This window comes from Nyctibius grandis, chromosome 1, assembly GCF_013368605.1.
Source record: "Nyctibius grandis isolate bNycGra1 chromosome 1, bNycGra1.pri, whole genome shotgun sequence".
Taxonomy (NCBI): Eukaryota; Metazoa; Chordata; class Aves; order Nyctibiiformes; family Nyctibiidae; genus Nyctibius; species Nyctibius grandis.
In genome coordinates, this window is record NC_090658.1 from 47,042,004 (window position 1) to 47,112,666 (window position 70,663).

The 70,663-nt window shown below is 45.7% G+C and overlaps 2 protein-coding genes across 7 annotated transcripts; one reads left to right on the forward strand and one right to left on the reverse strand.

Moving 5' to 3' along the window:
* Positions 1 to 852: 852 nt before the first annotated feature.
* On the reverse strand, positions 853 to 22,755 carry TAF5L (TATA-box binding protein associated factor 5 like). 4 transcript variants are annotated; one of them, XM_068406363.1, is made up of 6 exons: positions 22,684 to 22,700; positions 18,757 to 18,824; positions 18,127 to 18,271; positions 11,951 to 12,055; positions 8,546 to 9,270; positions 853 to 2,826 (listed from the first exon to the last, which is right to left on the reverse strand). In XM_068406363.1, exons 3-6 carry the CDS (start codon positions 18,266 to 18,268, stop codon positions 2,029 to 2,031), a joined length of 1,770 nt encoding a protein of 589 aa, XP_068262464.1. In that variant the 5' UTR covers positions 18,269 to 18,271; positions 18,757 to 18,824; positions 22,684 to 22,700; the 3' UTR covers positions 853 to 2,028. The 4 variants fall into 4 exon arrangements, with proteins under 4 accessions (XP_068262464.1, XP_068262473.1, XP_068262457.1 ...); XM_068406372.1 differs by lacking the exon at positions 18,757 to 18,824 and having other exon boundaries at positions 22,684 to 22,755; XM_068406356.1 differs by lacking the exon at positions 22,684 to 22,700 and having other exon boundaries at positions 18,757 to 19,940.
* Positions 22,756 to 23,052: 297 nt separating this feature from the next.
* URB2 (URB2 ribosome biogenesis homolog) lies at positions 23,053 to 43,630 on the forward strand. 3 transcript variants are annotated; one of them, XM_068400955.1, is made up of 10 exons: positions 23,053 to 23,097; positions 23,357 to 23,521; positions 24,752 to 24,928; positions 26,619 to 29,997; positions 32,011 to 32,171; positions 33,403 to 33,513; positions 34,454 to 34,696; positions 35,756 to 35,846; positions 37,501 to 37,640; positions 42,780 to 43,630. In XM_068400955.1, the coding sequence occupies exons 2-10, from the start codon at positions 23,396 to 23,398 to the stop codon at positions 42,975 to 42,977; spliced, it is 4,626 nt and encodes a 1,541-aa protein (XP_068257056.1). In that variant the 5' UTR covers positions 23,053 to 23,097; positions 23,357 to 23,395; the 3' UTR covers positions 42,978 to 43,630. The 3 variants fall into 3 exon arrangements, with proteins under 3 accessions (XP_068257056.1, XP_068257074.1, XP_068257065.1); XM_068400973.1 differs by having other exon boundaries at positions 26,619 to 28,203; XM_068400964.1 differs by lacking the exon at positions 42,780 to 43,630 and adding an exon at positions 39,976 to 40,148.
* Positions 43,631 to 70,663: the final 27,033 nt, after the last annotated feature.

Genomic DNA, 70,663 nt, shown 5'->3' on the forward strand with positions numbered 1-70,663 from the left:
AATACAATGCATTTAGTCTGGTGAGCAGCATCAGCTCAATAGATCTGAAGGAGAGGGTCTCTCTAGAGACCTGCGTGGCACAAAGCATCAGCAAGACAACCATCTCCTATACTGTTTTTTTCAAAAATGCCTGATCCCAGTCTGGGATTGTTGAGCTGCTTCACACTTTTGATATCCAGCTGTCAGAAGATTAGCAGTGCCATTCAACTCCAAGTGTACAGAGGGGTTTCTGGTACTTGCAGAGCTGAGCCGCAGCACACACTGTTACTAATCTCAGAAAGGTCAAACGCTTTTCTGAGAAAAGGTTTTGGTCATTTACCAACCTAAGTAGACAAAAAAAAAAAAAAGGCAATTGTGAGCTGTCATCTAAACTCTTAGATTGTTTGGATGTTCTCAAGAGAATTCTCTCACATAAGTCCAGAAGGTCTGAGGGAAGCTGAAGGGAATTATCATTTAATACCAACAGCCTGTCTAGAAAACATTAGGATTGTGCCTTCGCTCAAAAGAGGCATTTTAGAACATCAAACTACAAAGTAAAGGTCACGCAGTGCTACAGAATGAGGCCTTCTGGTGCACAGTGTCAACCTCAGGGGGTACCTAGATCCTCCACATGCATTTTGGCTGGCCTACAAAGCTGTGTCAATACACTACTCCATGACCTGCCAAGTCAGCTCTGTGGAAAGCAAGTAGGGGGGATATCAAAACAGCATGCGCCAAGTGAGCGAGACCACCAGATTCAGCCCCCAAGTGCCAAGCGGGCCCTGTCTCAAGCAGTGTAGGAGAAGCATGTTCCTGCCCTCTCCTTCCCATGCAAGTCAGAGCAAGTTTCCCAGAAAGAGACCAAACCGTATATTTTTTTTAAACTAAATGCTTTTAATAGAAAACAAAATACAAAATAACTCTTTCCAGAAAGCAGAAATATTTAATCTCCCCAAATGACAAACTAGAACGTGCTTTTTCTGCAGATCCTTGTTGTATATGCTGATGATTTATCTCACAAAGTGTTCATGAAACTGATATTGCAACATTTTGAGAAAAATCCAACACTGGCAGAGCTGCCTCTGTGTACACACAATAATTTAGTAATACTATTTTTCCCATGTCACTTTGTGTCTCTCTCTCCTTGTCCCCCTCTTCCTAGACTGCCAACTTCCATTTACAGAAATATTTCTGTGAGGTGCAGTGGTGGATTGACATGCCACATTTCCATTAGGAGTCCAAACTTAGCTGCTTCAGTTCTATGGTGCCCTCCCTCCAGACAAGGCAAGTCATCTATTACCCTTAAAGCCACAGCTCTACCCCCACTGTCCTCCCATCCTCAAAACACAGTGCAACCAGATTCAGAAAAATTTCTAATTAATGGATCATAAATACAAATCTCACAGCTAGTACCAGGAACCAAACCCAAATGACAATGCAGAGATAGGCCCCAACTGAGGTCAGATTTCCATTCCCTTACTAAAAAGAAAGATGGTATCTTCTACTTAGCTAGTCCAAAATATTCCAGAAGTGCTACAGGGAGCTGTAATATTTAGGACCGCTATGACTGTAGAAAATACATAATGTTCTTTTAATAGAAGGGTCTTAAAATGCTGGTCCTCTGCAATACCAGGAAAACAAAAGCAAAACACAACAAAAAACCCTGGGCCAGTAGTTCTCTACACACTCAAGCCTCAGTTAACAGTACGTAAGATGTGCCCATCAATCAATACAGGGTATTGAAGTGCAGGTCAGCAGCTTATCTGGTTGGCAGTTTCACTTGTCTGGACCAGGCTTTCGGTTTCCCCAAGCTACTGGATTTCTTCCCCTTTTCCCCATCCCTACAAGATTAGAATGTATGCGTATTTTCATCGCTCTTCCTTTTCTCCTTATTCTGTTCAACAGCACAGGCCTTTAAAGCATTTGCATCACTCTGAACATGCCTTTTAAGGGGGCAGAGGAAGAAAAGTGTTTCACAGTCAGTAATCTCAGCTTGCAATGGACTCCGTCATTCAAGACACCCACCCATTTCCCTAAGAAAAAAAAAAATTAATGTTCCTGATTTTCTTGTGCAATTCCAGTCACTAGAAGAAGATTACAGGCCATGAACTGTACGCTCAATACATTATTCATTTGTCCGGTATATACACCAACCAGTTCACTGGAAGACCCATCTGCAGGGGCGTTGCAGTAAGTGTTCCGAATGTCCCAGACCCGGACTGAATTGTCCATTGATGCTGAAGCAATTAAACTACTGTCGGGGCTAAAAGTAAGGCTGGTTATGTTGTCCGTGTGCCCTCTCAGTTCTTTGTAAAGAGTTCCTGATGCCAAGTCCCACAGCTTTAGCCGCTGGTCTTCACCTGCTGATGCCAGGTACTTACCATTGGGAGAAAACGCAAGCGCTAGCACAGGGCCACGGTGCCCGGTGAAAAGACGCACTGAGTTGCCTTGCTGAGTGCTCCACAAGCGCACAGTTTTGTCCGTGGAGCCCGTTGCTAAGTAGTTGGAATTGGGGTGGAACTTGACACAGTCTACGTCCGCTAAATGGCCCGCGTATATCCGCAGTGGGTACGTCCGATCAAATGACCAGAGCCTTGCAGTGCGATCGTGGGAACCACTGGCAAAGTACAGGCTGCAGGGGCTAATATCCAAATCCCAGACAGGATAGGCATGTCCTTGGTACAACACAGTGTTTGTAAAACTTCCAAGGTCCCAGTATCTGATGGACATGTCCTCAGAACAAGATAAGAGTCCCGAACTGTCTGAAAGGAACCTCGTGCTATACACAGGTCCACAGTGTCCTCTCAGGATCTTCATTTCTGTCCCTGCACTGTCATCCTCTTCCTCCTGGTCAGGGAGGAGAAAAAAGAAACAAGAAAGGCAAGCATGTTTATCTGTTCAACAAATACAGGAACCACCATGAGAAAAACAGGCGGGTGTTAATACAGAAGTTGTTATTTTAGACCTGGCACAGTTTGTGCAACTCAGACACAAACGTTGCTAGTGCATTTGCTACATCTAAGTTAATGCTGAAAGAGATGGTGAGATAACACTTATATAAAGGTTTTATCTTCATTTTGGGTAGCCTCATGCTCACTCCAGAAGGCACCTTAACCTGGGACTGTAGGCTAATAGGGGGGAAAAAAGTCTTTTATGACATTTTTCCACTTGCTAAAAACATATGCTTATTCCCTATCCGCTCTCTACTAAACTTTTGGCTAAGATGTTAAAACAGATCTTGGCATCTGCTCTTTTGGTGTGGTCATTATTGGAAGTGAATCTCACAGTAGAGAAAAAGAAATACAGATGTCTTAAACAAAAGGCAGGAGGTGGAAAGACAAAGCATATTTGACAAGCTGTCTGCTGGACATTCCTTCTTAGCCCCACACATGAACAGAAACCCAGTAAGGCCAGAATGTCTATTTCTCCGTGCAAGCTCCATCAGGATGCTTTCGCAATATCACCCTCCAAGAACAGCCTCCAAGAACAGCAAATGTATGCAGCTTATTTAAGTCAAAGAAAGAATGTATTTGGGGAAGATGAATAATCACAAAAGGGATGGCACTGGAAACCTTTTTATCCTGTAGTTCTCCAATTCAAGTACCAGGGCAGACAGTCAACAAGTAAAGGCTTTCATGTTTAAAGACTGTTCAGTGAGCCATACTAAAGGAATCTCCCAATGGAGGGTTAGAGTCTCTAAAAGTCTACTCAAGTAGCACCTCTTGACACTCAAAGGCTACAGACTGCACAAGTTTCAACAAATCTCAACTCAAGAAAGTGTCCTTGCCTGACAAGCTGGGGTCTCACTGACAGAGTGCAAGATAACCATGGCTTGGGGTGCACCTCTGTAGTAGCTCAAGACCACCCTTCCTCAGGGCTGTCAGGCAGACGCTTTTCCTCAGTACACTCAATCACAGACAATCTCTGCACATCAAATTCAACACAACGCCCTTTTGTTTGGGAGCAGCCCCTTTAACTTTTATCATCGCAAACTGGCCCGTTTCCTGCAGAAGGAGCACTTCCTGCCCCGAGAGGAAACCCAATTCCCCAGGGCTGCCGGACTGCTGACGACCAGCAGAAGTCAGCACGTCGTGAGCAGCTCTCTTGGCTGACGTGACATCTCCCATCCCTCTGACCTCAGGACTCACATACAGTTTTGCTTCAGACATAGCAATGGTCCTGAAAGCCCTTCTCCTCCAATGGTTTCAAATCTCATGTCAGAGGTGAGCAAACTCTGCCTTAGCTATCTCGCTGCCTTTCTCCATCTCAGCTGTGTGTTTAGCGGTAGGCAGCAAGCTGTGTTTAGCAATGCAGAGTAGTCAGTGCCCATGGGAGTTTTATGATGTGGCTGGGAGCCAACTTCATCTCTACTATGAAGGTGAGGCAGAGAGAAATTGCAGGCTCTAGCACGCAAAGCCCCGTTCTTATTCAAATTGCTTTTTCTACCTCAGATACAGTATTGCTTGCTGGAATCCACAACATCTCTAGACTATGTTACCACATTAAAGGAGAGAGGCTGATACCTGCAGCATTTTATACTATTTAATTATGACTGTAAGGTTCCTGACAAGTTACCAGTGGAAGCCCATTCAAGTTACCTGTATTGTACTAAAGTTTTTGTAAATTCTGCAAGTCCATGTATTTAATTTTATGCCTTCTAATTCATAGAGGGCTACTTGGGCTGTCTGCAAGCACATCTTTTTCTTTACAAGCACCTACTCTTCTTCTCTTGTATTACAGTAGCCGCTTATTTAAAAATGCCTGCTGAAGCATTCAAAACCACACTCCTATACGGTCACAGGTACCAAACCTTATATTTTACTTCTGTTTGACACCCACTTAGCATAACAACTGCACGCTGCTGTTATAGCTCACTGAAAACGGTATATCTATAATGCTTCTGAGTCACTAAACTTTTCCGTTTCCTCCCTATCCAAGTTAGTCTGCTGACCAGATTAACAAAGCAGCTGGAAGTGCAGCCACTACATTACTGCCTTCCAGAACCAAGCTTCATTCCTTTGTCAGATCAAGCACACTCCTCCTTGCATCCCACAGCTACTACCATGTAGGTGAGCATTTACAGCAGATATAGAAAGGCTGCAACTTGTGTTATAAATCAGCAGGGAGGCAGGGAATCCTTCTTCACAATATTTTTTCGGGTTTCCAATTTCACACACTGAATGAGTTTCCTGGATGTAACACACCAGTGGGCATTACCCAGTTATCCATTAGCTCCTTCTGAAGTGGTTGCTGCTGCAGGTTAGCATGAATGATTTGTATTTCCTTGGAATGGACAAGAAATTAAGTTATATAAGCCTATTTTAATCAATAACCTACCCACGCACACTAAGAGCTACCTTTTATTATTGGTACTATCCACTTTGAAAAGAAGAACTATCAAAACAGATTTTAAGTAATAGGATAGAACTGGAAAACCTACCAACACTACTAAAATAAGCTAAAAAAAAAAATTTACTCTTCAACAGCGAACAGGAAATCCTCCTGAGCAAGTACAAGACTCCCAAAAATTTTATTATTAAGAAACTGAAAAGAATAAAAGTCTTGACATGTTTTGTTACACACGACACCTTCCAAACGATGGACAGACTGCCCAACTCCTCAGCTATTACTTAAATTAGTAATGAACTTTGCATGTCAGTTACCTGGACCCAGAAAAATTTACTGCTGATGCATTTAACCTTTATCTAGCTGAGAAAAATTATCTTGATCTTCCACCCAGCATAAGCCTCAAGAGAACGAGTGAGCCTCAAAAAGCAACAATGAACCTCAAAAAAACAAACCAAAACAAATCTCACCCCCTTTTTTTCCTAACTAGTAACAGGTTTCCCTGGGTGTTGTCATCTCTCTTATCCTGCAGTGCTCTTAAGATGTCAAAAGGTAAGATCTCTCACCTGCCTACAGCAGGGATCTCCTAGCAGGGAAAGATGAGGGAGTAGATACCACGGCTCTCTTTGCAGGACATTTCTTAACTGCTTCTTCCAGAATTCCCTCCCATCTGCCATCTACCAAGGTGTTGGCATCATCCCCGCTCGCTACCACTTGAAAGACCACTGCCACTCAAAAGCAGAGTCTTAGAAGCAGAGCTGAATGGCATCAAGTCTTATGTCTTCACAGAATTTAAAGGCTGCCACTCTTGTGGCTCGGAACAGAGAGCATTATTTTCTGTTGTTGATTTATGTAGTACCAGCAATGAGCATGGCAAAATTGCAAAGAGGCAAACAATACATCCATTTGCCCAGCTGCAAAAACTGCATTTTTATACTGGACCTTAAGTAAGGGAGACTATAAAATGGCATTTGTGAGATGCCACTATAAAGAAAATAGAATTACTTTATCCCCAAATAGTAATCCTCTCCCTATTTCAAGAAGCAAGACAACACTAGTGAAGTGCGCTAGGGCACCACACTGAGCAAAATTCACTAAAACTGTACCTAGCAGATGACTTTGACCTTACTGACACAAAAACTTTACATAGACTAGGAAAAAACATTGTTCTCCAACACTTCTGCCAAGCTTCAACCTCATTTTTATATACATACAAAAAGGATTATTAAACCCAAGAATCTAGTTGTAATGCCACCCTGAACAAGATCCACTGAAGCTCGCACTTTTAGACCTCTATATCTTCATACACAGAAGGATCTATTTGCTGCAGCAAATCGGAAACCAAGCTGAAGATTAATTTTTTCAGGCACTACTATTTAAATATAGCATCTAAAGCTAATTACACAAAACAGAAATCAACCAAAACAAACAAAACATAGTTTAACATCTCCCAAGTTATTCTATAGAACTCACTGAAGTAATGTCAAAGCACATTCAGAATTTTTGTTCTTTGTTAAAGTTTTCATCAGATTTATCGTGATTAATTGTTGCTGATCATACTGCAGTGACAGTCTGGAACACAGCCCCTGTTCACACCGAACTGCATTACTGATGACTGCAGCCTGGTTAGGGTGATCTTGTTTGGTCTGTCTTGGCATCTGTGGCTTCCACTCCCGTGGCACCCAAGTGGGTGGCTGGTCTGTTCCCACCTGTGACCCTGCAGGTGCCTGTGTATTTTCACCAAGGGCTCCAGGATACACAAAATATTAAATAGCCAACGAGAGCCATGTGTACTCAAGCTTCCGCAGCCATTTCATAATACACGTATGATATGCAAGTATTTGCCTACGTGCCAGAAAAAGCTAATACACACTCTTGATAACCTGGCAATATCTCACTTTTCTATAGTCTGGAGCCAAAGGAGGTGACCTGCTGATTTACCAGAGAAATTCTCCTCTGTCACAGATTATTGACATTTGGTTTCCATGACAGGCAATACACACAGTCATGTGTCCTATGAACTCCTGCAGTTATAACAAAGTCCATAGCTCCATCTTGGGCTAGTCTGACCCACTTATCTGCTCACTCTGCAGAAAGGGTTAACCTGGGAAGCAGTGAGCATGCTGCTGTGCTATCTCACCTGGATGCCTGCCTCTAGTTCTCAAGCTGACTAACAAAGCAATCCCTAACCATAGATCTCTGCGTACAGCAAGCAATCTGCACTCTTCCAAAATAAACAGAACCCTGCCACTAGGTATTTTTTATGACAAGAAAACAGTGGAAAAAAGGATGTTTCTCCTGCTAAATGCTCAACACAAGAACAAATGAGGCTTGCTTTTTTTTTTTTTTTTTTTCCCTTCAAGAGGGGAGTGATTAAACAAAGGAAGAGTCACAAATTCTGATCTCTAACCAGATATAAGATGCTACGTGGGCAGCTGTGGCAGAGAGGGGAGGAAGGGCGTGACTAGAAGGCAAAAAAAGAGTAAACTTGAAGATGCTATCTAGCCTGGCATGTGAAGGCACACACATCCACGTCCTTGTCTCCAGCACTTCGGAGTGGGAAGCCTCTGAAGTTTCTACACTGCAGATTCCTTAACAGAGACATTTTGCGTAATTTTTCCATGCTAACTCTTCACCTCTGGTTAAGGTGATTCCTTAAATACAGTTTTGCATTTAGGCATTCCTCCTTCTTCCTGAGGCCTCAGACCAGCCTCCTTTGGCTCTTTCCTTACTTTGCCTTCATTTTCCTGTTCCTGCATCTCTCCCCTTCTCTCTACTGTTCTGACTGGTTGTTCTGAGCCACTTTCCTTCTATTTTTCATTCACCACAGTGTGTTTTTACTGCCCGCATCTCCTTGTTTCATCTTCCCATCCATAAGAAGGCTCCAGGCTCCTCAAGGAAGGGAGCCTTCTCTAGCCACCTTGTCCTTACTGGGCTGCCTGTGTACTGTCATCTGTTCAAGGACAGCTGGAGGAGGGAGATCAGCACCTAGGACTAACAAACTATATGACCCAAGCACAAACTCACTGCACCTCAGTGCAGTATTTACAACCACTGCAGGAAAGAAGAAGGACAAGAGCAGGCTATAAAATTTGTGCGTCAAGGCAGACAGGTTGTGGAAGGGTCTCACAGTCCCCTAAGACATTAGTGAATACTCCACAATGCATGCCCAAAATACCTCGTCAGAAAGGGTACGGGGGAAAAAAAAGGGTATCCAGACCTCCTCATCCAGGATGTCACAAGCCAGGCGGATGCGGGACACATCAACGAGGTGAGGCTCAGATTTTAGCTTTCTGGAACGCAGGCTCCACAGCTTCACACACGAATTATCAAACCCAGCAGCGAGCAGCTTGCTATTTGGTGAAATCTCTGCAGTGTTCAGCAACTGCTCCGTGTTATAGAAGGCATAGAAACAGATGGTCGTTAAGGAAGGGGGCCCATCCTTGACACGTTTAATGCTGTCCTGCAGTAAATCCAGCGCTGCCTCATTCTGCAGAATGGAAGCCGGCACGTCGCTGGGTTCCAGGCCGTTGCTCTCGTTGCGCGAGGAGCTCCCACCAGCATAGAGCTGGTAGTCAGTCCTCTTGGCGGGCTGCACATCCAGGTGAATGTGCAAGGTCAGGACTTTGCACAGGGCGTTGTTGTTGTCACTTTGGAGGTAGCGAAGAAGATAGTTGTAGCTGTCCTCTTGAAGGCGGATGACGTACTTGTTGTCCAGAAAAGCCCGGAGCTTCAAGTTGGACAGGATATCTTGAATAGTCATGGTAGTCTGCAACTGCTCAATGATATCCTTCTGGCTGGCATTCTGCAAGAACATGCCATGGAAGCGGCTGTAAAAACTGTCCACTGTGCTTTTTAGGCCATTCTGGACCATGTTCAGATGGAGGTAGACGAAGAGGGGATACAGAAGAGGCATCACTTCATGGCTGTGCTGAGAATCTGAATCTATATCAAAAACAGCAACAAACTTTGAATGATTTCTCAATCCACTTTCTACTGGGAATAAAACAGAGCAAGGACAATTGCTGCAAAAAGCCTTGACAGTGGCATCAGAGAGCAAGCGAGAGGAGACTTCTGTTGGTGCACCTAAGCGAACCTGTCACCTAAAGGGGACACATAGTACCTGTAACAGGTCCGAAGAGAGATTTTCAAGTCAGTGAGGTATGCTGCCAGAACAAAATCCAGAGATTTCAAAACCCTTTTTAGGTGTGGGCCAGCTATTAAAATACCACCTCAAACTACATGACAGCTGAATTTTTCCCCTATGTATTTAAAAAGAAAAACTATGCCCTCTGTTTATTGCAATAAATGGACTTTAGCTTCGGATGGAACTGATTTGTCTCCAGGGGAAAGGGAGCTACAGTTTCCAAAATGTACTGCAATATGCTGTGCTCGTTTCATTTCTGTGCCTGCTCATGTGCACGCTTTCTCTCTCTCTCTCTCTCTCTGTCCTCCCCCAACCTCCCTCTGCAAAGGCAAATCCCAGCAGTAGTTCCTAGCACACAGTGTAACCAACTCCCGATTAGGCTGTGCTGTACCTTGCAGAGACTAATCGGTGCAACAGCTCCACCCCTCCTTCACCAGCTTCTTAGGGCTGTTTCCCTCCCATGTTCAGCCAGCTGCAGGGAGCTGTAAGGAGCAGAGCCCTGCCACAGAACACTATGGCAGCATACAGGGCACAATGAGTTACTGGAGGACCAAATGGTCCAAATTACTGGAACAAAACAGGCATTGCTGATCCTCAAACAGCATTGCTTCTTTTCAATTTGTTCTTTCCTCCTGCCACTCACCAATGCATATTCTTTATTTCCCCTTTCCATCAGGTTATTTTTCTTCTCCTGTTGAGCACTCTTTCACACTTTCTCTGGTCCATACTGTGCCTCTCTCCCATTTCTATGTGAGTAACTACAGAGTGTGTGTGGTGTGCAGTGTATCCATACGTATTTGCATATTTAGGCATCATTCTTTTTTCTGTCCCACTGAAACTGGGCCAAAGCCAGTGAAACCAGTGGTCTGTATGTAGTGAAAGCCCTAAGGAGCCAGCAAGTGCTCTTTTCTCTGCAGGTGCTCTAGTCCAGAAATGCAACAAGGGAAAGGACCTCACTGTGCAGTGGGGGAAAAAGGGAAGAGATGGGAAGTTGGCAGAAACAGGAACGAAGAAAATGTTCCCCAGGAACATACGAAGAGAGGTTATGGGAGCTGTGTCTGTCTGTCCTGGAGAACAATAAGGGGGTATCCAACTGCTGCCTTCAGTACCCAGTGGGACATTACGGAGGAAAAGGAGCCAGCCTCTTCTCAGAGGTGCTCAGTGAAAGGACAACAGGCAAGCTGCCGCAAGGGAAATTCTCACCAAATCACTCAGCCCTGCAGCTGGGGCCTGGAGGTGCAGAGCAATCTTCATACTTTTTGATTTTCAAAACCCGGCTGGACAAGGTCCTGAGCAACCTGACCAAACTCCAATCTTGCCCTGCTTTGAGCAGCTGGTTGAACTAGAGACTTCTAGAGTAATTCCTAAATTATTCAGTCATCCTAGTCCCCTGCCCACTCCTCAGTGCCCCTGGGAGCAAGTATCACAGAAATGGGAAGTGTCCTGCTGTGCCTTGTCGCTGGCAAGTTACTCCCTTGCAGAAACAGTAGCAGTTCACGTGTGTAAAAAATCAAAACTGAGCAAGAGGGACAAAAAAAGATGAAAACAGTGGCCTGAACACCCAAACCATGCCTAGCACTTCCCCAAGTGATATTTAGCCACTGAACAGAGTAACCATACTTCTCAAAAATCTATTAAACTGTAAGGATTTTCCTCTGATACTAAAGTGCAATGGTGTTGAACTGCTCTAGGTGGCAAGGCTAAGACTTCACTATTTTCTGCCTCTGCCTTTCTGTCTGCCTCCTTCCCTTTCACCTTCAACAACTATCAGGAATATTAATCGTAGTGTTATGCACACTGGGATCAAATCCCTACACTGGACAATTGTAGATGTGCTCAAAGGCGGAAGGAGTGGCAACCTTACTTTCCTTGGTACTATTTTCTAAAAATCATATCTTTCTTCTTCCCACATTTAGGACTCATAGAAGAAATAAGGACATTCCCAGGAGTACCTTTTTTTAATTATTAAAAAACTATTAAAAAACAATCATGATTGTCTTTTGCATCACACTATAGAGTGAGAATTTTTTTCCTTTCTGTCATACACCTCCAGTCTCAAAGCCAGTACAGATAAATTTAAGGGACCAAATTCTCCCTTAAAAATCTAGGCCATCATAAAAAGAAGCCAATTATGAATAAAATTAAAACCCCTAAACTAGAAGACAGCAAAGAACTACACTCATTTCTAAGTTACCTGCCTTTCACATAAAACACTCTAATCTTCCTTCTTGTCCTGTATACGTACGCTGCTGTCTAGAAGATCTACAAAGGCCAAACGCTTGAACAAGGAAGGGCAGTCAGCTATCTACAAAAGCCAAAAGGTACCCAGCACTCAGACAACAACAAAAAAGAAAAATGAAATATTTTTAACTGTAGTAACTGAAATCTCAAAACTAGAAATCAAAAGATCATTAGAGACATGATTTTAAATTTTATTGTATTGTCCTTTACTCCTCTTCCTTGCTTCCTCATATTTACCTGTGAGAAAATTGCGTAATCGTCCAAATTGTACTTCATATTGCTGTGGCTCTGCCAGGCAGGGAGCTGCAGACACAACGTTGGCACAACCAGATTCAGATTGGACTGCGAAATAAAATTAAGTAAAAATTACATAGGGATTTAAGGAGTTTTGCATGTGTGCCTGGAAACAAAGCTTCTCATAAAATCCAGGGTAATGCAGCCACCAAGATGACATTGCATCTTTCAAACCATCCAGTGATGACATAGTCCAAAGCGTCTAAACATGGCATTAACAACCTAGACAGATCAGGAACGAGAAAGTATACTGAAGGCTTAAAAAAAAAACCCCTTAAAAATCTCAGCAACTCACCTGCTCCCCCCACAATACATTTGTAAGTTTTCAAATACAACCTTAAGTTCCCAAGAAATTCAGAGTAACACCGTCACAGTTCCCTTAGCAGTTTTACAAGATGCTCAGTGGTTTTACTACTTTGCACTCAGAAAAGATTAGGAAAGCAATCTGCAACTTCCTCCAAAACAAAGTTTATTTTTCAGCAGGACCCACTAACCATTGTGGACAGAAGGTCTGCAGTGACACTACCTCAAAGTCTCAAATTCCTTCTCCCAGTCATTGTCATTTACAACAAATGATAATCATTATAATTTACTGGTCTCCTAGAGGTGGTGGTGAAAACACGATGAATCTCTAAGCAAACATGTAGCAGTTTTTAATCAAAATGTGTCCTCCTCCCTGAGGAGTTTAGGTTAAACAGCAGCTGGTATCTGACCACAAACCTACTTGTTACCAACTCCTGAGATGGTGTTAAACTGATTTTCAGAACCAGTATCAACTCTACTAAAAGTGGTTCTTACAGCATTGGTGATGTCATCTACCTGGACTTGTGCAAAGCATTTGACACTGTCCCACGCGACATCCTTGTCTCTAAATTGGAGAGACATGGACTTGACAGATGGACCACTCGGTGGATAAGGAATTGTCTGGATGGTCACACTCAAAGAGTTACGGTCAACGGCTCCATGTCCAAGTGGACACCAGTGACGAGTGGTGTTCCTCAGGGGTCGGTATTGGGACCAGTCCTGTTTAACATCTTTGTCGGCGACATGGACAGTGGGATTGAATGTGCGCCCTCAGCAAGTTTGCCGACAACACCAAGCTGTGCGGTGCGGTCGACACGCTGGAGGGAAGGGATGCTATCCAGAGGGACCTGGACAGGCTTGAGAGCTGGGCCTGTGCGAACTGCATGAAGTTTAACAAGGGCAAGTGCAAGGTCCCGCATGTGGGTCGGGGCAATCCCAAGCACAAATACAGGCTGGGCGGAGAATGGATTGAGAGCAGCCCTGAGGAGAAGGACTTGGGGGTGATGGTTGATGAGAAGCTCAACATGAACCGGCAATGTGGGCTTGCAGCCCAGAAGGCCAACCGTATCCTGGGCTGCATCAAAAGAAGTATGGCCAGCAGGTCGAGGGAGGTGATTCTGCCCCTCTACTCCGCTCTCGTAAGACCCCACCTGGAGTACTGTGTCCAGCTCTGGGGCCCCCAACGTAAGAAGGACATGGAGCTGTTGGAGCGAGTCCAGAGGAGGGCGACAAAGATGATCAGAGGGCTGGAGCACCTCTCCTATGAAGACAGGCTGAGAGAGTTGGGGCTCTTCAGCCTGGAGAAGAGAAGGCTCTGGGGAGACCTTATAGCAGCCTTCCAGTATCTGAAGGGGGCCTACAGGAAAGCGGGAGAGGGGCTTTTTACAAGGGCATGTAGTGATAGGACAAGGGGTAACAGTTTTAAACTGAAAGAGGGTAGAGTTAGTTTAGATCTTAGGAAGAAATTCTTTACTGTGAGGGTAGTGAGACACTGGAACAGGTTGCCCAGAGAAGCTGTGGCTGCCCCCTCCCTGGAAGTGTTTGAGGCCAGACTGGACGAGGCTTTGAGCAACCTGGTCTAGTGGAAAGGTGTCGCTGCCTGTGGCAGGGGGGTTGGAACTAGATGATCTTTAAGGTTCCTTCCAACCGAAACCATTCTATGATTCTATGGTTCTGAACTATTTAGAAAGGGAACTGGCTTCTTCTCTGGCACCAAATCTCTGCTCTTCTGCTAGCCTCTCAGAATCCGACAGGAGACTTTGTGCAAGTTTATAGACAACCACCAACATACCCTAAGCATATACAAATACCAGTGATTAGAAACACAAATTACAAAATTATAACTAATATGTTTATTCATCTGCTCTTCTAAGAAGAGCACAAAAGGGCAAGGAGTTTCACGTTTTCCTCTCCTAATTTTTTCAATTCATAACTATTCCTCCACCAAACCTATTTTCATTACTCTCACTTTGAACTCCTTCAACTTCTTTCAGTCTCCTCTACCCCCTCACTGGCTTCCATCCTCTCTCTTTGCCTTCCTACTCCCGATTGATTGCTTTTTGATCCAGCATTTGGCTCACGCACAGAGGCACAACTCTGACAGCCCTGGAAGTCTATAAACAACATCATCAAATGTTCACATGCTAAAGAGAGATAGGCCAGCTTCCAGCTCATCTCAATGCTTCTAATTAGAAAAAGATCAGCACATGGCGTACAGGCAGCCTGTCGCCATTCTCCCCTCTCTCTCTCTGGTAAGACACAGGTCTATCTTCCTGCAGCTTACGGAAATACAGGAGGTATGTTTACCAGCTCTCCGGAGCACACTGAATTCAGCTTTGTAAACAAGAGAGCTGCCCTGTGCTTATCATCCCCTCATGGGAAAAAACAAAAACAGATTCCAGCACCAACACCCTATTTTCTCTCAAATCAGTTTAGAAATAAACAAATATAACCTGGTGAAAATGTACAGATACACTGTGCTTTCTACAGCCTGGCTGCTTCAGAAACTCACAGCTGGTAAGAACTCCAGGCTCACATGTTTGTATTACTTAACAGCTAAAGTAAGACAACTCTGCTATTTGGACTTAAAATTTAATATAATCAATATTCAGCATGAGAAAGTAAATTGCATGCATGCACATGTAGTAACTCAAAAATGCTTAGTGACAGTTTTCAATGTCACCCATACCACTCATTGTAAAAGCAAAGAAAAACAGAAATATGAAGGTCTGTCTTTTATGCTGTGCCACGGGGTTACATACAAGGGTCAACTCTTCCCAGAGTTCTGGTTGCCTCATTTCAGTAGGAATGGGAATGACTTGCTCGTGCCATGCAAGCACTACTTACTGGCCTTGGCTTTATGAAGTGCTCCCTCCATGCCACCTATTCAACTTTCTCTGCATGAGCAACTTAATTCCAAAATTAAGATGTACTGCATGCTTCAGAAAAGGAACATCATATTTGGCTACCTGTCCTGGAACAGTCTCACTGGGCAATCATTATGCCCTACTCTTTCAGCAGTGATGCTAGAGCTTGTTCCCATCAAGCAAATGGTAAACAAACCCTACATACCAGTCAGTTATAACAAGTTCAAATTCTAATTCTTTTCCTTCCCAAAACTTTACACCAACCAAAACTGCAAAAAGGATCAAGAGCTCAACTGATTCCAAAACAAGAGTAAATTTTCAGGCATATTTTTCTTCTGGTGGAAATAAAACACTGGCCACATCCTTCTCATACATTAAGAAATCTACCATAGTTTCTTTTCCACCTTCCCCAGTAGTCATAAGAACATTTATTGGAAACATCTGCTCCTTAACTTCACTTCCAGTAATTGCAGCCAGCCATGTGACCTGATAGCAAAGTCAAAGGAACTCGCTCCTAACTCAGGGATATGGACAGTACCCTCCTGGTCTTGTGTGCTGGCTACGAGCAGCATTGCTTCCAGCTAACAAAGGTGGGGCTACTGCAAATGCTGTTTAACAGCAACCGATTCCTCTTTTACATGAGTGTGATGATGTATAATTTTACATTATTTCAGATAGTCCTATGTGTCGTTAGGATACTATGGGCAACATTAGAGGAACCTGTTCCTTAGTCACTCATTCTGTCCTCAAATACTCTTCAAGTTTTCTACAGAAATACAGGAGAGTCACAAGGAAGCTCTGCGCTGTATTTTACCCTGCGATTGGACAGGGTGCTAGATAATCTCATCTGGGCTCCCTTTCCCACAAAAGGTTGGGCTAGACGATCTTTCGAAGTCCCTTCCAACCTGGGCTGCTCTACGATTCTGTGAAAACAGAGCTGTACAGATACAGCAAGTATATGAAGCAAAGGAGAAGGGCTGAACTGAAGAGAGTCTGGAAAAAAAGAAATGCTGAGGTAAAACTGAGAAACAAGACTATTTAAAACCAAAAACAGAGGACACTTTTCACTGTGAAAGAAGAAATCACAAATTGAAGACAGAAGTAAGCAACTCTCCCATTTATACAGGCTGGTTAATTTAAAAGTCAAACAAAAGAAAAGAGCTGAATAGAAAAAGCAAGGTGAGTTTTGTTAAGGAACAAGAAAAAACATCTTCAGAAATAAAAACTTGATCACTTTCCCCGAAATAAAGCAATGCAGGCTTTAGAATCTGGTCAGTTTTTAGTTTGCAAAACTAAGATGACTGCAGCAGGAAGTATTTTCAGTCTCTGTTGTCAGAATAAGTACGAGGTGGGTTTTTCTTTTTCGACAGTCATTCATGGAACTGCAGCATACTCACAGACAGCTTACTATGAGCATGTTTGACAAGAAGTAGTAAGCAGCTGAATACACGAAGGCAGACCATTTTCAGTTCTAATGAAACTGATGACTAAGTTCTGAATCACCAGCCATGAAACCCTTGCACTGGCAAGAGGATACAGACTAGTAAGAAATTTAGTAATAACATTTGGTGGAAGATTAGTAAAAAGACAAAACCCAGTCACACACTCATTCACACTCTTCACCGAAACATTTTTTCCTGCATGATGCCATATGTGAATGCAAGGGCTTGCAACCCAATTCATCTCTCTTACTTCAGATAGACTTGTGTCCTCCTGGTATGGATTGGTCCCAAGTTCTAATCCTATTTCAACACCGACCTTTCTACTGACCTCTCACATAAAATCTCCCATCAAAAACAATTCAGCATTTTACTTTGGTTTCATTCCTTCCCCATCTCCCCCAGTATTATTTCAGGGAATTGCAACAAACTTCTGACAGTTACTCTGAAACAGCAACGAAATGAAAAGTACTAAGAAGATGTAAGTCACTTCTAATAATGAAATATTACCCAATTTCCTTCAGGCCCTTGAGAGAGTCAGCCTGGACATTTACCCACAAGTCATTCATCTTTGCATTGTAACTATGGCAAAATACTCTAGAGGTGGAAAGAGCTATTTTGGCATCCACCCTTATCTGGATACAAGCCCAGAGTTATACAGCAACTAATGTTTTGTCAAATCAAGTTGTATCACAAGTAACTAAGGTCTCTGCCACTCTTGGCCTGGGATACTGTCACAGTCTAAGGAGTTTCAATATCAGAAAACATTTCCTCCTTACATTTTCACCCAAAGGTCAGCCCAGTATTTTCTATTACTTTTACAAGTAAATTTAATCTTTATAACCTCCACGTTGCTTGCATCCTTTCAATATTTGCACATGCTCAAGCAGTAGTGTAGTTTGTTATAACAAAAATAATTATTACAATGAAGACTGTCACAGACAGGATTTGAAAAGCAGGTAGTGTAGCAGGATTTAGAAGCCTTTAAGAAAGAGAAGAAAGGGCATACAGGGAAATAAACTGCCTCATCCACTGAAGGGGTGTCAAGTGCCAGAGCAGTGCTTTCACAACCAGAAAGCTGACTTGGCCAGAGAAAGAAACAGCCTGTATCACTTCCATTTCACATGATATAGCTCTCCTGCAGCACAAAGGTACAACAGATCTTCCTGCTGCTATTTAATTCATCATCTAGGTTCTTCTCACCTCTGTCCCAAAGCACCACTACTCACCAGACTTCATGTTCTTTGGGATACAACACATGCATTTGCCACTACTGTGACCTGGTATTTCAGCCTGCTGATTCGCTGACCATGAATCTCACCTTGTTACACTTTCATCCACATTTTCATTCTTCAGAAGTTTGTAACTCACACCAGCTTCACACTGGGAAATTTATTTCAAAAGGAGAGCTGTCCATACGCGCAGACAAATTCACATAGTTACCAATATACATACTCACACTTGTCACAACTCTCCAAAGAAGCATGCATGGAAAATACAATAGGATTACCTGTGAGATTAGCTGCCATCTCTTCAGCAGTCTGACACAGCCTCAGCCCTTGTTTTAGGGGACCTTCTGAGTCCACATACTGACGGCGCTTGAGGTAGCAGGACACTGCCATCTGAATCTGTTCTGTGCGTACGCGTTTCATGACCTCAAAAGAAAAGAAAGAGATGACGGGGCTGGGTAGGTATATGCTACGACTGGCAGAGAACAAACGGCTCAGTATTTTCATTGCTGAAGTCAAAAAACTTCGTTACTGAAGTAGGAAACAAAACCTTAGGCATGTGCCTCTCAGTACTAAGGCGTAACTAGACACTTTGAACCAGATCCATGAAGATATTTTGCTCCCTAATTTTACTAATTTCACTGAGGAATCCAAATTACTTTTGAGGATTCTGTACTAAAACTGCAGTGGTGAGCTGAAGTATTTGATTTTATTAAAGATTAACTCATAAAAAGGGAATGTTTCTCCTCCTGGCTTTTTTACAGTAGCAGTTTGGGTATTCTTCAGTCATTTTCTGACTTCTCTGCTTGACCAACCAACAAAACGGTATCAGAAGAGTCAAAGAATGAGAAATTAACATACAGGAAGGAAATTTCAGAATCATAATGCTTTAAACAGCATGCCTATTTTACCTATTTGAGGAGTCCAAGAAGCAATAGCTTATCATCTGAAGTTAAAGGTTAGAACCAGACTTCTGGCGCTTCAGTCAGGTAAGTCCCCAGAAAAAAAAAAAACAGGGATATTAAAAACAAAAGCAGAGCCTTCTGCCTTTTTCGCCCGCCCTCATCTATCTAGACTTCCCTCTTACAAAAGTTTCAAAAAAATCCTTTGAAGTTTCCTTTATATAAGCTTTGAAAGCCATCCTCACAAACACCACTTGGTAGTATCTCAAAACCAAAAGGAGCCTGATGCTAGCTTTTAGCCTCTGGCTTGTAATAAAAGAACCTCAGTAAGATGAATGCAATAGCTCTCTTGCTATTTGAGCAGTCCCTGACCGCCACCAATCCTTTGCAATAGCCATCAATTTTACACAGATGTTCAGATAACCTAAAAGACTTTAAATAAAGCAGAACTAAGCAACAATTTTATTCTACCAGAATAATAGGTACAGGCTGCCTCAAGATAGTTCTACACCTTACAGCGCCACTGCCGCAAGACCTGCGTACATTTTACAAGGGCACATGCCTTCTGGTTTGAGCAGCTAAATCCAACAAAACATGACTTTTCAGAGAGACAGACAAGGATGCCCATTCCTCTCCCTTTTAAGAGCCCTATTTCTAACAAAATGACAGCTTTGAAAATATCATAAATGAGCCTTCTCTAATACTCATGCACACTTTAGTGCTTATCCCAGTTGTCAGAACAATAAGCCCTCTGTGGAGTTCCAAGCGGACAGGGATGCAAGGTTTCAGCAAAAGCTACTTTAAACAGATACGTGGAATTGCAAACCCATATGCTCTGGGGAAGACCTTCAAAAGATTTCCATTTGTTCTCACAGGTGAAGTAACTGTTGAGGGTAGGGAAGGGGCATCAACAGCTGTGCAGTTTTCAAAGCGTTTCCAGACAGACCTATTAAAGTCATGGGTTTCAACCACAACTTCACCCACTCTAAAAGCAAACCTCCTTTTCATCTTCCTTGCAATTAAAAGAAATTATATTTGAGACAGTTACAGGATCAATTTGCGCTAGGTTAGATTTGGTGAGAAAACCCTTATTCATTATGGCACAGCATGCATGCACAGATCATTACTCATAAACTGACAACGTATCAGAGAAACTCAGAACTAGTGCATGAAAGATGCAGAACTCCAGAGGACCCTTTGAAATGACAGTGACAAACAAGAGGAGCCCTGAGATCAGCCTTTTCAAGCTACTGAACAAGCGGATGACCAACAGAGAAAATGGTAGATTTTAAATCACAGGCAAAAAAAGCAGTAGGCTACACAGTACTCTCAAATTCTAACATCGGGATCGGACATTTTAGTGGCAAGAAAGAAAGGCCTGGGAAAGGTGCAGTCACTGGCAGCTGATTCAAGTCCAAGCTTTTTCAGAGTTTTGGGAGTAACAGGGAAGCCCCAGTTCCTTCAGCCGAGATTAGCAAGGTGGTGTTTGCAGCTGCTTTATGCAATCTGTACAGTTTCTTGCTCCCTTCACATACCCTGTATAATCCCCCTGGCAGTCACAGTAGCGGGTGTTACGAGCAGTATCTCAAGGAGATCTCTGTCCCTACTCCGAGGTGACAGAACAGGAACTATCTTAAAGGAAATGCATCTTCAACAAGAAACACCCGTTGGCATCAGACACACCGTCACCCCTACCTTCATTCCAGGTCTTTGTTTCTTCGTTCACTTTGCCTTTATACTTCACCCTCGGCATTACAAAGAGCAACATCATAGGAGCAGGGAAAGCGTTCGTGAAAAGTGCAAGAAGAGCAAAAGCAACATTCCTATGAATATTCTTTATCAAGCCCTCAAAATTAGAGTATATAATAAAACAAACATAAGGACAGCCTGCCAAAATGCCTTTAGTTGGGTTCAAGCTGAGCCAGTTCACAACAGGTCAACGATGCAGAATTTAGAGGCAAAAAAGGACAAGCCTGCCATTTTAACCTCTAATCAATTTTAAGACTCTAGCTCTCACCACTGAAGATAATCTCCCAAATATGAAACAGACTGGAAGCATATAGCGTCCTCTGTCCATGCGTGCAGAAAGCTTGAAACAATTGTTTGGAAATCCCAGCTGCCTCATTCTTCTCAAACAGCCAGAGAGAACAATAAATACTAATGCCATTAACTATTTTTACTGATAAGCAAAATACATAAGGAAAGAGAGAAGAAAGATCACATTGGAGCATGCACAGCTACAATGCAGCATCTTCTGCAGTGTCACAAATTGGAGCACCAAGGGAAAAAAAAAAGGGTATTAGGTTAATTTTTTTTGAGGAACCAAAAACAGTGAAGAAACCCAGAGGAGAAGCTGATCATACAGAACATATCACAAGTTCCTTTTTTCCTAGAAAAGGTGGAAGTTAGCTGTGTACTAAGCACTGGGCCAAAGAAATTAATTTCCTTCCTATGCTACATCTTGGGTACAGGTTTAGGCAGATTCCACGGCCTTGAAATATTACCAGTACGGACATACGAAAAAGAGCTGAAAAACTACTGTTGGAAACGCTGCTTTTCAAGACTCTGCATCCCTGTCCTGACACTGTGACAGCAGTCTCTCCCTTCGAGCAGACTGAGAAAAGACCTGTGAGCATCAGAGAAGAACCAAGGACAAGCAATGTTAAAAAACCCAAAAAACAATAAAACAACCCACAGAAGCACATTTTGAATATTCTCTACTGAGATCTGTGTCTCAGGCCTCAGTTGTAGACAGAGAAGTACCATGTCTTATCCCTTAGCACTATAGGTGAAATCTGCAGTCTACCAACAATACTAAATCACCTGATCTTTAATTTTTTGATGTTAAGTTAGTCGAAGATTTACAAAATTTCAAAATAAATGAGATAAGGATAAACTGATAGGAAGATAACTGTGAACCTAGAGCCGAGGGACTTCACACATGCAGCAGGTGCAATTCAGTAAAACAGGCCAGTCACCAGGACAGGTTGACATGGAGACTCGGCGTGCTGGTGGTGCAGAATAGGAAGGTGCTGCAGAGAGCAGGAACTACGGAGAAGGCTTTTGCCTGAGCAGCGGCGTTCACGCGAAGAGGCAGAATGGGAAGAGCCGTGATTTTCGAAGAGCCTGCATCCATTTGCATCGCACCTAGATTTGGCTCACAGTCCACGGATTAAGCTTTGCCAATTCCACAATGTTGGGGTTTTTTTTCCCCCAAAAGACAGAGCCAAGCAGCGCGTTTCACCCGCCCGATCTCCCCCGCGCTACCTGGGCAGGACACGCGTTACTCCGGCCCACGACACACCACCTTGCTACGCCTTCAGCCTCCTGGTACCACCCAACCCTTCCCCCCCCGAGCGGGGCTGCCGGACCGAGCGCCGCTCGCCCAGAGGCCCCGCGAAGCGAACCCGGAGCGACGCCGGGAGCCCCGGCAGCCCCTCGCCCGTCCCAGGCGCATCGCGGGGCCGCTGCCGCCCGGGCGATGCTCACGAGTGGGACAGTGACGGGCGCTCGCTGAAGGGACGCGAAAGTGAAAGTCTTCCCCTATCAGAATAATTAGAAGAAAAACGTAAAAAAGGGAAGAGAAACGGTGCGACCCGAAGCAGCAGTTCGTCACACACACGCACTTCGCAAAGAAAAAAAAAATACAACAAGCAAAGCCCCCCCCGGCACCTGCGAGCGCAGGGAAAGCGCCCGGCCCTGCCCTCACACGGGGCTGCCCCCGAGGGCCGCGCCCGTGTCCCAGGACCCCCCCCGCCTCCCGGGAGCCGCCTGCCGGGCCGGGCCGGGCCGGGCCTGCGGGCCTTCGCCACGAGGCGGCCCGGCGGGACGCCCGGGGCCCGCTCCCGCCGCCGCCCCCCCCGGCGCTCCCCCACCTCGTCCCCGTGCGGGCCTCGGGCCGCAGCCCCGCGCCGGCCCCCGCTCTCCGCCACTCACTGAGCATCGCAGGCGGCGGCGGCGGGAGGCGGGGGCCGGCGGGGCCGGGGGGGCGCTGTCACTGCGCCCAGCGGCGCCAGGCGCTGCCGGCGGGCGCGCCGCCGCTGCCGCCTCCCCTGGGTGCCGGTGGTGGTGGCGCTGGCGCGGCCGGTGCTGCCCGGGGGACGGCTGCGGCTGGCGGCGGCGGCCGCTCCATGGCTGGCTGACACACGCCGCGGCGGGCGGGCGCGCGCGGGGGGGGGCGGGGGAGCGGGGCTGGGGCGGCCCCGCGCGCAGGCGCCCTCCGGCCGCCAATGGGCGCGGAGCTGCCCCCCGCGCCGCCTCCCGCGATCGGCGATCGGCTGGTGCTGCCTGGCGGGGACAGAGGTCAGCGGGGAGGGCGGGCGCAGCGTGCGGCGTGGGCCCGGCGGGACGGTGAGGGCCGGGCAGTGCCGGGGGCGCGGGGGTGAGATCCCTGCGAGGGGGGCAGGCGAAGGGGACTGGGTGCGTGGGGCCTGGTGGGGGAGAGGTGAGTGCTGGGGAGGACTGGGGTGCGTGGGGCTTGGGGAGCCGGGGTGCGTGGGGCCTGGTGTGCCCCACTGAGGGGGAGGCGGGCGGGGGGCGGTTAGGCCCTGAGCGGTGGTTGCGGGGCCACCTTCCCGTCCTACTGCTTTCTCTTTGGTGCTTCTTTCAGTCGTGTCTCTTCGCCTTCGGTGGCCCATGTGCCGTCCCCATGGCCGCGATCTACTCTGGGATTTACCTGAAGCTGAAAAGCGCCAAGACTTCTTGGGAAGACAAGCTTAAACTTGCCCGTTTTGCGTGGATTTCTCACCAGTGCGTTCTTCCTAATAAAGAGCAAGTAAGTACTCTTTAATGGTAAACGGAGAAAGAAAAAAAAAATTCCAGTAATTAATTGATACTGGGGATGAACTGATTTGTAAAATCCAGATCTAGTTGCTTAAGCGTTTGACCCTAGGTAGTAATGCAAATATATGTCCGATGGTGAATTGTGGGTGGCTCTTGATTTCTGTGTAGTTACATGAGATGTTTTCATAACATCATCTTTCAAGTAGCTTCAGCAGAGAGATCTGCATTAGGGCAGGACGAAAGAGTTTCTCATAGAGAGGGTAGCGTGTGTGTTCTGCCTCCTGGATTGATGAGAAACCATTGTCTTCAGACCTGTCATCAGTGTTGTTTAATATATCTTATACAGGATGCTCTAAAGTCTGATGCTTCTGGTCATAGTTACAAACAAGAACTTCAGGGTGGGAGAAGTGAGTGTAGCTACACTCTTGTTTGTTGGCGCTCTAAATTTGTGCACATGGAAGGAACGTGCTCTGGATTTGTGGGCTTCTCCTTGGAAGATGATTGGGTGTTCTCTGCTTGGAATCCACCCTCTCCCTTCAGGTCTTTTCTTTTGACCCTGTTCCCTGAAGGTCTGTTCAGTGTTTCCCCAAGCAAGGGGTGTCTTGTGCTGCTCCTCCAGTCTAGTAGTATTGTGGGCTCTAGGGTTTGCACCGTCTGAGATCAATGTTTTGAGTTCCTGTTACTTCAGTTACTTAGTATATTAAACCTAGCCATACACAATCAACTTATTTTGAAATCAGTAATTTAAGTCAGTAAGTTTCAACCTTTTCCCATTTGCACACATCTAAATTCCTAGGTCTGAATTTCTAGGTAGTAAATTTAAGCATACAAAGAAGAGGATGTGAAAGGAATACCAATTGTCAGAAACTGAAAACCATCTGATTCTTTAGGTTTTGATTTAAAAGACTATGTTTGCTAATCAGTATCAACTGTCAGAATTATACCTTGATGAAAGGGCCTTAGGATGTTGACTCCTGAAAGCTGTCTTACGAGGGTACAGGGGAGCACAGGGCCAACATTGGATTTGTAATGAAAGCTCTTAGGAATTTAGGTATTGGTTAAAACCTACAAGAGTGGACTTCTCTGCTCACTCAGAGCCTGTTCTTCTTGGATGTAGAGCAGTTCTCAAGGCACGAGTGCTGTAATTGTGAAGAGGTACTACTTTTGTCTTGTTCTCCTGTGGGGGTTATTAAAGATTGCTTCTTTTCCTTTTTGTTAATAGGTATTACTTGATTGGGTAAGCCATGCGTTGGTTTCATACTACAATAAGAAACCTGACCTGGAGGATGAAGTTGTTGAGAAACTCTGGGCATATCTAGATAATGTTATCCATAGTAGAAGACTACAGAATCTCTTAAAGAGTGGGAAGACAATCGGTCTCAGTTTTTCAATTGCACAGGTAACTAAAACTGTGTATATTTTGTAACATGCTGGATAGCAGTGTTTATCTTCTACAGTACATGACTCTTCCTCACAGTGTAGGGTGTTACGTGAAATATATAATAATTAATCTGATGGCTTTTAGGATCTCTAATAAAAACTTCTCTATTTCTGTTCTGCGATACAATTTGTATTTCTGCAGCACTAAGGCTGAAAATGGCAGAGCATTTTAATAATAACCTCAAAATTAATCTTTTTCTCTGTCTTTAACTTCTTCAAACTATCAGAGAGTGAACTGGTTTAAGTATTCCAATAAGTAAGTAAAAGCGCAGTTCCATATGTTGCTCTTCTATATTATTTACTGTTATATTGCCATTTTGCCTGGAAGTCTTAGGGGAAGAGAGAGATTTTCCATCAGTGTGTTTGGCCTGAGTACTTGTGCGCTGTGATGTGCTGGTCAGCAGACCCTGCAGCTTCTTATGATGACTCTGAACGGTGGTGGCGCCGAATCATTATTTATCTTACTCATATCATTATTTTAGCCTCAGCTGAAAGTGAATGGAGGAGACTTCAGTTACAGTTTAGAACTGAACAGAAAGTGTAACTTTTTATTCAGCTTCCTGGTTACAGAAATTGCAGAATTAGTGGGTGGCTGCAAAGGCAGTCAAAATGGCTGGAAAAATGACACTTTTAGTTGTGAGCTGGTTGGAAGGTAGCAGGAGAAGACTGTCTTTACCTGTGGAAATTGAGTTGTGAAGTTGGTTGGATGAAATCTGTGCTTCAGAGATGTTACGCAGAAAGTGTGCCAAATTTAAACATGTCTGGGTGTAAAAACCTGTCTGGCTGAAGATAAGGTGAGAGGTACAGGCCAGAGTACCCTAAAGACCAAGGACAGAGGTGGTAGAGGATCCGGTAGAAAAAAAATTAAGAACTTGTTTTCATCCAGTGGGGCTTGAGCCGAGGAGATGAACTGTCTACTACAAGATGTAAGGAGACAGCTGAGATTTTTGACTGTGGGATAGAGGCAGGTTTGTAAATTGTTACTGAATTTGTTTGCTGAGAAGATTGTCTGGAGGTGAGAAAAGGGAAAAATAAAAAGGGAATGAAAGGAGAAACCATAGGGAAACCAACACAAAGTTTGAGAAAAAGAAGGGAAATGAAAGTTCAAGTAAACATTAATTCTTTAGAGCTGTGTATCCCTCAAAGAGGAGAGAGAACAGTCCTTCAAATTCCAGATATCAGCACAGGAAACTGACTCTTTTTAAAATATAAAGATGATACTTAGTCATGGACATTCTTACTGAATAAGTATCCTGTACCACAGGTAGGACATGTGTTGTGTGGGGGTTTGTTGCTTATTTGGAACATAATTTTGGGGACCTTGCAAGACACTCCTTCTTTCTGCAGGATCAATTATTAGGATCAAGTATGGGTAGTCTTATGCTATTGCTGGTAGCACACATACTGAAGGAGGGCTTCCTCACTCATCCTGTGGTACAAACGAATGCAGAGACACTGTTCTGGCCAGGGGAGCTTCTAGTTTGAGACCCATGATATGAGAGGCTCAGCAGCAGCTGGTGGCAGGTCCCTGTTGCTTCCTTCTTGCAGCCAGAGCTCACAGAAGGTGTTGTTGGTTCATTATGATGAGCTTTATCTTTGTGTGCAAAATTGACTGTGAGTTTTTTGTTTTATTTTTTTTAAATCTTCAGGTCATAAATGAAAGGTTATCAGAGGCCTGTTCTCAAAAACCACCACAAAATGTTGGCACAGTGCTGAGTTGCTCCAGTGGCATCCTTTCTACTCCTTCCCTCTCCATCATTTACACAGCAAAGTGTGAGCTCTTGGTTGATCTCCTCAGCAAGCTGTCCAAGCTGGCATGTCAGCAGCTGGCTTCTGATGATGCTGTGGGCTCCCAGGTGTTTGGCGTCCTCCAACTTACCTTTGCTCAGTACCTCCTGATCCAGAGGCAGCAAACCAACCCAAATCGTGTGTTTGGGCAAGTGACAAGTCACTTGCTTCAGCCATGTCTGCTCCTGAGGCACTTGTTGACTGTGAGGAGCTGGACGCAGGCAGATGACAACCATGTGCGTCAGCACCTGAGCAGGGAAATCCGAAACCAAGTAGAAACTTTGCTGCAGGCTGGGTTATTCCAGCCTGAGCTTTTCTCATCCTACAAAGAGGAGCTGCTGCCAGAACAGGAACTCCAGGAGAAGAAGAAAGGAGCTTTGAAAAGTCTTTTGCTACCAGTAAACACAGTGCAGACCAAGCTGGGCAGTGGCTTTTGTGAACCTGCCCTCCATGCAGCTGTTGTGGCTGGTTCGGTGTCCCTGCTATATAAGCTCTTTCTGGACCAATACTGTAAGGCAGAAAACCACCTTGTGTGTTTCCACATGCTCAGCAGGCTTTTTGGCTGTCTCAGACTCTCTGGCCTGCAGCAGGATGTGAGGGAGGATATGCTTTCCCCTGCAGACTGGAGCACAGAGCTGCTTGCTTTGGAACAGCTTCTGAACTTGGTGCTTAGCAGTGATATCTATAATGTTGCTAGTGACCGTATCCGGCACAAGGACATACAGTTTGGGTTTTACCGCAAGCTAGCACAGATGTTGCTGGGTCACTCCCAAGCTTCCATCCCTGCTTGGTTCAGGTGTCTCAAACTCTTAATATCATTAAACCACCTTGTAGTAGAGCCAGACTTGGATGACTTAGTGGCCTCAGCTTGGATTGATGCTGAGGTCTCTGAGCCGCGTACGAAGAAGCCCCAGGAAGCTCTCATCAACACCATGTTTCAGACTTACTCCAAGCTGCGACAGTTCCCACGGCTCTTTGAGGAGGTGCTGAAAGTCATTTGCCAGCCAGCTGCTGATGAACTGAGGCTGCCTGTCTTCTCTGCTGGCCTGACAGTAAAGCTTCGTGAGTGCCTCCTTGAACTGCCTACCAACCAGATTCTGGACATTTTGTGTCTCTTTGTGGAGAAATGCCAGACCCTTATCATTCCTGCTGTTGAAGGGTCTGATGATATGGCCTTGAAGCTGCTGTCAGTGAGCTCGGTGCTGCACGCTTTTCTGTTCAACATGAGGAGCCTAGATGATGCCACTCCTTCCCCTGTGGTCCTTCGCGCTCAGAGTCTGCTGGCAAAGATGCAGAAGGGAATAATTCAGCCACTGATGGAGCTGCTGCAGGCTCCTAGAAGAGAGGAAGAGATGTCAGACCTTTGGCTAAGAAAGGCCAGTGACTCTGGTCTCCTCCTTGTTTACACTTGGATTGAAGTAGACACTTTGTTTGGTGTTAGCTGCAGTAAGTATGTGTCTCCAGCAGCTGAAATGGCTGGTGCTGTTGCTGCATCTGCTGTAAGGCATGGGGGCATTTCAGCTTCCTTCCCCGGTGTGGAGGAACGCTGCTGGGAGAAAGTCATTGAACTTGCAAATAATTTTGCCTCCACTAGTAAATATTGCTTAGAACTGCTCACGCTTCAGAAAATGAAGATGATTTTAATGCAGACCAAAGCTGACCTACAGGCCTTGCAGCATGCTGCAGCTTTCATCCTGGAGTCTGGGAGATCCAGCATGAGCAGGGGAGAATCTGAACCATGGGATGGAGATATCAGTGCGATAAGTGATCTCACCTACCCCACAGCCCACTGGCACCTTGTCATCTCCAACCTGACTATCCTGTTGCCGTATATTTCCCTGAAAGATGTAGAATATATTGCAAATGTGCTTCTAGAGACATTAGTATTGGCCAAAGCTCAGGAAGCTGCCACAGACCAGGAGCCTTCCATCAGCATTGGAAAGATATTTCTTGGTTTGATATATAGCTCCTTTCTCCCAGAAATGAAGGTCCTGCATTGTGCTTTTCTGACCAGCCTTATTCATCAGTTCGCTAGGGTGCTGCCCTCTGCTGACAGGGGTTCAGCAGATCTGCCACTTCAACAGCTGTCTGCAGATAACATACCTTGGCACAAAGAAATCCTGGCTCCTTGTGGACCTGTTGACCCATTGGAAGCACCACCATCAGAAAAAAACCTGAAGGATGAGCTGAGCTTGTCTTGGAAAACACTGGAGAAAGTTGCGCAATGTATAGTATTGTTAGCAAAAAGTGGCTGCCCTGTCACCCTACAAGAAAGTCAGCTAGAAAGCTGCTTGGGTTTGCTAGAAATTGCTTCTCTTCTGAAACTAGACAGTCTTCTTCCCTCTGACTGTACCCGGTGTTTTCTGCTGCTGCTGTCCCTGCTAGCCAATACCAGGGCTAGTGTCTCTTGCAGCAAGCTGTTATTGCTGAAGTTTTTAAGTACCTGCTTCCAGCTCCTGAGGTGTCTACAAGCTGGCAGGAATGCCAACTCTGTTTTTAAGGTGTTTCATGCCAGCGATATTCTTGAGGCTGTCATGAGCTCCCAGCTTACAGCTAGCAAATTCTTCACTGATGTTTTGACTGTTCCTGTTTGGGCACAGTATCTCCAGGAAGTCCAAGCCTTTTTGGAAAACTTTCTTCAGATGATTATTGAAAGAAGGCAAAGTGTGAGGCTCAACTTGGAAAAGTTCATGTCTTTCCTGGTGAGCTGCAAGCCAGACATTGGTGCAACCAAAAGCAAAGGCTGGAAAAACTGGAATTCTGCAGCTGAGCAGTTACTGCTCATGGCATTCACCACACTGTGTCATGTTGTCACACTCTACCTTCAGCAGCTGCCAGAAAAGAAGCTGCAGTCTGCGAATGTACTGACTGCCCTGTTGGAGCCAGTAGTTCTGCAGATGGTCAGAACCGTTGAACATGGTCTTCAGAGTAACACCCAAACCCAACCTTTGCCTGTAGCATTCATACCATCTGTCACTACTCTTCTCAAAGCAGATCTAAGCCATGCTGTCAGAAAGGGCTGGCAGAAGGAGCCCAGTGAGTTTTTGGAGCAACCTCGTATTAAACTGTACCAAAAGTTTTACTCTCAGATACTGAGAGAGCTGCCTTGCACAGGAGGTAATCTGCAGTTCCTTCAGTCTGCGTTGCAGTTCCTAATGGTCTTCTGCTCAGTGCCAGAGCTGTATCCTGGAAAAGAAACTGCGGTCACGGTTGTTTTTGCTATAAAAAAGCTTCTCACTGGTATGAAAACTCTCCACTCCTTTGAAAATTTTGCAGCGCAGAGGCGCGTTAAAAGCCATGTAGAAAAACATACAGCTTTTTGAAAAGTCTGTAACTATTTACTTGTGTTAAAGCAGTAGGCTATCCTTTTATGAATGGATAACAGGAAAATTTTCAAGGAGGCAATGTTGTGGTACCTGGACCACAGCCACCATCTAATTTGGTAATGATCTTTTCCTAGAAGATGCAAACATCTTAATAAAGTTGAGGTCCTCAGTTACTCAACCCTGTAGAACATTTTGACAGTAACTGGAACGTGGTAATACTTCTGGATGTAGGGATGTGGTAATACTTCTGGATGTAGGGCTGAAGGTGCAGTGTCCTACTCGAGTAGTTTGTATAGTAGGCACGACTGAAGCAGCTGATGTGCACCAGGTCAGATCTGATATGTCTCATCTGAGCATCTCTGAGGACCTTACAGTAAAATACTCATCTTTTTTTTGTACCTGATAGGTGAGGTTGTAAAACAAGGAAAGTCACCTAGCTGTTAAAGATGCTGAACACCTGTAATTCTGATAAAGTCTGTAGGAGATTGGCAGATCAGTCCCTTTATCACCATCAAATAAAGAGCCAGAGTTAGAAATAGCACGAAAAAACTCTCTTGTCAGCTGTGTGACCTCACGGCTCCTTTATATTGTCTCATTCTGAAAGCCAGGTGAACTAAACACAGCATAGATGTAACTGTTCTCTTTGACTTCTCCGAACAGTTGAATTTGTCTAGCTTAATACTAACGTGCTCTAGTGCAGTGGTCTCCAAACATTTTTGACTGTGCACACTTATCAGAAAAAAAAAAAATTGAGCATGCACCCCCAATATGTTTGTTTATAAATTATATGCGTGTTCTGCTCCTCTAGTATACTATGTACATTACAAAGCATGCACAAAAGAAGTTAAAAGCATGAGATGAAGGTGAAATAAACACTGGTTTTACATTTTATTTATTTATTAAAGGTATTTTATTTATAATTCCCACACCCCAATGGATTGTCTTGTGCACACTTTGGGATGTGCACACCCCACTTTGGAGGCTACTGCTCAAGTGAACTACAGTCATGATGTCAATGTTTGTTTTGGCAACAGGTAGCTAAGAACAGAGCATAGCTCTCCATGGAAAATCCGGTCTTGAATTTGCGCAGTTGAGTTTGAGCTAGAACTTACACCTAGATACAGGCTTAGTATCTAGCCTGCATTTTGATCCTTCAGTGTTGTGGGGTTCAGGAAGGGCACTGAGAGCAGGGATTTCACACGAGAACTAGGGATCTTGAGGAAGTGTCAATTGCTGTAATTTTTCTGCTGACCTCTCTCTCGTCCTGTGCCTCACTTTGCTAGTGTAAGACTGGTAAAGTGCTTTAGCCTGGAGACATAATTAATCACTGTAAAAAGCTGTAAGACTTTCTGATGAGTAAGTCAAGTATTAAATAAGATGAAATACGGATTCCTGTTGAAGACGACTTTCAGCATTGCCGCAGATCTTGTGGATACTTGGAACTAAGAAACAAGCCTTCAGAATAGGTTAAGATACAAGCTAGTCCAGGACTGTCTATGTAGTAATAATTGAGTAAGTGGGAAGTTGACTTATGATCAGCAGAGACCTCAACTTTGTCGGCTTAGTGCTTTTGTGACTTGTGATGGCTCTTGGGCCAGCATTTGTAGTAAAGCCTTGTGGCTTGTTTAGCCTACTCCGTTGGCTTATGCGCACACTTTTTTGTAATATTTCTGTACTACCGAAGGCTTTTTATTGGTGTGATGACTGCTCTGCGAACCCTAGGGTAGGAAATACCTGAGAACAGCAATTCTTTGCACTGGGGGGGGGTGGGGTGTGGGTAAAGGGAAAGCATAGGGCCCTCTTTGCATTTGAGTGTTAAAAAGGTACCTACAGAGCTGTTTTAAGGTTTGATTCGCCCTGTTCTTACCTGTGGAAGTCCCTGACTTGGGAGTTGATTAAGGCATGCTTGTGTCTCTCGAATATGCAGGTCCTGCAGTCACAACCCAGGTGATCCAAAGCATGGAGATGGAGCTGACAGAAGTGCTTGTCCAGCTGCTGGGAAACTGCTCTGCGGAGGAGTTCTATACCATAATGAGACTGGTGCTGCAGGGACTTGAAATGAAGAACGTTTGGCACCAGAAGGCTAAAGTAAGGCATGAGCTTAGTTTATTGTCAACTTCTTCCTTCAGTTTTCTGTATCTTGAAAAAAATTTGTTAGCTGAATGACATCTGATAAATATTTTTTCTTCTTCCTGGTTTATGTTCAGTGGTCAGGTCAAATTAATTTACATGGTTAAGGGCTTGGTGACTGTGCTTTGGAGAAATGTTCTGGATATAAATTGAGAGAGTGGAAAAATCATGGAAACCTACTGGAAAAAACTTTCTGTCCAGTTTAAGGACTCAGCAGTCTTAATTCCATGTATTGTCAACAAAAATCGCACAGCTGTGATGTTACAGGTCATGCTGAATTTTTTTTTCTCCTTGCTGATCAGAGCTCTTGCACAGCAGATACTAGCAGTCAGTGAGTTTAACCACTGTTTGTCTGTGGCTCTTCCTAACAGGGTTAAAGGCATTTTTAAAAATGCTGGCATTTTTATGGAAAACCAAAACTGCACCTGTGCTTTTGGTATTTGTCTCTATAAAGACTTCTACTCTGTAATAATCAGATACCACTCAGTAGCTTTTTAAATACTATGCCTTTCTCCAGAGCAGCTTAAGCAGCAGTGGTAACGTATGGAACACTTCGGGCAAAAAAGCCAGCTGTATCCTCCCTAGAAAGCTCAGTGACTTGAGAATGAAACCTGGATTAAACTTGGGGGTTTGTCTGGCTCTGTCTTATTTGTCAGAAATAGACATGGGTATGCTGCATCAATTCTTGATATGTCTTTTTGAAAGCGTATCTGGAATTCCTGTACTATGCATATAATTCCTGCCACCTGAGTATAGCTTGTAATATGTTTCTTTAATCAGTCTGTCATAACAGCCAGCAAGTGAAAAAAACCCTGCTGCCAAATGCAGCATTCTTAACTATAGTGTACTGGTGTCTCTGTATTCCCTCTGCTTCCCTCTGTTATCTAGTGGCAGTTGAAGGAGAGGGCTTTCCTTTCTTAAAAATCACGTAAGCCTTTTTGTACAGTAATTTGATTCTAAAATAAATGTGGCATGCAGTACATTTGAGCCAGTGCTGCTCAGCATATTGAGTTTTGTTGAGCTGCTGCTTACTTCACAATTTCCAAAGAGATCTGTTGGTGGAGGACCTTCATGTGTCAAGGCTCTGGTAATGCTCAAAACTGCCACTGCCCTTGAAATAGCTCTTCTGTACTTGAAAGGAGCCAGTGCCTCTTGTACCTGTGACTGATCATCAATCTGCTTTCTGCAGGAAGTATTGTCAGCTGTTACACTAACCAAATTGTTGCTCAGCTGCCCGTTAAGTGGAGACAAAGAGAAAGCTTTCTGGTTTGCCAGCCCACAGATAATCACAGCTTTAGCTGTAAGTATCTCTTTAGTGTAACTTCATTACCTATCCCTTTTATTTGTTGGAATCTGTTGTGGTTACATCTAACATGCACAGAGGCATACAGAAACAAAAAAGTTGTGGGTACTAGACAAATCGATACCAGATTCACCTGCACTTTTTTGTCTAGACCCTTTCTCTCCTCCTTTCGCAAGTAAATCTCCTCCTCCGAGTGCAGTGTGTAGGTTATCAATTTCTGATTATCAGTAATTTTCTGAGACTGCACCATGTAATCTGGAGCTTGGGAGAAACTTGCTAGGCTGCAGGGAAGAGAGTCTGAGTCTCCTGCATTTCCTCGTGTCCAAAGGAGAAGGTAACTTTCAGCCATGTGTTGCAGCAGAAGCCAACAGCAGCAAAACAAAAATAAAATAGTGCTGATATTGAAAAAATAATATAAATTCACTGAATAATGAATGGGAAACTTAACTGAAAGTAACCAAACCCAGGTTTCCCGTCCTTTGTACAGCATACAAACCTAGTGATGTAGGTTTTTCTTCTCTCATGGTGATGGTGTCTCTAGACCACAATTTCTCAGATGTTGGCTCTGCAATGCCTGGGAATCATAAGCATGCAATTTCTGCCCTTTATTTGGTAGCTCTGCATGCTTGTAAAGGAGAGAACTGTATCAATGCATTCATGCGAGGAAGTGCAAAGAGGTGCTGTGTGTCAGAGAACTGGGGAGTAGCTAAAATTCCACACTCACAGCAATGCTTGCTTGGAATGCATCATATGCATCCTCGCCTGGGGTGCAGATGCACCAAAATGGCTAAAGTGCAGGACTCTCCCTGCCAGTCCAGCTTGCACCAGCCTAGTTCCATTGACTCAAGTCAGAGCATTATGTTTCTGTGGTGTGTGAATGCTAGTGATAGGTGTCTAATGTGCTCACTCCTCCTTACCTGTTCCTGTCTTCTTGTAGATGCAAACCAAAGAGGCCTGTCAGGACCAGTCACTCATTTCCACCATAGTTATACCTATTCTAGAGACTGTAGCAGCTCTGCTAAGGCAAGGAGAAGGGGTTCTCTTGAATCCGCACCATGTGTCTTTGGCATTCAGTATTCTCCTGACAGTCCCTCTGGATCGTCTGAAGACTGAAGACTATCGCAGTGTCTTCCTGGGAATCCATGAAGTGCTCTTCTCCATTGTGCAGTGTCATCCGAAGGTATATCTGTGAGGGGGTGGGAGGAGGGGAAAAAGGTAGAAAGAACCAACACGGACCAGTGATGAGAGTTGCTGGTTTTTTTTTTAGTAGTGGTTTTGAAATAATTTGTCCTGATAGTATGAAAGTGCTTTGTACCACTTGTCATTTAAAAGGCTGGGAGTCTCAAAATCATATCATTTCAGTTGCTCTCCTGCTTAGTTTTATGCCTGCGTTGTTGGTCTTTGGCAGCAGATTACTTATCAACATCTGATGCTAGATTATAATAAAACTTTCCCTCTTTTAACGATTGACTTCTAGAAGCAGAAGTGGCTCAGGCCTTAGGACCTCATTCTCACTGGAGATCAAGATTCTGGAGTCCTTTGAAAATATAGGGCTTAGACATGTTAGAAGTTGGTGACTATCAGACATTGTACCATCCTGGTGTTTTTGTCAGCCTTCTGGCACGGGAAAGTGAAGACATGCCAGGACTTGCACAGGGTTAGAGATACTCCTATGTGAAATATGTAAGCAGAGGTGGATGAAAAAAGGAAAAGGGCCCCATGCATTTGTATCAGAATTGAGAGTGAAGAAAGTTAAAGATAGGGAAATGGCAAATTCTAAAAGCAAGGCAGTATGCATTGCTAAAATGCCTTACAAAAACCCTGTAGTAGAAAACCGTCTACCCAGGCTGTTTTCACACAGGGATCTGTAGTGTTACTGGACCCTGCATTCTGTGAATCTGTCTGGCTACACAGTTCTCTACCAACAAGAACAAATTCCCTATACATTAGGTTACTAGATCAAATGCTGCTTTGGAGAGATGAAGTAACTCTAATATGACATTTACTTGTTATTTATATTTGAATATGACGAGAGCTGCAGTCCTGCTCCAGGATTCTCATGTGCTAGATACTGTGTGGATGCAGAATGAAAAGATAGTTTCTGCTCCTGACAGCTGTGTAAGCTATATAGTTTCCTTCACAGGAACTGATTTCCCTCAGACTATGGGGTGGTGTACCTTTACCCTCTCCACTCCCTTTACTATATAATCTCAGGTGTTTTTATTTCATGTCTTTGCAGGTGCTGTTGAAAGCAGCACCGTCTTTTCTGAACAGTTTCCATCGTCTGGTTGTTTCTGTCATGCATGAAGGACGTCAGAAAGGAGACAGAGGTACCATATCTTTTCCACTTTTGCATTATATGTATACACACTGTAATTTTGTATATTCTAGAAGAGGAAATGCAGAACAAAGCAGTCTGACACCAGAAGCAAAGTCCTCAAAAACCTAGCTGTGGCGTTGAAACTGTTAGCCCTACCTGTCCTTTATGTAAAATTGACGCTGTGCTTTGTAGTATCATGGGCTTATGAAGATAACTGAGGCTCTGGTGGAGCTGCATGCAGGCAGCACTGCTTTAGGTGAATAAGGTGTTTTTCACTGACTGGCTGGCAAGTAGACAGGAGCCGGTAAAGCTTGCTGTGCCCAATTTCTGCTCTTGCTATGAACCTCTGTGCCTGAAAGCGTTGTGGCTGTGAACTCTGGTGATACATGCTAATATGCCTGAGTTACAACCTCAAGTTGATCCTACTAAATGGAGCTTCTTCAGACTGGAACTGTGTTTACTACAGACCTGAATTTTCACCATTCTATGCTAAGCATAAAGCCAGAACATTACACATATCTGAAGCATCAGTTGGGATTGGATGATATATCTGTATGGTCAAGGATTTGGAATTAGTGTAGTTAAATATCTCAAAAGGAAGAAAAAAAAAGACTTATTACTGGAAGTTATTAAAGAATTTGCATTGTCAAAGTAGCCAAGTCAAAGATCTTCACAGCGATTAAGGTAATCATCCTGTGCTTTATGCCAGTCAGGACACAAATACCCTGTCATTAATAGTGTTGACTTTTTGAGACAAGTTGACTTCATAGCCTTCAACTAGTTGTGTCCCAGCTTTTCGTTGATGTCCTACAGCTTATGCCATGTTCAGATTTATCTCAGCTGATATGTAGCCCAGAACTGCGGGCAAATATAAGTGTGTGTATGCATCATGGAGGAATATACTAACACAGGCTCATTGATAGAGGAAAAGGTATGTTAAACTGGTGCCAAACTTTTAGAATTTGCTAGCTTCTGCAATATGTTTACATAAGGCAGGGTCACAGGAAACTTATGGGTATGTGGCATTCTCAAGTTGAAAAACATGCTATTTATCTTTGCAGGATTGTTCCATTTCCATTACAGATAACATGAAAGTGATTTCTAGATTTCCCTTCTCCCTTTTTTGTGTTAGTTCTCTTCATTCACTGCCTACTGAGTAAATTCTCAGGTGATCTCTCCAGTCTCACTTTAAATATCTCCAGTGATGTGGCTTCTGCTGCTGTATTCCACATAAGAGATCTCATCGGAAAGCTTTCTTACTATGCTCTAAGAGATGTCTTCTGATTTTCTGTAGGTAGAGCATGTAATTTTCCGTTTCTTTGTTCTCTCCTCCACAGCACTAGTTGGGACTGAATCATGGAAGGGACTACAGCTGCTGCTTTTAGCACTTCAGCATCTATAACAAATACTTTTTGCCTTGCAGTGCATGTGGAGTTGGAATCAGCATGCTCTTACAAAATAACCATTGTAAGAGATGTATGTGGTGTGTTGTGGGGGCATGGGGGGCCTCTCAGCTCTGGCTTGATAAGAAAAGAAGATAAAATGGGCAAGCTGGTGTTGGCTTCATGTAGTTCAAGAATCATGGAAGACTAGGTGATTCTTTGGTTTTTTTCCTAGTGTTTTTCATCCTCAAATGCTGACCTGCAACTCACATTCTGTTCTAGGCAACACAGATGAATTTGAAGTTATACTGAAGTGTGCACACTTGGTGGAACGGATGTATACTTATATCGCTGCAGAAATGGAGGACTTTACTGTGTTTTCTGCTTTCATTGTGGCTCAGTATGTGACTGAATTGCAGAAGGTAACATGTTATTATCCATCTTGAAAGTGCCATGGTATTGTGCTGGCTTTGGAGTTCCTGTTCCAAAGGCAACTGTGTTATGTTTTATAAAATCTGTGAAGTTGCTGTGCCTTATGGGGATACAGGTTTGATCCAGACTCTGTTATTTAGAGCAAGAGTTCCTGAGAATCTTTCTTACCCAGCTCATGAAAACTTTCTAAAGGTGTGGGCTGTGGTTTTTTTTAGGCAAAACAATGCAATGCCTATTTACAGAACTGCTTTGCTTTTCTGTCATGTTGGGTGTTGCTTCTTCTTCACGTGGTAGTTAGGTTCTTCTCCCAGCTAGTCTCAGTTGTCCAGGACTGATAGCAGGTAGGGCCCCATCTAGCAAAGTAATGGAGAAAAATTCTTCTGGAAAATATATTTTAATCTGGTCTAAATGAGTAAGTGAATGGAAGAAATGTTACTAAGCCAGAGAATACCGCCCACTGTAGGAGAAGATCAGGTTTGAGACCATCTAAGGAACCTGAAGGTGCACAAGTCCATGGGACCTGATGAGGTGCATCCACGGGTCCTGAGGGAACTGGCGGATGAAGTTGCTAAGCCGCTATCCATCATTTTTGAGAAGTTGTGGCAGTCTGGTGAAGTTCCCACTGATTGGAAAAGGGGAAACGTAACCCCCATCTTCAAGAAGGGGAAAAAGGAAGACCCGGGGAACTACAGGCCAGTCAGTCTCACCTCTGTGCCTGGCAAGATCATGGAGCAGATCCTCCTGGAAACTATACTGAGGCACACGGAAATCAAGGAGGTGATTGTTGACAGCCAACATGGCTTCACCAAGGGCAAATCGTGCCTGACAAATTTGGTGGCCTTCTACGACAGGGTTACAATGCTGGTAGATAGGGGAAGAGCAACTGATGTCATCTACCTGGACTTGTGCAAAGCATTTGACACTGTCCCACATGACATCCTTGTCTCTAAATTGGAGAGACATGGACTTGACGGATGGACCACGTGGTGGATAAAGAATTGTCTGGATGGTCGCACTCAAAGAGTTACAGTCAATGGCTTGATGCCCAAGTGGACACCAGTGACGAGTGGCGTTCCTCAGGGGTCGGTATTGGGACCGGTCCTGTTTAGCATCTTTGTGGGCGACATGGACAGTGGGATTGAATGTGCCCTCAGCAGGTTTGCTGGCGACTCCAAGCTGTGCGGTGCAGTTGACACGCTGGAGGGAAGGGATGCCATCCAGAGGGACCTTGACAGGCTTGAGAGCTGGGCCTGTGCAAACCACATGAAGTTCAACAAGGCCAAGTGAAAGGTCCTGCATGCAGGTCGGGGCAATCCCAAGCACAAATACAGGCTGGGCAGAGAATGGATTGAGAGCAGCCCTGAGGAGAAGGACTTGGGGATGGTGGTTGATGAGAAGCTCAACATGAGCTGGCAATGTGCGCTTACAGCCCAGAAGGCCTGGGCTGCATCAAAAGCAGCATGGCCAGCAGGTCAAGGGAGGTGATTCTGCCCCTTTACTACCGTCTCATGAGACCCCACCTGGAGTACTGCGTTCAGCTCTGGGGCCCCCAACGTAAGAAGGACATGGAGCTGTTGGAGCAAGTCCAGAGGAGGGCCACGAAGATACTCAGAGGGCTGGAGCCCCTCTCCTATGAAGACAGGCTGAGAGAGTTGGGGCTCTTCAGCCTGGAGAAGAGAAGGCTCTGGGGAGACCTTCTAGCAGCCTTCCAGTATCTGAAGGGGGCCTACAGGAAAGCAGGAGAGGGGCTTTTTACAAGGGCAAGTAGTGACAGAACGAGGGGTAACGGTTTTAAACTGAAAGAGGGTAGGGTTAGATTAGATCTTAGGAAGAAATTCTTTACTGTGAGGGTGGTGACACACTGGAACAGGTTGCCCAGAGAAGTTGTGTCTGCCCCCTCCCTGGCAGCGTTTAAGGCCAGACTGGACGAGGCTTTGAGCAACCTGGTCTAGTGGAAAGGTGTCGCTGCCTGTGGCAGGGGGGTTGGTACTAGATGATCTTTAAGGTCCCTTCCAACCCAAACCATTCTATGATTCTATGATTCTATGAATTGTTAGTTTTTCAGTAATTCTCCTTCTGTACCAAAGATACCATTCCGATCCTTACTGAAAACAACTACTCCTGCTATTATGGATGCCAGAGCCAGATCAGTAGCTTCTCACATCCAGACCTAAGTTAAAATTGTCATTCTGTTCAGCCTGATGGATTTACATTTCATCAAGGTTTGAATGCTGCTTGCATTGCAAGTACCTGCAAATTGATTATTTGTGGCTCTGGCCTACATGGGCTGAAATACAGAAAGGAATTTTAGTCTTTGTTTTTTAGGCGCTCTTACCACGAAAATATCCTACCTGGTGCTATGTTTCTGAAGGATTATGGTGTAACCAGTGTAACTAACGATGAAGGTTGTTATGGAGCTTAAACTCATCTGCCTTTACTGCCTGGCTTTTTTTCCAAGGTTTGGGAGCAAAACAATGGGATATGTCAGTTTTTAGCCATGTTATTTAGTGTTCCTGGTAAGTTGTTTATTGTTTACATAGTAAACATAGTAGTTCAGCAAATACTAGGGACAAATTACTGTTAAGACTACTTCTGCTGTATTTAACTATCTCTGAACTCTGAAATCTGTTCATCGCTGAATGTAAGTCAGAAAGGCTGCCTTGAATTGTTAAATGACCTTTTCAAGTTCAAAGGACACTTACCTCAGTGTTACCAGGAGTACAAGGTCTCATGAGACTTCTAGGAAAGTTTTGTGCAATACTTTCACTGGGAAGTGGAAAGTGATGGATGATAGCTGAAACCACAGAGCAGTAATGTATGTATGGAACCTTTGGGCGTGGAAGGGGGAATTGGTGTAGTGAGCCACCAGATGCTGTGACAAAGGGGTGTTTTCTATCTGACAGAGTAGATAGATCACAAGTAGGTGATGATTTATTTGCTCATTAGACTGGTGAGAGCTGATGGATATTGGAGGAAGGGGAGGCCTCAGCATGCCTGTCTTACGAGGGCACGTACACATCTTTCATGTTGCTCTGCAGAGGGAGAGAAAAACTCCTTTAACCATTCATCTCTTCTGAGTCCAGATCAGTGGCTTTCAGCCTGTGATCTGAAGACCCTGGGGGTCCGTCAAAGCTAACTGAGAAAAACATGTTGGTAGATTTAAGTCTTCACATGAGCATCTGCACACTTACTGGAACCCTTTTAAGGGTCTGCAAACTAAAACTGATGAAAGCTACTGGCCTAAACAGTCACTCCTAAAGTAGTTGTGTAACAGTTCCTTCAGTACTTCCTCTTTATACCAGGAAATAAAGTATCCTTGTGAATTATTTTGTGTTAATCTAGAAAGACTCATTGCTGGAGTGGGTGGCATCTATAGCTTCTTTCATACTTTTGACAGTGCTTTTCCCTTGTTGTCTATGAGCTGTTGCTTAATGCAGCAATAGTGAAGTACCTCTTCACACATTTAATGTCTCACATCAAGGGCTCTGTAATGCTTGACAAATTGGTTGTGCTAACTGTATAGACCATAAAACACAAGCATAATTAACCGCCAGCCAGTAGTGGCAGCTGTTTAAATCTTTAATTCTGCTTCCCATAGTGTTATTGGAGGGTGTTTATAGGAAACTGCACTGCAAAGCAAGAATGGCTCAAATAAGGCATGGGTCCAGATTAATTTGTGATGTAAGGGATGCAGTTCCATTAACTGCAGCTCTGAGGTATCGGCTTATCCCAAGTGGGACATCTGGTCCATCTTGTCAGTAGCAGTGGGTTTTCCTGTCCTCATTCTCTGCAGTGATTTCTCTGCCCTGGGAAGGGAGAGGCCAGCCCAGTGCATTCACTGGGAGCTGTGATGCTCAACCGTTCTGTTACTTCAGTGGATGGTGCAGGAAGAAATAACATCTGTTATAAACCTGCTAATAGATCAACTGACAGAGGGGAAAAAATGACAACCTTTTGGACGTGCAAACTCTTCAGGGTCACAGATCCAAAGAAAGGCTTGTGTGCCTTAATGCCTGCTATATGTTTTTTCCCAGCTATGTTAGCAGGTCTAATGAAATATATTAGCTGTTTTACATTTAGGGCGGAAAGAGAGCAGGAGCCTGTCACAGTGATTAGGAGTGCACTTCATTAGTGGAAAGTTTATTAGTTGCCTCAGGAAGAAAGAAGTCTGAATTTTAATGACAGCTTTTTATGTAATTTTCATTAGGCCTGGAGTGCAGAGGCTTAGGTCTGGAGGCATAAAGCTAATTTTGGGATTCAGCAAAGATAAGACATGGTTCTTTGGCAAAAATAATGTGATTATGCCAGAGGCCAGCACCGCCTCAGGCAGTGAAGTATTTAGCAAGTGATTTGTGAGCACAGGACAAATTTCAGTTAGCCTGGAGCACCAGAGGACTCCAGAGTCAGCACTGATGTTCCTTGTTGAGGGGTTGAGCAGGGGTTGAGCAGGGGTTACAATGGCAGGAGCAGGGCACAGAGTCCTGCGTCATTCGATGTATTCCTTCAGCTTTCTGTATGACTTCAGGCAAGGTACTCGATTCCTGATGATAAAGCAGATCAAGGAAATGCATATCTCCTGAGCTTTTTGAAAGCTTCTTTTATTAAGGCTTATACGTTGAACTCCTCAGATACAAATTGTTAGATAAATATCAAGTTGTTAAGTGATAAGTTAAAATTGATTGACTACCCAGTGGAAATGATCGAGTAGCCTAAAGGAAGTGCTCATTTGAAACTGAGACTTAGGAGCATACAGCTAATATGAGACATACCAGAATCTACTGATATGTGTAATCCAGGGCAAGTATTTTAGGGTTTTTTAATTACAATTTTTCTGCTGAGGAGTTTTCATATGATTCCATGATGATCAGTGTCTTTGCCCCTGCAGCAATGCGTATAGTAGCGCTCCTGTGCATTTTGTTGCAAGGGGCATGCTTGTTCTGCAAAACACGTTTGCAAAAATTAGGAAAATATTGCACAAGTCAAAATCTTGGATTTTATCTAATGGGCTGTTCCAGATGGTCTCGTGCACTGGATAACATGTTGTCAGCATTTAATGTACACTGACTGTGGGAAGGGTGTTTTCTTGCCTTTTTGTCTCCAAGTTTAATGCAGTTTTGTTGTGCTCATAGGTGACTTTGCACCCGGCTGTGAAGAAACATCTCACAGAAGGGATATATCACATCCTTGACCTTTGCATTGAACGAGACATCAAGTTCTTAAATGCGTCGCTACCAGCAGGTGTGAGGGAGGTCTTTAAGGATCTGTATGGTGATTACAACCACTACCACAAAGCAAAGAGACATGGAGAGGAAAAGTATACTGCGTGATGAATCCTGCCTGATGCTGCGCAATCAGTTATGAATTGATCTTGCAGTGCTCAGAAGATCGTCAGTTGCTGTTTGGTTTGGGATGACTAGTAAGAGGGACCCTGAAGAGGGTCCTCTAAACATGGATGGCATCTATCTCTCTACAGCCAGCCTTCATAATGGGGAAACGGGGAACGGGGAGGGAGGATGTGCTGTTAGGTCTGGTCCTGCTGTGTGCCATAAACAGCAGAACTGCTGCACCTGTGCTGGCTGTGGTGAACTCGCTGGGAGCCCTGGGGAGCTCGATGCAGTCTGGCAGCAGGTGTCAGGCTCTGGCACATCACAGTGTTTTTCTGTGGAAGCAATAATCTGGTGTAAAAGCCGGTGAGGGTTATAACTCCTGCTCTTGCTTACATGGTAACCAGAATTAAAGCAGTTAAAGTGCTTATTTTTTTACCCTGTTATTTTACATTTTTTTACTGAAGAAATTTATGACTTACACAGCTGTGTGGTAGGCTACTGTGCAAAACTGTGAAAATACAGTAAAATATTTGAAAGTTTGTATCTCTTTGCTTGATCAGTTTTGCTCTTGAGTCCAGCCCTGGGCAATCCAGTCTGACCTATCGAATTTCCTTCCCAACTGAATTATCCTGTGATCTCATGGTAATCAAAAAGACTGACTACTTAGAGCTCTGGTCGATTTACTGTCATTAAGCAATTACACTTAGTCATCTGAGCTGCGGTCGCTCTCAGTGTACATTTTTAGCTTGTGACAAATGCTAAGTACCAAGACCTATCTGAGACCTTTTTGGTCTAAGCTGGGCCTTGTTGCTTTGCATTCGCTCTAGGTTAAGAGTAAGCCCTGGACTTACTGCAGCTCAGCTGATGGTAATTTAATAAGCTGTGGTAAATTAATCACATTTGAGCCTGTAAGAAGCTTTATCAAATAGCTCCCTTTCATTAGCTAAACTACAGAAGTTTATTTTCTTGAAAATGATAGAGACTAAAGATCCAAACTTTGATGTGGGTGGTAAAACAATCTTCACATGTGCACGCAGGTAGCCGTAAGAACTCAGTACTCTCATGTGTTTGTCTGCTTTAATCTATAGATAACTGGGTGGGCAGAGGAAGACTGGAATGCGGCTTACCACTTTTACTGGGTCTGTCTGCCTCATAGGAAGGTCCAAAGGATGAAGTCTGGCTGAGGCAGGAGACTCCAAGTGGCACAGACAAGGGAGGTGAGCAGGGCTGTGGGGAAGCTGAGGCACGTGCAGCTGGACTTTGGGGCGGGCAGGGCAGGGGCATGGCATGGCATGGCAGGGGCATGGCATGGCATGGCATGGCAGCTGCTGTCTGACATAAAGCACTTCCTGCTCCTCCTGCACTTCCCTGCTGGCTGTGGCCCTGGCAGGGCACTTCTGGCATACCACAGACCTCCACTGGGACTGTGACTAGGATGTGGCATCAGGTCCCTGGCCCATGGGCAGCTCCTGGATGGTGCCTGCCCCTGGCCCTGTGGCAGCTACCTCTGCAACTCACACTGGTGCCTGCTCACCTCCTTCATCTTTGCCATGTGGAGCCTCCTGTGCTGGCTAAACTTCATCCTTTGGACTGCAGATGATCTTCCTCACATCCCGAACAAGAAGCTTAGAGAGAAAGCTTTGATGCTGTGCAAGTGCGGTTCAGAAGAGCCGCAACAGTGGTATGTTATCAACGCTGTTCTAGCTGCAAGTGCAAAGCACAGCGCTGTATGGGCTGCTAAGAAGCAAGTTAACTCCATCCAAGCTGGACTCCGTTTATTACTGTGCCATTTCTGCATTTTATTTCAAAGCTGAAAAGCTGATGTGGGCTGGCATTGGGAAGGGCAGTTACTGCTGCCCCGCCAGGCTGACACTGAAGTGCTGGTAGGTCCCAGAAGGGAAAGCTGTATGAGCTGGGTGCAGCCAGATGGGCACCAGAGCGAGGAGGGCTCCAGGGTGAAGACAGTTAATATGCCAGTAAAGCAAAGGAAGGTTATGAGCATTGGGAGAGGATCTGGAAAGAACAGAGTGAAAAACAGAAAGCTAGGTTTGGAGCGGGGGAGGAAGGAAGTGAGGTAGCAACTCTGGCGTGTAAGTGTCAAGGCTCCCCTGATGTAGCCAGATGGTTGCAAGCCACACACATAGCTCAAAAGCTTCTGAGTGTAGACCACAGAGTAAATAACATTTTACTCATCACTTTAAAGGAAGTGAACTACTTGAGTTGATAATCAATTTTATTTCATTCATATTAACTTTTAAAATTTTATCAATTTTAACTTCTTGGCTTGGAAATGAAAACATATAACTGACTTACATGGACAGGGGTGATAGAAATAACAAACTCCTGCTATAAAAAGGACACAGTGCTTGAATGAATGAAAAATTGAAACCCTACCACAATTAAACGTTTATTTCAAATATGCTGTGCAACTGCCACTTACCCCACAGCCCTCCTCGTCCTTCACTAGGCTAACCAGCAGAGTTCTGAAACACAAAGCAGCATTTCTGTGTAGAAGTTACAAAGGGGTTAAAAAGACGGCTGTATTTCACTTGCTAATCCTAGGTCTTTGTCCAGGAACTGCTCTGGGTTTTTTTTTTAGCTAGAATAAATTAAGTCACTGGCAGAAGACCACCTGCTGAGAAAGCAGGCTTTGTTTCACTGAGTACATACCCATGTGGGTGCAGTGTTCCTCTTTTGTCACACGATGGAGCCATCCTGCAAGGGTACAAAAGCACTATCTGAAATGACAGTTTTGGAGTCCTTTCTCCTAGGCTGGGTTAGTTTATGAGCTCTGAGCACCAGGAAGGTAAAGGGTTTGGAAGAAGCACCATCTCAGGGCTAAAGGACAGGATTGTGACCTTCGTTTCACTTGAGCGTTAGCTCTGTGCACGTGCACCTAGAAGCACAGTCCTTACAGGCTTCCGCAACAGTTATTCTTGGTCAGATTTCCAACTGTTGATGCAGCGCATCTCTTCCGAGGGCTTCTCTCGCTGCTGCTGCACTGACAGAAATACCTCCCATAGGCAGTGCTCGCAGGCTGGGATATCGGGTTCCTGCTGGTTGTGTCACAGGCTCAGCCTATGGCTCTGGGCATGGTGTTCGTTATTCATGCCCCGGCAGTGCCCAAGTCTGCTGTGCCAAAACTAGCTCAAATATAAAGTAAGAGAAAGGATGGGCAAGAAGAACAGTCATGACCGGCAAAGGTCATGTTGGTTTTATTTATCCTTTGTTTTCGTGTAGCTGCTGTGAAAATCAGGTGGTTTTTCTCCTTATCTGAGGGTGGGGCTTGATGTTTGATTTATCTTGCTATTGTGGATAGCAATGCCAAAAAAGATGATGGTGTAATGTGGTAGAAGTTATTTTGCTAGCTTAGAAAGAAGATATTTTTCCTGTTCTTACCTGCTGGGAGGAGACAATGTACTAAGTACTTTCCTTTCGGTGGCCGGCCTCCATGTGTGCAGCAGTGTGAACTGTGAGCAGGCACTTGTTGTCCTAACGCACTGCCAGGTGTGAGAGACGGGGGGTGGGAGAGGAAACAACATTGCCGGGAGAAGTGATTGATTTGTGTTTAGTTTTTCATGCCAGTTTTAGAGCAGCATGTGGGAGTTCCCTTCAGTAACCTCAGGGAATAGCGTTGTTGGGTTTGGGTTTTGTTAATATCCCAGGAAAAGAAAGGAAGAGTAAATGACCATGTTACAAAAAAATCAGATTTTCGTGTTGGAGCACAAACAGACAAATCCATAAAAGACAATTTGATCAACTACTGCCATCGGTGAATTACGTGGCCTGCGCAAACAAAGCCTCAGCTTTATCGCTCAGTGTATTAACTCGTGGAGGGAAGGCTGATTTATTACTCTTCATCCAGTCAGTAATTGTCAGCCCGTAATCCCCTGAAGGGAAAGCAGCCATCCGCGCTTATCACTTGAGACACGAGAACAAACAGATGCTGATTTTAGCCTAGCAAAAAATGTCGCCACTTGAGCACAGCTGGTCTGTCCAAGTACAGGTGGCTTCTGCTCGCTCCTGGTCACGAGGCACAGGGGTGCAGTTGATTCTGGGCACCCGCGGCTGGGAGTAAAGCTCAGGGCTTTAGTCTGGGTTTGTTCCTGCATCTGCTGCAGGTCACCTGTGTGCTTGGCTTGCCGAGGCCTTACCTTCTTTGGCCTCTGACACAGGCTTGGGTCTTCCGCATAGGGGACTTGTGAGGTTTGCAGAATGTTAAATGCTCTGTGGGTACTTCAGTGAACTGAGATTACTTTTTTTTAATGCTGCAGAGGTGAGCGGTACAGCGTTACTCAGTTAATTCACAATATTTCAAGTGATAACCAGAAAATATGTAGACTGGCAGAATAATTTCTGCCCCTTTTGTCCTCCATCAGATGTATGTGAAACTTGCTATTGTTTTAGTGTGCATTTTACTTTATTTTCTAGGATTTGTTGAGACTGCTCAGTGTTTTCAGGAAACAGCTATGCAAATGTGAGCTGTTAGTACCTGATTTCTTCAGACTGACATTTTAAAATATGTTCACTAAAGTTTTCATAACCTAGGCCCATAATAATGAGAGCCTAGAGTATGTGCCTCCTGGTACCACATGCAAAGGAAATGTGTGTCTAAGAAACCTGTTATTGGCAGCTCGTATTTTGTTTGTGCAGTGACATCTAAGAGACTTTCTCAGCAACTTCTTTTCCCTTACTGTAAGGGCAGATTTCTTACTGCAGCAAGAAGCAAATCTGTTCTTCACTTCTCAGCTTGTGCTGTATTGCGTGGATGAGGACAAACCAGGAGAGGAGAAATACTTTTGTTCCTGAGCCATGGAAACTTCACCAGCTGGAAATCTCCTTTGACCCACAGGCCCTTTCACTGCAATAGCTAGGGATTATTGTCTGACAAGGTATTTCTGCCTGCACTTCTGCCCTAAGCTGTTATTTCTCTAAAAGCACCACTAGATGTGTTGTATCCTGTCTGTTAGCAAGGGGACTGTCCCAGCAGCTCTTGTTTCAGGGGAGACTCAGCATACTAAAAGCAGGGAAAACCCGTTAGTGTGAGTGGTAACAAATGGTAGTGTTTAACTTCCAAGGTGTGACATTTCAGTCTGTTCTTTCTAGGTAAGCGTAACGGTATTATAGCTGGGCTGTGTATCCACAGAGCGTGGATGAACTGCATTAAATGGCTCCTCCTGGCAGCCCCTTCCGTTTGTGTTTTTGGAGGAGAATATGTAGCTGTGTTGTCTTAACACAGGCGGTATCTGGAAGATGAGTTAACCTCTGCATGCAGATCCAGGGGGTTGAGGAGTAGTTGTGGTACGCGCATCTTTTTCCCTGCCACACTGTAGTACCAGTAATGTTTAGAATCAGCTTCTGCACATGATTCCTAGGGACTTCGGAGGGCAGAAACGTGCCTTTAGAGCTTACAGCACTTTTCATCTTCAAAGTGCATTACAATCATTAATACATTAATTAGGCATTCCTTCCTGCTAACAAGGTTTATTAAGCTGAATGTATTTATCTTTGGGCAGCTTCTACAAGCAATTGAATGAATAATTTTCCTAATAACTTTAATAGCAAAGACATGAAAGGGAACAGGGATGATGAGAAGAACAAGAGCCTGAGGTAAATAAAGCTGCACTATGAAAGGAGAGGAGCAATTTCATTCTAGGTGTAACTCCACCTACCCCTGCAACTCCCAGCTGGCAGCTATGCAGCCTTTGTTGCTTCTGTCCCCCCTAACCTACATGTAATTGTACATCAATGCAATGTTTATGCTAGCACACACAAATGCAAAAAACCGAGGTCATGGATGACTGGGACCTGCAGGAAAGGAGAACATGAAAATAGCTTGCAGTTGCAATGTGAAGAAAACCTAAATGAAAGTTTGACTTTTACATATGCTTGTGAAATCTTAGGTGTTTTTGTAAGAACTGGTATAATCTAGCAGTGTTTCACAGTGGGTAAGTTGCAGGACCCAAGAGGTAGAGGACCATCATGAAAGACTTATGTCAGGGGGTTTAAGGTGTTGAAAACTGTAATCTAAAGCAAATGAAATCTTGTTTTCCTTCTTCATCTTTACCCCTCAGGCGTTGTCTGTTGTTCCCTCAAAGCACACACAAATACACGGTGTATGGATGTTATCATACGTATGCTGTTTTGCTCCTGCTCTCACAGTAAATGTTGGTGGAAGGACAAAATGTTTTCTCTGAATAAGGATATGCCCCCAAAGAAGCTCTGAGACTCAGTGACTTAGTGGCTGGGATGCTGCACTGTGAATTTAGTGATTTGCATCTCAGGCAGTGCTCTGCTGTTTGCTAAGTGATTTCACCTTTGTCTTCTTCCTGTCTTGTTTATTTAGATTCACAAGCTTAAGACCAGGAGGGAGTACTAGATCATCTGGCCAGACCTCTTGCATATCGCATTACAGTCCATTGAACTTGATATAGTTACTGCTGTAGCGAACCAAATAACCTGTGGGTAGTTGCAACATATCTTCCACAAAGCCAAATTTTTGACATTAAGCTCTTCAGGGCAGGAGTTGTGTTCTAGCCACGCTTTAAATAGAGCTTCTCAGCAGTGTTTTTAAACCAACATCAACACCAAGAAAAACAACAAGGGTAATACCAATAAAGTTAATTATGATAAAATCTATTAATATTTTTTTGGTTAAGCTTGCAAAGATTTTTTTTTAAACAGTGAAACCAGCCACTATATACGAACTGTAGCCTTCAGAAAGGAGATTGAGAGGAGGCTTTTCAATTCTGGTATGCAAATACTTCTGCAGGGCAACAGACCAGGCACTGGGAAGGCTCTTTAATGTAGTGGAGGAGGTTGTATCAAAAAAAACCCATCATAGCTAGGAGCTGTTCTCCAGCAACACAGATTTGCAGTTAAGATGCAGATAGTTATGTTATTGAGCTCCATACAGCAGTAAGGGAGTAAAATGTTACAGCTGATCGCATACAGGATAAATGCTATGAGTCTGAAATGTAGATTTTATTAAACATGGAGGATCAGCCCTGTTCTTACATCTCTTAATTCCTAATTTAAAGTTCAAGTAGTCTGCTTGTGCCACTTTGATAGAAAGTGGCTTGCCAAATGGAGCATATATTTTTTTTGGTAAGAATTCTTTCAGCTAATGTGGAGTTGACACTCCCACAGCTTCGCTCAAACTCTGTTAGACCAGGAAGTTTTTCCACATCCTCTTTTACTGAAAAAGCTAACCTAGTCTGAAATCTTGAAGAAAACCTTGACGTACAATAGAAGCATTTGTGACAGGATGGGGTCAGAGGAATGGAAGGATCCTTCCTAACCACCTGCCTGGTTGTCAGAGGAACTCATCTCTTCCCCTTGGCACCTTTGGCTGTGCAGAGTTTGCCACGGACTGCCTGCAGGCTGCAAAGAGAGCAGGGCAGACAAACGTGCACTGAGAAGTGACTGGAGTTTATTTGCTGCGATAGGAGCAGTGCCCACCACCACCACTGGCAGTCACTTCTTACAGCCCTCGGATGGAGGAACTTCAGCTGGTTTAGCTGAAGCAGCGTAGGGCCTTATCAATCTCACTGCACCCTGTTGGAGGTTACCTTCCCCAAAGCAGCAGTACTGGAGCAGAGCTGTGGTCTCACTTCAGACCCTACAGCTCTGAGCCTGATCCGTTACCCCAAACCACTGGGGAGGACAGTTTAAAATAAAATACCAAGTTGCAGAGAAGCTAACACAGAAGCTAACACACTTCTGCTCTCTTTGGTCCCTGCTGTGGGACAGTGGTTTTTGGCACACAGGCAGGACAAACACGGCTGGTGAAACTCAAGGTAGAACCTGAAAGGGATGCAGCTAAGTCTGACAGAGTTGCCCCTGAAGTTCCAGGGCACAGAATCACAGAATCACAGAATCACAGAATGTTAGGGATTGGAAGGGACCTCGAAAGATCATCTAGTCCAATCCCCCTGCCGGGGCAGGATTGCCTAGACCATATCACACAGAAACGCGTCCAGGCGGGTTTTGAATGTCTCCAGAGAAGGAGACTCCACAACCTCTCTGGGCAGCCTGTTCCAGTGTTCAGTCACCCTTACAGTAAAGAAGTTTTTCCTCAAATTTAAGTGGAACCTCCTGTGCTCCAGCTTGCACCCATTGCCCCTTGTCCTGTCAAGGGATGTCACTGAGAAGAGCCTGGCTCCATCCTCGTGACACTTGCCCTTTACATGTTTATAAACATTAATGAGGTCACCCCTCAGTCTCCTCTTCTCTAAGCTAAAGAGACCCAGCTCCCTCAGCCTCTCCTCATAAGGGAGATGTTCCACTCCCTTAATCATCTTCGTGGCTCTGCGCTGGACTCTCTCTAGCAGTTCCCTGTCCTTCTTGAACTGAGGGGCCCAGAACTGGACACAATACTCCAGATGCGGCCTCACCGGGGCAGAGTAGAGGGGGAGGAGAACCTCTCTCGACCTGCTGACCACACCCCTTCTAATACACCCCAGGATGCCATTGGCCTTCTTGGCCACAAGGGCACACTGCTGGCTCATGGTCATCCTGTTGTCCACTAGGACCCCCAGGTCCCTTTCCCCTACGCTGGTCTCCAACAGCTCTGTCCCCAACTTGTACTGGTACATGGGGTTGTTCTTGCCCAGATGCAGGACTCTACACTTGCCCTTGTTATATTTCATTAAATTTCTCCCCGCCCAACTCTCCAGCCTGTCCAGGTCTCTCTGAATGGCTGCGCAGCCTTCCGGTGTGTCAGCCACTCCTCCCAGTTTTGTGTCATCAGCGAACTTGCTGACAGCGCACTCTAATCCCTCATCCAAGACATTAATGAATATATTGAATAGAACTGGTCCCAGAACCGACCCTTGCGGAACTCCGCTAGACACAGACCTCCAACTGGACTCTGTCCCGCTGACCACTACTCTCTGGCTTCTTTCCTTCAGCCAGTTCACAATCCACCTCACTACCCGATCATCCAGACCACACTTCCCCAGTTTAGCTGCAAGGATGCTGTGGGAGACCGTGTCAAACGCTTTACTGAAATCGAGATAGACCACATCCACAGCTTTACCATCATCTATCCACCGGGTAACATCCTCATAAAAGGCTATCAAGTTGGTTGAGCAAGACTTCCCCTTGGTGAAGCCATGCTGAGTGCCCCTAATGATCCCCCTATCCTTGATGTGCCTAGAGACAGCACCAAGGACAAGTTGCTCCATCACCTTTCCGGGGATGGAGGTGAGGCTGACCGGTCTATAGTTACCCGGGTCCTCCTTCCTGCCCTTTCTGAAGACTGGAGTGACATTCGCTTTCCTCCAGTCCTCAGGCACCTCTCCCGTTGCCCACGACTTAGCAAAGATGATGGAGAGTGGCCTAGCAATGACTTCCGCCAGCTCCCTCAGCACCCGTGGGTGCATCCCATCAGGGCCCATGGATTTATGGACGTCCAGGTTGCTTAATTGGTCCCTGACCCAGCCCTCATCAACCAAGACAGATTCCTCCTCTATCTTGACTTCTTCTGAGGCCGCAGGGGTCCAGGGCTCCTCAGGACAGCCTCCAACAGTATAGACAGAGGCAAAGAAGGCATTCAGTAACTCCGCCTTCTTTTTATCCTCTGTCTCCAGGACCCCCACCTCATTCATCAGTGGGCCTACATTGCCTCTAGTGTTGGCTTTACCTGCAATGTATTTGAAGAAGCCCTTTCTGTTGTCCTTGACCTCTCTTGCAAGGTTTAATTCCAAGGAGGCCTTAGCTTTCCTAGTTGCCTCCCTACATCCTCTGACAACAGACTTATATTCCTCCCAAGTGGCCAGCCCCTCCTTCCACGATCTGTACACCTTCTTCTTCCACTTGAGTTTGCCCAGCAGTTCCCTGTTCAACCATGCAGGTCTCTTGGTCCCCTTCCTTGACTTCCTACTTGTTGGGATGCTCTGATCTTGAGCTCGGAAGAAGCAGCCCTTGAACGCTAACCAACTATCTTGGGCCCCCTTACCTTCTAGTACCCTGTCCCATGGGATTTCCCCTAGCAATTGCTTGAAAAGGCCAAAGTTGGCCCTCCTGAAGTTCAGGGTTGTGATTCTGCTAGCTATTCTGTTCCTGCCACATGAGATCCTGAACTCTACCATCTCATGGTCGCTACAACCAAGGCTGCCCTCAACCTTCACCGCTTCAACCAGACCCTCCTTGTTAGTGAGGATCAGATCCAGCAGCGCTCCTCTCCTAGTTGGCTCATCCACCATTTGCATCAGAAAGTTATCATCAATGCACTGGAGGAACCTCCTGGACTGAGGATGGCTGGCTGAGTAGGCCTCCCAGCAAATATCAGGGTAGTTGAAATCCCCCACAACAACCAGGCCCTGTAATTGCGAGACTGCTCTCAGCTGCCTGTAGAAGGCCTCATCACCCTCCTCATCCTGATCTGGTGGCCTGTAATAGACACCCACAACAGTATCACCCCTGCCAGCCTGCCCCTTAATTCGCACCCACAAACTCCCAACTCGCTCCTGATCTGCCCCTGGACAGAACTCAATACATTCTAGCTGCTCACTCACATAAAGAGCAACTCCACCACCTCTCCTTAGCGGCCTGTCTTTCCTGAACAGGACATAGCCATCCATGACCACATTCCAGTCATGCGAGGCGTCCCACCAAGTCTCTGTAATTGCCACTAGATCATAGCCCCCCGACCGAACACGGATTTCTAACTCCTCCTGCTTATTCCCCATGCTGCGTGCATTGGTGTACAGGCATTTCAGGGAGCGAGCTGGGCACACCGATTTCATCCCAGATTCACCCCCTGACTTCGCCCCAGGGGGATGGGGGGCCTCCTGGTCTACCTCAACACTAGAGCATTGCCCCAGTGGTGCAAGCCCAGCTACCACCCCATCCCCCTTCGAATCTAGTTTAAAGCTCGCCGAATGAGCCCTGCTAATTCCTGTCCCAGAACGCTTTTGCCCCTACGACATAAACCTTTCCCATGTATCACTGTCACGCCTGTTGCCTTATAAAACCAGCCATTATCAAAGAACCCAAAGCCCTGCCTGTAGCACCAGTCTCGTAGCCAGGCGTTAACAGAGAGAATCCTACTGTTCCATCCCACATCATCACCTGAAAATGGAAGGAGGGAGGAGAAAACAACTTGCGCCCCAGACTCTTTCACCAACCGTCCTAGGGCCTTGTAGTCTTTCTTCATCCCCCTCAGACTACGGGATGCAGCTTCTTCCCCACCTGTCTGGAAGATGAGCAGGGGGTAGTAGTCTGTGGCCTTCACCAGGTTGGGGAGTTGCCTGGTGATATCCCTGATTCGGGCTCCAGGCAGGCTGCAGACCTCCCTGTGATGGGGGTCAGCTCTGCATATTGGGCCCTCAGATCCCTTTAGAAAGGAGTCTCCAACCACTAAAACTCTTCTCTTCTTCCTTGTGGAGGAGGTAGCTATACGCCCGTCAGGTTTTTCTGACTGTGGTGGGACCTGTGATATAGGTTGCCTCTCCACCACATCCCCATTGGACCGGCTGTATTCCACTAGGGCTTCATATCTATTGCTCAGAGGCACCTGTGGAGGCAAGGTAGGCAAGGAGGGCACTTGCCTTTTGCCACGGCCATAGACTTGTCTCCACTCACTCTTCTCCTCTAGGTTATTGTTTTCCACCTGAGAGGGGCAGAGTACAGGGGTCCCTCGATCCTGGGAGCTGTCCGGCAGGTGCTCCCATTTTTGTTGCAGGGAGGGCAGAGCCTGGCTCCACCAGTCTATCTCCATTTCAGCCTCCCGAATGCTCCTAAGCCTTTCTACTTCGGCTTGAAGCCTTTCAACCTGGCTTTGCAGCTGTGCCGCTCGGCCAAGCAGATCATCTACTTGCTCACAGCGCACACAGCCCCCTGACACCACAGAGACGCTGTAGCATTCCCTGCAGCCGGCAACCTGCACCATCACCTCCTTCCGTGGGAGCTCTGTCTGGGTTCCCACATCCATTTTGGTCTTCTTCCACCGGGTAGATACATTGTTCTTTCACTGAACTGGGAAATACCTGTTGGTGCCACCCCTGGTTCACAGCTCCTTGGCACCTTCCTCGCCTTGTGCACTGGGAGGGAGTCAGCACCCTCCCCAGTCACCAGGCACTGGTGGTCCTGCACACTCAGGGTGGAGCTCAGCTCCATCCCGAACCTCCCACCCTGCCCTGTGGTGTGGCTGTGCTGCAGATGGAGGCACGCACAGCACCAGCAGGCAAACTGGCTCCCAGCTGGTTTCCCACAGGTGCTAAAGCTCAAAAGTCAGGCTTCAATCCTGGCTGCTAATTGCATTGGGTGGGGATGCTGTCTTCCCTTTAGCCTGTATTACCCTGACACCACAGGTACTGCCATCACAACTGCCGTGATTAAAGCTGGCTGAAGCACAGCCAGAAACACTGCAGTTATACCTCTGGTGGTGAAGCAGACATGCCTTGGCTTTAAAGCCTTGTCTTAGGCTTCAGCACAAGAATGGATTCTCTTTCTTATGGCAGCATGGGAGTTGTTCAGACAGAATCACAGAATCACAGAATGTTAGGGATTGGAAGGGACCTCGAAAGATCATCTAGTCCAATCCCCCTGCTGGGGCAGGATTGCCTAGACCATATCACACAGAAACGCATCCAGGTGGGTTTTGAATGTCTCCAGAGAAGGAGACTCCACAACCTCTCTGGGCAGCCTGTTCCAGTGTTCGGTCACCCTCACCGTAAAGAAGTTTTTCCTCATATTTATGCGGAACCTCCTGTGTTCCAGCTTGCACCCATTGCCCCTTGTCCTGTCAAGGGATGTCACTGAGAAGAGCCTGGCTCCGTCCTCATGACACTTGCCCTTTACATATTTATAAACATTAATGAGGTCACCCCTCAGTCTCCTCTTCTCTAAGCTAAAGAGACCCAGCTCCCTCAGCCTCTCCTCATAAGGGAGATGTTCCACTCCCTTAATCATCTTCGTGGCTCTGCGCTGGACTCTCTCTAGCAGTTCCCTGTCCTTCTTGAACCGAGGGGCCCAGAACTGGACACAATATTCCAGATGCGGCCTCACCAGGGCAGAGTAGAGGGGGAGGAGAACCTCTCTCGACCTGCTGACCACACCCCTTCTAATACACCCCAGGATGCCATTGGCCTTCTTGGCCACAAGGGCACACTGCTGGCTCATGGTCATCCTGCTGTCCACTAGGACCCCCAGGTCCCTTTCCCCTGTGCTGGTCTCCAACAGGTCTGTCCCCAACTTGTACTGGTACATGGGGTTGTTCTTGCCCAGATGCAGGACTCTACACTTGCCCTTGTTATATTTCATTAAATTTCTCCCCGCCCAACTCTCCAGCCTGTCTAGGTGTCTCTGAATGGCTGTGCAGCCTTCCGGTGTGTCAGCCACTCCTCCCAGTTTTGTGTCATCAGCGAACTTGCTGACAGTGCACTCTATTCCCTCATACAAGTCATTAATGAATATATTGAATAGTACTGGTCCCAGTACCGACCCTTGAGGGACTCTGCTAGACACAGGCCTCCAACTGGACTCTGTCCCATTGACCACCACTCTCTGGCTTCTTTCCTTCAGCCAGTTCACAATCCACCTCACTACCCGATCATCCAGACCACACTTCCTCAGTTTAGTTGCGAGGATGCTGTGGGAGACCGTGTCAAACGCTTTACTGAAATCGAGATAGACCACATCCACAGCTTTACCATCATCTATCCACCGGGTTACGTCCTCATAAAAGGCTATCAAGTTGGTTAAGCATGACTTCCCCTTGGTGAAGCCATGTTGACTGCCCCTAATGATCGCCCTATCCTTGATGTGCCTAGAGACAGCACCAAGGACAAGTTGTTCCATCACCTTTCCGGGGACGGAGGTGAGGCTGACCGGTCTATAGTTACCCGGGTCCTCCTTCTTGCCCTTTTTGAAGACTGGAGTGACATTCGCTTTCCTCCAGTCCTCAGGCACCTCTCCCGTTGCCCACGACTTAGCAAAGATGATGGAGAGTGGCCTAGCAATGACTTCCGCCAGCTCCCTCAGCACCCGCGGGTGCATCCCATCAGGGCCCATGGATTTATGGACATCCAGGTTGCTTAATTGGTCCCTGACCCAGCCCTCATCAACCAAGGCAGATTCCTCCTCTATCCTGACTTCTTCTGGGCCCTCAGGGGTCCAGGGCTCCTCAGGACAGCCTCCAGCGGTATAGACAGAGGCAAAGAAGGCATTCAGTAACTCCGCCTTCTTTTTATCCTCTGTCTCCAGGGCCCCCACCTCATTCGTCAGTGGGCCTACATTGCCTCTAGTGTTGGCTTTACCTGCAATGTATTTGAAGAAGCCCTTTCTGTTGTCCTTGACCTCTCTTGCAAGGTTTAATTCCAAGGAGGCCTTAGCTTTCCTAGTTGCCTCCCTACATCCTCTGACAACAGACTTATATTCCTCCCAAGTGGCCAGCCCCTCCTTCCATGATCTGTACACTCTCTTCTTCCACTTGAGGTTGCCCAGCAGTTCCCTGTTTAACCATGCAGGTCTCCTGGTACCCTTCCTTGACTTCCTGCCTGCTGGGATGCTCTGATCTTGAGCTCGGAAGAAGCAGCCCTTGAATGCTAACCAACTATCTTGGGCCCCCTTACCTTCTAGTACCCTGTCCCATGGGATTTCCCCTAGCAATTGCTTGAAAAGGCCAAAGTTGGCCCTCCTGAAGTCCAGGGTTGTGATTTTGCTAGCTATTCTGTTCCTGCCACATGAGATCCTGAACTCTACCATCTCATGGTCGCTACAACCAAGGCTGCCCTCAACCTTCACCGCTTCAACCAGACCCTCCTTGTTAGTGAGGATAAGATCCAGCAGCGCTCCTCTCCTAGTTGGCTCATCCACCATTTGCATCAGAAAGTTATCATCAATGAATGCACTGGAGGAACCTCCTGGACTGAGGATGGCTGGCTGAGTAGGCCTCCCAGCAAATATCAGGGTAGTTGAAGTCCCCCACAACAACCAGGCCCTGTAATTAGACTCTGCAGCAAGAGAGAGAAAGGAGAGAGTGAAACTGGACTGGGATGAAATGAAGTTTATGGTTGCAGGGCTTGTGATGCAGTTTCCTCTCTGTACTCAGAACTGAGCTTTCAACCTGGTTCAGTGAATGAGAAGAAGATGAGCCACTAAGGCTTCATTACTTTCAGGTGCAACGATAACACCCTGTTTTTTGTGAACCAAAAGGGTTGGGAGTCCATCCTTTTGGGACAATCTTAAAATGAAACATTCACAAGTTCAGATGCAAGTCTGTTTCAGGGTGTTATTTCAAAGCTAGTAGGAAATGTTCAAGTGGAAAGCATGCAGGAAAACATCAAAGTAGAAATTCCCAGTGCAACTCAGTTCAAAACAAGGTCTACCCTGCTGTTTTTATTCATAGTACTCTAAGAATGTGTTTATTTTGTTATTACAAGAGACATCTGGGATGGGAATTTCAGTGTGGAATAGGACAGGTTAAAACAAAAAAACACTGCCATGGTAGCTCCTTCTTCCTTTTCTTTTGGAGCCAATGTAGGCTGCAGGTGAGAAATGCCACAGTGAGCCTAATTTCTTGCAGCTGACAGATGTTAGCTGGAGTGGTGGATTTCCAGAGCTTTGAAAAGCAGGTCTTGAAGACTGCATAGCATGTGTTACAGTGTGGGTGGTTTCATCTTCCTTGCCTCGGATTCCCACAGGATGTGCTACTCTTCCATGTCAGGGTGTTTAGCCCTGGCCATGATCCCTACCCAACTGTGGCCTGTTAGCAACAGCAGCATAAGCTGGGATGTGGTAAGTGTGGGCTCTTTGCGTTGTAGCCTTTGTATAAGGTAATGTCTTCACTGCTTTTTGACTGATCAAAGGCTGAGGTGGCTTTGTGCTCAGCTTTTGTGGGTACCTAGACCTGTCTCACCCAGGTTCTAATCCTCTGTGCTGGGCAGGGTCATCTCTGTCAGACTGCTTATCCTCCTCACTAAGTCCTGTATCCCAGCATCTGCAGTATTTCACCCCTTCATGCACTTCCTCTGTTCGCATAGTGACTACAGAAATAATTTTGGCTTGCTGTACAACATTCCTCAGGTTCCAGAAATGCAGGCTATTATCGTGATTGTTAAAGAAAAGCAAAGCTGCAGCTCAGTACTGAGTGTGAAATATTCCCCCAGTCAGATGTGGTAACTATGTCCATAACTCTTAGGCTTCTGAGATGTTGAACTGGTCTGAGAAATGCATGTAGTGCGTAAGACCGCTGGAGGGGACGCAGCCTCTGTAGCAGACCACTGCACAGCTTCACCTGCTCTAAATGTTTCGGCTTTTTCCAACTCTCGTGTTCAATGTGCATCTTCTGAAATGCATTCTCTTTCTCTGATTCTGCTGACAACAGTTTCCAGGGGTCTTCTGCAACAGCATGAAAATCACAAGCCCTGCCACTTGTCAGTCTGACTGCTTTTCTTTTACGTGCCATCTGCAGGAAGCCACGCTACTGTGTTGATCCTTTTGCTCCTTGTGTCTTGGGTTGGGTATTTCCACAGCTAAGAATTGATCAAACGGGCTAGTCTGCATTTTGTGGGCCAAGGAAAGATTTTCAGCATCTGCAAGAACCCTGCCCTGCCCTTATGGGGAGGGAGGGGAACCCTAGCGTTTTGTTGCCATATGGTTTTGGCTGATTTGTGGTTTTAATCATTTCCTCTTGGCAGAGGCCTATCCAGCTCTCTGTGCTCTCTACCAGGAACTGACTCATGGAAATGGAGTTTTCTCTCAATGCATTGGGAGAGCGAATATCTGCGTGTGTTTGAGGAAGCTCGTGAGCTAATGTGCAGATGATGAAGATTTCTAAATGGTTGCGGGGGGGAACCCATATTTGGCTGTTTTAAATAAAGCTTCTCATTTTATGCATTTTATGTAATTGGAGGTTCATTTATTCTAAATCAGAGATTTTTCTGCCTCATTGCTTTCAAATTGCAAAGCTGGTGACCTGAATGTTGTTGCTTTACAGAGGTACGTGATAGCTGGTAGTGGATAGAGCTGATCAGATACCATGGTGATAAGCCTGTTACAAATTCCAAACCTTGGTCTTGCTGTCAGCTCTGTGCAGATCTTGTGTCCTGTGTTGATATAACATCATGGCCTTAGGCATCATCATCATCTGGGCTTGAACCTGGGATTTGTGGACCTAAAAGCACAACCTGCTATGAGCTGGAGGCTCAGGCAGGCAAGTGCACTGTGACCAAACATGAGGTAAAGCGTATTTATGTAAGCCGCAGTGAAAAAGATTTAAGCAAATACATTTTTATCTCACTTTTGTGATAGGCTAAGTGTGTGTGCAGTCTGCTACTGCAACTTGGCAGATAGGCAGTGTCTTCTTGAGCTGTAGCAACTAATGAAGTATCTGAACTGTGAGCTGAGGGGCCCGTCTTTGTTATCACGAGACTGAACTGTCTCAGTAGTATTTGTGATTCAGCCACAAGAAGGAGACAGAGCTGCAGTACGCGGGAGTTCACACTGTGCAGGAAATCCAGTTGATCATAGTGGAGCTCTGGGGGGGTCCAGGGATTTGTGTATTCGGGGGCCTCACAGGATGGGTGCCTCTGGTATGTTAGAAGTGTCTTGGCAAACCAGGCTCATTAAATTACATGGTGTGTCGCCTGTACTGTCAAAAAGTTTTTCACACTGTTTGTTTTCTTCTGTCATAGGATTAAGTACTCCAAACAACGGAGCTTTCTCAGTATCCTCGGGAAGTTATTTCCTACCTTTAAAGATTAATGGCATGGAAATTTTTCTTTGCTCTCAAGCCTGACTTTCATTGGCTCAGCTTTATCCTCTTATTCCTGGACACAAGGGACAATGGCAGGAGAAGTAGGATTTCTTGCATCAAGGTTTAGAGGCACGGTATTGCTGTTGCCCCAGTTGTGGATGGCCAGGCTTCAAAGCAGTGATTCCTTTCCCTTATGTGCAGGAAACCTACTGTGTTTTAGCTGTGCTTCCTGCTGACCCACTGACTGATCTTTGATGTTTTTATTTTGAAACACATCCCACTGTACAAGATACATGCCTAGCTACAGACCTAAAAGATTATCTGTATGCTGTTGCACATGAGCAGGCTGCACCCAGGGCTAAATCCTGCAGCCTAGCCGGGTATTAGCTGACAAGCAGGTGATACGCGGGGAGCAAATGGGGAACACAGAGGGTGTTTGTTGGGCTCCTGCAGCTGAAGAATCGGGGGTCTGTGCTAAGGAACAAAGACAATTTGCATTTAATTTCTCTGGGCTACAGTGCTGGCAACAATGGTAGATGTTCATCTGTAGCACTAAACCACTGCGGGGTCTGGACTGAATGGCCGTCTTTGTTCAGGGCTGGAGCAGCCGGAGCACTGCAAGTCGGGACCGAAGCGCTGTGTCGTACAGTGTGGCCACAAGCGTGAGAAGGGGGAGATGGAGAAAGTGGGTGCTGGTAAAGCCTACCCCATCTCTCCTTCTGTCCCAGGGGAGGTGTTCAGTGACCCTGGGAAGCCCTAAAGGGAAAGCAGTGCCATCCTCAAGTGGGTCTCCCGTGGGGTTACGGTCAGTGCCTGTCCATGCTGGCATTCACCTCTGCTCTGCACTGACAAGGGGAGAAGGGTTGGCTGCTGTTCTTCCCAGAGGACTATTACAGAGGGTCAGGCAGGAGCAAGCCAGGCCATGCATGAGGTGCACCCTGCTCCTGCGGCTAGCTGAGGCTCCACGCAAGAGATTGAGCAGCCCTAAATCTTATCTGTCTGGAACAGGGTCTCCTCCCTAGATGAGGCCTTCAGAAGGTGGTGAGGAGGGTAGGGATGGAGATGGAGTGTGAAGTGTGGTGCAGAGCCCTGTTCCTCTAGCACACACCTGAGTTCAGCCAGGTGTTATGTGGTGGATGGGATCCCCCTCCAGACTTTTTTGGGGCAGGCTTAGTAGTGAATCTGTCATTCAGCTTAACACCCTTTGCAGAGGGTTGAGGCTTGGAAAGCCCCTCCCTGAGGGACTCCAGGCACTCACTGGCTGCGAAAATCATGTCCCCTCAGGCTGGCAGCTAGCAGCCACAGAACAAGCTGCTGTGGCCACCAGCAGCGTTATCTTCCCCACAGTCCCCAAGCTCCTTGCTCGTTGCAGTAGTTGTTACGTCTGATACGAGTACCAAAGCTGTGGAAGTTTGGCTGAGACCACCATCAGGCAGCAGGTGACTGGTGGGGTCTTCTACTGGTCTCTTACCAGGAGAGATTTGCAGTCTGCTGTTGGCCACAACAGATGGGAGGAGAGTGTGGAAAGCAGGATCCTATTCTCTAGCCCCACAGAAAAAGGGTGTTCGGCTCGGGGAGTGACTGTGCCAAACACTGTCTCTGAAGCCTGAGCTTCTCCTGCCTCACCTACCCTGTTGTACGGTGCTTGCCATGCCAGCTACATGAGAAGCAGCGTTAATTGCACTGTGTGCTCCCAAGCTTCTTTCTGTGGCTTTCTTGGAGGCTGATTAAGATAGAGAAAGTAAAGTGGGGATTATTGGGGTCCTGGTGGAGGCTAGGGGGGAAAAAAAGGAAACTCCTTGGAGGGGAAAAAAGAGGGATTTGAACAGCTGACGGCAAGCCTCTGCAACCAAACCAGGGGAGTTAGGCAGCAGATGGACTAACACTCCCTGGGCTTGTGCCAATGCATCAGATTGATTTTAAAGATGAAGCACCCACTGCCTGGGAAAGCAAGCCGGTAGCCCTGCGAGCAGGAGCGCTTCCTGGCAGCTGTTCAAACACTAGCTGCTTTACAGTTTGCTTTTGGGGCACCAGCAGTCAGTGAGAAGCACTGGGGTCTTGGGATATGAAATATGACCAGTAGGGACTATGGGCCAATAAAGGGTTTATTTTTGTAGGGAGGATTGCATGGAAAATAACATCCAGTTGCTCAGAAACTCATGGTGCTCAATTAAAGGACCGGAAGGGATCAAAGGGCCATCAAGTCAAACTCTGTGCCTCCCAGCATGGTGAGTGCTGAATCTTTCAAGAAAAGGTGTAGACTTCTCTGGACTTCAGTTCCAGAGGGGAATTTTTTTGCTGGACTTTAGCTGTAGATCTCACTGTAGATCAGCTGCTGTTCTGAGGTATGATTGCTGTCCCGAATGACTTTAGCTGTGTTACGGACATCTATCGTCATGTGTTTGAACTGAACGCACAGGGTACCTCAGTGATGGGTTTGGATGTGTACACTGACAAATACCTCCTTCTCCCACACCATCCCTTTCCTTCCACAGAAATGATGTGAGCTGGAGTGTTTTATTTTTCCCTCCTGCACTTTTCTCAAAATGAAATGAAAAACCCCCTGTTGATGAACTGAAACTGCTGAATAATAAAACATGTGAAGACCCTTCAGTAAAATAAGCATTTTGACAGTAGTTCATTCCATTGGATTATATGTGTATGTAATATAGCCTGATGGTCCACCTAATTTATGAAGGCTGTTCCATGGTTCTTCCTTTTAATTTCCAATTATATATAGTTGGAAATTCTCTTTTAAGTATGCCATACGCTGTTTTTATGGTATGCATGGCAAAGAGACACAGACTTAGACCCTGAGCTGGTGCCAGCTCCCACATCTTGAATTGCCCCTTGAACGTAAGCTTATATAAAAGTTAATCGGTTTTTAGGCTGATTGTACAACATGTGCAGTTGTGATTAGAGTCTATATTTAAGACTGGGCTGCCAAAAAGACTTCAGCAATGACAGGCTTACAAGTATTTCAGCAAAAGGCTGACACAAATGCGGGATGGGCTGGGAGCGTCACACAATTTACTCTCCGCCCGGAGGAAATGCCACCTGCCCCGATCCTGGCATGGCACTTTCCTCCGCCCGTGTTGGTGTTGCAGCGAGAGGTTATCATGTTTGTCATCCTGCTTCCTCCTCCATCCCGGAGTTTCTGATGCAATAGGACCGGAGTGAGAAAACAAGTATGATGCAGCAGGCCAGGCGAAGCACGGCCATGGCAAATGGGAAAGCACTGGGAGGCTGGCAGCAGGTCTGATATTGGGGGTTTCAGGGGCAGAGGTGTGCAAAGGTAAAGAAGGAGCAGCATCAGCTGCTACTTCATATTGATGAAGAGTTCCCCTCACTGTGCTGTGGGTTGTTTGCAGCCAGAGTAGTTTGGAGAAAAACAATATCCAGCTGTCACTCAGAGCTTGGATGGGTTATGTCTCGATGTTTGCAATAGTGTTTCTTGACTTTTGAGTAGCTGGGGTCTTGCTGGAGCCAGAGAACCTGATCGGAGAGGATTTTCAGTCTGATTTTTAGCTTTAAGTTAAAGACACACTCTTATCTGCCTGCTTAGCTGACAACTGTGCGTCTGGGGGCCGGTGACTTGGCCTTTCACTGCTGGGACGTTTGTTCAGATGTACTCCACACGAATAGCCTGAAAGGCTCTGACAGGCTCTACCAGCTGCTTGGCCATTTATGGCCTTCTGTAAAATAGATGCGGTGGTCCTAGAAAGCCACCGGGAACTCAGCACAAGAACCACTGGGCTCAGACAAATATCGCTTCAGTGTTCACTAAATGGGCACATATCCAGATTTATCCAGTCCAAGGAGACATCCCTCTTCTGTTCCCCAAAAATAGCATCCTGTCACCTAAAGTTCTCTCTTGGTCTGCTTTACTAAAAAGAGTGTCATTAAAAAAAAAAGCAAAAGTTACTTCCCTCTGTTGTATCCCACCAGTTTTACCGCACTGACTTCAGTGGAGCAACAGTGGCATGGAGCTGAGACAGCCTGATGATGACTCTGGTCCTGCATTTGCTTTAGTAAACTCATTTAATGGGTTTCTAGAAGCAGAAATGTCATGGTAACTGATGGGAATGCATCAGGTAAGAAATGACAGGTTTCTGACTGATAGCCAGGCACGTTAAAGGTATGGGTGTTTACTGGCAGGGAGAGTTACTGGAACAAAACATTTTGTGATTCATGGAAAATAAATGTAAACATAAAATTATTTTGTTTTACTTTCTCCTCTCCCGGTCACTGAGGACACTTGATTTAAAATGTTACCTACCTGCTTAGAGAACAGAAATGTTTTCCGGGCAGATTCTCAGGCTGGTAACACCAAAGTCAACTTGGAGTAATATCCCAGTGCCGTCCATGGAGTTCCTCTGCGTTTACACCAGTGTTGCAGATGAGCCTCTGGCTCATGAGAGCAATCAAAGCTAACCGACGTGGCTAGAATTTGAAATTTCAAATGCTTCTGCTGAATGGTTCGTGAGCAATCTACAGGCTAGGAGTTATTTGCGGAAAGTATCCAGCAGTTAATTTCAAATCCCATATACATTTGAGATGTTCATAAGCTACTTGCAGACAATTTGCAAACAGAAAAAGAGGCTAAAATTCATCAAAATAAATGATCTGCCATGAATTATTCATTTGGCTCCCATCAGTCATGCCAAATGCCTCCCTTGTTGTTAGTCTCTGCAAAGAGATCAGGGATTGAATTTAGCTTAGAGACAGAAGTATGCTTTCACCCCAGAGGTACTTCTTCAAAGCAGACTAGCAGCATGTAGGTGATGAGAATAAGAAAGCTTCAGTGGCACAAACCATTCCTGCTCCGTAGATAAACAGCAGATTTTAGCCAGCAGGGCTGTCAGGCAGGCTGCTTCCAGAAGGACCATTTTAAAAAAAACAAAACCAAAACCAAAACCAAAACCAAACAAACAAAAAAACCCAACCACCAAAGCAAACCCTGAACTTGAAGGGGAGAGGAAAAGAGAGAATTTGGGGCATTTGTTGTAAACAGGAAAGGTGTCTTTCAGCCCATGCTGGTAGCAGGCTGAGGGCAGCTTTGCCTTAAGGTGGGAGGGAAGAGTATGGGTGAAATGAAGTCTGGATCGCTGAGAAATAAAAGCAGGTATCGCATCCTGAGAGTGTTTCAGGCACCAGCATGGCTTCACTTCCTTGCATACGTGATTAGTTTCTGGTCATGGGCATGTTCTTGTAACTAGCAGAAAGGGGACAACCAGAATTAAACAACTAAGTGGTGTCCATGTAACATCTTGGAGAGAGGGGCTGCAGTGGGAAGGCTCTGTACAGCTTGGTTAATGTAGTGGAAACCATATCCAGATACAGCTTTTTTGGGGAACAGAGGTGGGTAATTAAAGGGAAAGGGCCTCATTCACTGCTGTTTTCTCAGGTTGACAGCAGAGAAATATAGCTGACGCCAACTACATTTTGATAAATGGCAGTGGCATAGTGCAAATAAGAGCACTAGGAGTAAAGAAGCTGTCTTATGTTGAGGAAAAAAAAAGCTGAGTTTGGTTCAAAGGCAATATATGTAGCAGCATAAGCTCTTAGGACTCAATGGGCCCTCATGTGAGGCTCTTATAACCGGGATCTAATTGCAGCATGGAGGTATTATCTCTGGTTTTTCCATAAAGGCATTGCCATGGATGCATGCGCAGTGACAAGCCAGACCAAACTCTCCAAAGCCTCAGCCCAGTGCCTGAGGTGCTAGGTTACAGCTTTTACTGTTCAGAAAATGGAAATAAATTGGGCATAATAGAGTTTAGGGAACTGAAATGCCACATAGCTGAAAGAGGGGCATCTAGCAGCAAAACTGATAAGAACGTGTGTTGAAGCACTCTCTTTGCACTTCAATTTACATCTTACACATTGCTGCGAGCCCTTTACTTGAGAAAATCTCAGCAACATTTAATTTAGAGAAGTGTACCTGTCATCTTTGGCCTGTTGCTTCTGACACTAGTATAACCCAGATGGCTTGCTGGGTGTGAGAGAGAGGGGCTGGTCTCCCAGGCTGGTAGAGCCAGGGCTGCTGGCAGCTGGCCACCTGCCTCCCAGCCCATGGAGGTGAGCACCTGGATGGCTTCTCATTCAAGTCCTGGTTTGGAAAGGAAGGTCTTGTATGTCTCCAGGAGAGAGCGGCCAGGGTCTCTGAGAAGGGTCATGTGGAGGAAACACCAATTTCTTTTTTTTTAATAATCTCTTCTTCCTTGCAGCAGATTAGGAACAGGCTCATCAGCCAGGTAGATGTATTTGAGTTAATTTCCCTCTGTTTTAAGCTTTTATTTCAGTCTATTTGACCTAAAAATTCTGATTTACTACATGCGAAGTAACATGTTTTATTTTACGGTATATTATATGGACACAGCTTCAAGGTCTTAACAAGCTCTTGTCGCAGATCTAAGGCAAGCTAAGGGCAGGGCTCAACAGGGCACTGGTGAGCTGATGGCACCAGTGTCGTGAGAGGGGAGGCAGCTCGTGTCTTTAACGGGGCTGACTTGAGTGCCTGTCCCTGCCTGCCCTGGCACGCCACCCCTTTCCAGAAAGGCTCCCTGGCCCCAGAGGCAGGGTGCAGGCAGTGGTCTGGCTGAGACAGGGAGGAGCAATAGAAATAGAGGAGCAAACCCCATTACATGGCTCAATTAGGGATTCAGCGTGTGTCCAAAATGCTCAGTTTTTTAGATTGACAAAAGCTGTACAGTAAGGGAGCACTCAAGTCAGAGTGGCTGTATCAAGCCATGAGCCTGATCTATGTGTGAGGAGAATTGTTTCCCTTGCCTGCCTCTGCAGACCAGTGCTGCAGTGAAGGTATCGAGGGAACAGATGCTGTTACATGACATGTGTAGGACCTGCTGTAAGCCAAGCCCAGACCTCACTCTTGTCTGTTCCTACAGCCATCTCAGTGCCTCATCTATCTGAGAAACCCCACCACGAGCATCACTGCCTTCCCATGATGTCCCTGGTTCAACGCAGGCAAACCCTGTCCTGTCCCCTTCCTCCTCTTAAGGTCTGCGCTTCAAAAGGCTTCAGAAAGGGCATACGGCAGCTCTTTCCCTCTCCTTGGTCCAGCTGACCCTTTTCCAGGTCTCCTCCATATTCACACCTTCCTGTCAAAAATCTGTCATCAGCCAGGAGGCCACCAGTTAGTCCTGAGAGGAGCCCAGGTCCCGCTCAGAGGCTGTCCCTGTCCTGTGCGGTGCATGGAGTCAATGGGGAAGGAGGGCAGAAAGCACCGTGTCAACACTCCCAGTACCCCCATGTGGTTGGGGGCCACAGGGGCCTCCAGGATGCTGCTGGGGGGAAGTGGGAGCAGGGCAGGATGGCTTTTCTCGGCAAGGATGGGCTGCTGTGCTCCCCGGGGCCTCCTGTGTTGCGTGGCTGTGCGCTGGCAGGGAGAGACAGCCCTGCCACCCGAGCAGTGCTCCCTGACCACTGAGGGGGGGACACTGCCCCCTGCAGAAGGTTCCCGATGCCGAAATCTGGGGCAGTGCCCTCTTTGCAACTGGTGGTGAAGGGGTGGGGGATGCTGGAGACTCAATTGCTTTGCCATTAGTGACACAGACTCCGTTACCTCAGTTACCTCATGTTTCATTTTAAATACAGTTGCTTGCAGACAGCAGTTTTGCAGTCTTACTTACATTGCCATAGAAACAATCTTTCGCGTTCCTCTATTTGTTGTGCATTTTTGTTAAAGGCTCTTTCTTCTTCACTTATCCACTCTATCTTTTCATTTGCTGCCGCTCTCTTCATTATGTCCTTCCAATTCCCTCTCCTTCTAGCTTGCCGTGCTACAGCTAAATATTTTTCTTGGTAAAGATACCCAGCTCACAGCCTCTACCTGTGTAGCTGTCAAAATCCGCCGGTGATATGCCACACGGATAAGGAAATTGGGCTAAGTGTGTGCGAGCGCGCACGTGCCTATGCCCACAAGTGCTGGGATGAGGAGAGGAGAAGGAGGTGGGAAGAAGTGTGATAATCTGGTATAAGACTGGTTGCCCTTGACAGTAATGAAATCAATTTTAACTTCTGCTTTGTGACCAGGGAATGAAGCTGCCTGTCAGATAAGGGGCTGTGGGACTCCAAGGGATTTTTTGCCCAGTTCATTTACGCTGGAAAGGAGTGCTGCTTAAAACTTCGGTGCTCCATGTAATTATAAGAAGACAAAAATCTTGGGCGTGCTGATTAGACAGAGAGATTTTATGATGAATCACTCTCCCTGGTGGATTGCATTTGATTGTTTGTTTTAGAAGAGAAAAGGAAGAAAAAGGAAAAGGAAGATGTTTAGGGCTTTTCTGATTGCAAAGGGTGACCTTTGCTAACACCCAGATTACATCTTTTTTCCCTTCTCCTCTGCTCTCGTTGTCAGGAAGTGCCCAAGAAGAAATAAGAGCCATTCATGGGGGGGGAAAAAAAAAGCAAATATATTCATGACTGATCACACGTAAACAAATTCATCTTTTTTTCCCCCATTCCTCATGGGAGGCTGCTCTGCTGCTGGCAAAGGGACAAGCAGTGACGCAACCAGGATCACCTTGCACTGCAAGTGCTGGGTAGGGCCAAGGACAGACTCCTCTGGCCTCGGACACAGGGCAGGGCTCTGCATGCCAGGCTGGGCACTTCTCCTGATCTGGCCAGAGAATCTCCCAGCAGTGAGCCGGCATTGCCGGCTGCAGGACTTGGGGAACGTTTTGTTCAGCCTCTGTTGTATTGTGCAGTGGGTGAGGGAATGGAGGATGTCACCTGGGCCTCTGTATTACCACTGTCTATTTTACTTTTTTTTAACATTTTGTATTAAGAGAAGGGTTAATGGTGTTGCATTAATCCTTCAGTGATACCTCTTCTCATTTAAATTCCCCTTCCTCAGAGATGCCGACATGCTGTACATCCAGGCAGTGAAACTGTAACAAGTGGCTGGAGCATATAGGAATCCTAAAGTCTTGCTTGTCTTGCGTGACAGCAGGATAAACAAAACCAGAATTTCTGCTGTAAACAGGGCAGGAGAAGAGGAATTAACAGCTGTAAGAGTGTTTGGATTCAACATCAGGAAGCCACATGCAGCACAGTTTCAGTTCCTTCCCTTGCCTTTAGTGAGTCTTTCAGGAGCACCGAGCGAAGAGATGATGGGGTGGATGGAGAGGACAAAAGGGGGAAAGCAGGACAGGATTTAACTTGATTCTTCCCACCCTTCAAAGTCTTCTATCGAGAGGAGTGTGCTCAGGAGAGTGTTTGATTCTTGATTTGTATGGATACACTGGGTTTCTCTTCACGTCTTTCCTTAAGGCAGCCGTGCACCGAAATCTGTTTATAATACCTAGTTATTACAATCAAATGTAACAGTAATAGCATGTGGCACTCTTCTCTTTTCTGAATCAGTTTGTACCCTGTATGAGTGTTAGTCCTGTCAGATGAAGTGAACTATGACAATGTCTATTCATCCATCCATCAGGACAAATCAAGCTATTCATACATTTATTCCAAGGACATCTTACTGCATTGAAGATTTTTTTCCTGTGGCAGAGTTTCTCTGTTTTGTAATGCCAAATAAGAACCGTAGGGTCACCAGGTTCTTCAAAATTGTGAGAACTGCATTGGCCACTTTGGTATCATCTAACCACTTGTATTTCTTGTATTTGACTTCCCTCCAATGTTGTTTTCTTTTTCACTTTTTTTTTTTTTTTAAATTTCGTGTACAGGGAGCTCCTTTCCTCATGTCATGTACCGATGTCATGCACAAACTCACAGGTGAACCATAAAGATGGTCCAAGCACTATTAGCTAATGGCAGCTATTAGTGCTGCTGGCCTACTGGTCTGGAAGAGACGGGGTTTTTAGGATAGAAATGGACACTTTTTCAGCCTGGTGATGATGCAGTGCAAGTTCATTATTAGAAGTGAGTTACAGTAGTGGGAAACTGAGAGAGACCCCAGAACTTTTACTCGGAGGGTCTGAAATGTGTGTTAGTGCTAGAG

Coding starts and splice junctions, on each gene's coding strand:
- TAF5L (XM_068406345.1), bottom strand. CDS start 18,352: ATGAAAATACTGAGCCGTTTGTTCTCTGCCAGTCGTAGCATATACCTA. Junction 9,271..11,950: donor ATTACGCAATTTTCTCACAG/GTAAATATGAGG, acceptor TTTTTGATATAG/ATTCAGATTCTCAGCACAGC. Junction 2,827..8,545: donor GTGACATCCTGGATGAGGAG/GTCTGGATACCC, acceptor CTCCCTGACCAG/GAGGAAGAGGATGACAGTGC.
- URB2 (XM_068400955.1), top strand. CDS start 23,396: ATGGCCGCGATCTACTCTGGGATTTACCTGAAGCTGAAAAGCGCCAAG. Junction 24,929..26,618: donor TCAGTTTTTCAATTGCACAG/GTAACTAAAACT, acceptor TTAAATCTTCAG/GTCATAAATGAAAGGTTATC. Junction 35,847..37,500: donor ACGTCAGAAAGGAGACAGAG/GTACCATATCTT, acceptor ATTCTGTTCTAG/GCAACACAGATGAATTTGAA.